A 65,672-nucleotide genomic window follows, 5' to 3' on the forward strand; every position below is an offset into this window, starting at 1 on the left:
CATATACATAAGATAAATAAATAAGTCTTTAAAAAGAGCACTGAATGCTCTTCCAAAGGACCTGGGTTCAAATCCCAGCACCCACATGGCAGTTTACAACTGTCTGTAATTCCAGTTCCAGAGAATTTGACCACCTTCACCCTACATGGAGGCAGAACACCAATGTAAATAAAACAAAAACAAACAAGCAAACGAACAAAAAAACAATGGCTTGGGCCAGTGAGATGGCTCAGCAAGTAAAGGCACTTGCTGCCAAGCTTGACAACCAGAGTTCAATTCCTACTACCTGCATGGGGGAAAGAAAAAACGGACTCCCACAAGCTGTCCTCTGGCCTCCACACTTGTGCCGTGGGATGCTCATGTATGTGTTCATATGTGTGAAACAGCTTTTCTCTACGCCTTCCTTACATCTGGGCTGCTGGTGGAAGGCACCACTCACTCTAGTGGAGGGTCATCCTCCCTCAGTCTAATCCATATAGGAAGTGCTTTTACAGAGGTGTCTGTAATTGATTCCAGAGCCAACCCAGTGGACAGCTGCCATGGTTGAATGAAAGTGATTCCGCTTTTTTTCCCCCTAAGATTTATTTATCTATCATTATGTATACAGTGTTCTGCCTGCATGTACACCTGCGGGCCAGAAGAGGGCACTAGATCACATTACAGGTGGTTGTGAATCACCACGTGGTTGCTGGGAATTGAACTCAGGACCTTTGGAAGAGCAGGCGGCGCTCTTAACCACTGAGCCATCTCTCCAGCCCCAGACTGACTCTTACAGACTCAGATATTTGAAAACTTGGTTAGGAGTTGCTGGAACTGTTTGGGATGAGGAGGTGTGTCACTCAGAGCTTTGAGTTTTTAAATACTCGTGTCTTGTGCTGACGGCTTGGCTGTAAGCTCTCAGCCACCGCTGCACTGCTGTGCCTGCACCTGCAGCACACAGCGCACATATGAGGTAGGACCTCTCCTCTCAGACACGTAGATGTGCATACACCACACATACAAAATAAAAGAAAGCAAAGAAGCAAAGAAAGAGGAGGGCATACTCAAACCAAGTGTAGAGATTTTCCCCCACTCTACAGTAACCAGCATTTCCTCTCTTGCTTACATTCAGTCTATCTCAGGCCTAGCAGTTCCTGCCTGTTTACAGAGGGTCTATCCCAGGACCTAAAGTGGGTGGCTGAAACCTCTGCTAGTACCAAGCCAAGCTAGCACACACTTTGGATTTTCCTTCTTTCTTTTCTTTTTATTGGTGTGTATATGTGTATGTCTGTGGACACATTTATTCTGGCCTCAGAGGCCAGAGGAGAGTGTCAGACCCCCCAGAGCCAGAGTCACAGGCAGTTGTAAGCCACCACACACAGGTGTTGGGAATTGTATTCTGGTCCTCTGAAAGAGCAGGGAGCACACAGGCATCTCTCCAGCCCCTAAAATGGAGCAATCCAAATACCAGACTGTCCTAAACGTGACCTAGTGTCCCATCTGTGCCCTCCATGGGGTAGATCGTGTCTCCCGGCCTGGGAAGGGTCACTGCTGTTCTATGCCCACTGACTGGATGGCTCATCTCTTCTAGAAACATCGTCCACATACACCAGGAAACTATTTATCTGGGCACCCTGGGTCCATTAAAGTGAAATTGACCATGGCGTAGGGAAAGTAGCCCAAGCTCTGCCCTGGAGAGCCAGCTCTTGACTCCTCACCTGAGAAAAGTCATTTCCACTGGGTGTGCAGGGCCAAGACCAGCAGTTAGCATTTCTTGACCTCTCGGAATGTGATCTGGGAAATCATGTCAACTTTTGGTTGCAGAGTCACCACTCCTTGGACTGAGACAAGCCGCCTGCCCAAAATACTCCTATGAGGACAGTGTCAGGAAGGGGCAATGTCACACTGGCCAGAGACTACCAAGCTTAGTTCACAAAAGGCTGGAACTCCCAGTCCATGCAGCAGCAAGGAGGCACCTTAGGGAAGTCTCAAGGGTTTGCAGAGGTTCTAGAATGGCATTCCTCCTTCCTAAATCTCCCTCAGTAATAACCGGCACCAACAGTACCTTGGCGAAAGGAACAAGAATCTTCAGGTTTCCCCTTGAACCTGGAGTTGGCTTGTTAACCTGGGCAGTTCTGGGCATAAAGACAGGGAACGCTAAAGAGGAAACTATACTGCAAAGCTCCCTGGGTCAAAGACACACCACGGAAAGACTGGCGATGCTTTTATTGAGTGGGAGCCAAGCTCAATTAGTTATATTTTCCCAGCTTTCACCCTCTATTTTGAGTACATAATTCACATAGAATTTAGGTTTCAGCTTTAGAATTTTCCAACATGCTCTCCTGCATAACTGTCCCCAGAGATGCTTCTGTCTGACAAATGACTCTCCGGGTCTTCCTACAGATTAGAATTTTAGTTTTAGGACACTATGTAGTTTAAATCAAACCTTTTTTTTTTTTTTTTAACTGTGGCTCATGGCTTCTCTTTGTCAACATGGTACTTTTCATATTTGCCCACAATGTTTGTAATAGCAGCTCATTCCTTTGTGTCTGAGTGTCATTCTAGCCTTTTGGTAGACCACAAATGGTTTATTTATTCTTTTTGTTGAATGGCATTTGGATTCTTTACAATTTCCAGCTAAAATAAATAAAACTAAAAAAAAAAAAAAAAAAAAAGCCAAGAATAGTACTACACGTCTGTAATCTATAGGATGTAACGTAGGAGGCTGGGGCAGGAGAAGTACATGTTTAAAGCCAGCCTAGACTACATAGTAAGATACTACCAGAGCGAGGGGAGGGGAGGGAAGGGAAGGGGGGGGGAGAGATTAGAGAGAGATGAATCAAGGAAAAGGAGATAGAAAGCAAAGAGAAAGTGACCTAAAATGAAAATAAATGAGGACTGAGGGAGAGAGAGACAGAGAGGGAGAGAGAGAAAGAATATTTAGCTTTCTGTTACTATAACAAAACACCTGAGGCAATCCAAGCGAAAAGGTTTCTTCTGGCTCAGTTTTACAGGTCTCATCAGTCCACCTTAGGCTCCCCTGTTGCCTTTGGGTCTGGTGACTCAGAATCAAGGTCAGAAGTACTTGGCTTTTGGTTTTTCAAGACAGGGTTTCTCTGTATAGCTCTGACTGTCCTGGGACTTGCTCTGTAGACCAGGCTGGCCTCAAACTTACAGAGACCCACCTGCCTCTGCCTCCTGAGTACTAGGATTATAGGGGTGCAAGCACCATGCCCAGCTAAGGCCAAGAGCACTTGGTAGGGCAAAACCTCATTCACTGTGTGACAGAAAAGTAAAACAGAGGAAAAGTCTTCTATCTCCTTCAAGGGAATAACATTAATACCTCATCTTTTAATATCTGTACCACCTTACAGCAGCACAAACCTGGGGACCAAACTCTGACAGCATTGTAGACTACAAGTGCAAGATATAAATAAATTGCCTTTGGGTATGCTGACACACATCTTTAGTTCCAGTGCTTGGAAGGCAGAAGCAGCCAGACTTGTGTGAGTTCTAGGCCAGCCTGGTTTACATAATGAGACCCTGTCTCAAAAACATAAAGCAAGATAAATAAATAAATATGTAAACAAACAAACAAATAGCACCAGAAATGAAACACTGTATATTCCCAAGTTCCAAGCTCCTGAAACCTAAGGTGGGAAATACATGACTTTCCAGGGGAGACTGCATCATGAAGAGCCCTGAGGGACCCTCCCCGGGAAGGATCAAGCTGAGGCCCTTTGCTGCCTGCCAAGATGCTGCCTGAAGACATCACTTCTGGGACCTTCTGGCCAGAGATTCCTGACCTTGATCTGATCACAAGGAAAGGTCAGAAACCCCTATTGAAGGGCAAGCTTCAAGATGACTCGGTGAGGTTGCTCAGGTGGAAAAGCAGGTCTGAGCTCTGTCCTTGGGAACTACACAGTGGAGGAGAAAATCGACTCCTCAGGTTGTTCTCTGACCTCCCCGCATGTGTGCCTTGGCGCTCACACATCCTCTGATGCTCATTGAGCGTGTGTACAAGCACACACACACACACACACACACCCCACATACACACACAAATAAAACAAAACGTGAACAAATTAAAAGTCAAAACTCCACTTATTTTGCATTTGGTTGGGCTGGCTCTTTTGGGACAGTTGTCACACTGTAGTGTGGACTAGGACTGATGGCAACCTTCCTGCCTCAGCCTCTTAAGTGTTGGGGTTACAAGTGTGAGCCCCACATTTAGCTCTGTTGGTCTCTGCGTGGTGTCTTCTGTTGCTGTGATAAAACACCGACCAAGACAACTTGGGTGAGAAAGGACCTACCTGTCTTACACTTCCGGGCAGGGATGCTGAAAGCACACAGAGATGCTGCTTCGGGCTTGCACCCAGGCTTGCTCAGCTTTCTAGTTCTTCTGTTCCTTTTGGCCTTTCAAGCCAGGGTTTCTCTGTGTAGCTCTGACTGCCCTGGAACTTGCTTTGTAAACCAGGCTGGCCTAGAACTCAGGATTCACCTGCCGTCCTGAGCGCCGAGATCAAAGGAATACACAGCTGTCCCTGCCACCACTGTCACTCAGCCTTGCTTAGCTTCCTTACACAGCCCATGCCTACCTGCCCAGCGGAGACACTACTCACACAGTGGGCTGGTACTTCCTATAGCAATCATTAATCAAGAAAATGCCCTCACAGACATGTCCACAGACCAATGTGTGTTTTGTTTGTTTGTTTTTGTTTTTGCTTTTCTGAGACAGGGTTTGTCTGTGTAGCCCTGGTTGTCCTGGAACTCACTCTGTAGAGCAGGCTGGTATGGAACTCAGAGATTCACCCATTTCTGCCTCCCATGTACTGTAATTAAAGGTGTGGGACACCACTGTCTGGTGACCGACCCTACAGGCCAATGTGATGGAGACAATCCCTCAGCTGGGTGTCCCCTTCCCAGGCGTGTCTAAGTCTATGTCAACTAAACTATGACAAGTCACTTCCCTGAGTATATGAGTTAGAGCTTAATTCCCAGCATCACACTTTGATTGTATTTGGAGGCGGGGACTTGGGACAGAGTTAGGGTAAGAGGAGGCCATGGCGGTAGGGCTCTATGACAACATGAGTGGTTTTGTGTGTGCATGTGCATGCATATGTTTGCGCATGTAGAGGACATTGGACAACCTCAGGTGTCATTCCTCAGGAATTCTCTCCCTTTTGTTTTGTTGTTGTTGTTGTTTTTAAAGACTGGGTCTCTCGGGCTGGAGAGATGGCTCAGAGGTTAAGAGCACTGTCTGTTCTTCCAGAGGTCATGAGTTCAATTCCCAGCAACCACATGGTGGCTCACAACCATCTAGAATGAGATCTGGTGCCCTCTTCTGGCCTGCAGGTGTACATGCAGGCAAAGCACTGTGTACATAATAAATAAATAAATAAACAAATCTTAAAAAAAAAAAAAAAAAAAAAAAAAAAAAGACTGGGTCTCTCTATGTAGCTCTGGCTGTCGAGGAACTCATCACGTAGACTAGGCTAGCTTTGAACTCACAGAGATCCACCTGCCTCTGCCTCCCATGGGTTGGAATAAAGGCCTGTGCCACCATGCCTATATATTTTTTTAAACATTTATTTTTATGTTTTTGGGTGCTTTATTTGCACATGTGTCTATGCACCACGATGTATAGTGTCCTCACTGTCCTAAAGAGGCATTAGAGCCTCTAGAACTGGAGTTGCCGATGGTTGTACACTGTCACGTGGGTTCTGGGAATCAAACCTGGGACCTCTGGGAGAGCAGCTGGTGCTGCTCTTAACCACTGAGCCATCTCTCCAGCCTCACTCTTGCTTTTTGAGCCAGGGTCTCTCATGGGCCTGACACTTGTTAAGCAGTCTAGGCTGGCCAGTTAGCTCCAGGCACTCCCTGTGTCAGCCTGCCCAACCCTGGGGTTGCAAGCTCATTATCATTCCTGGCCTTTTCACATAGGTCCATAGGTTAAACTTGGGTCAGCATAATTGACATTGTGCCGACGGAGCATTTCCCCAGGCCAGGAGGAGCTTTATAAAAAGTAGAAGACAGTGGCTGGAGAGATGGCTGAGTGGTTAAAGACCACATACACTTTTCAGAGGACCCAAGTTCAGTTCCCATCACTCATGGCAGGTGGCTTACAACTGCCTATTAACTCGAGCTCCAGAGGATCTGATGCCTTCTTCTGGCCTCCAATGGCACATGCTCACATGCACACACCCATAGAAGTACACATAAATAAATCTTTAAAAAAAAAAAAAGAAAAAAAGAAAAAGGACAGGGTGCGTGGGGGTGCGGAGAAATGGCTCAGTGGTTAAGAGCACCACCTGTTTTTCCAGAGGTCCTGAGCTCAATTCCCAGCAACCACACGGTGGCTCACAACCATCTATAATGTGATCTGATGCCCTCTTCTGGCCTGCAGGTGTACATGCAGATAAAGCATTCATATATATTAAATAAATAAATCTTTTTTGAAAATTGCTTAAAAAAAAAAAAGCAAAGACTTGACCTAGCAGTGTGGTTCTGTCTTAGTATGTGAAGAGCCATCCAGTAGGCAGACACCAAATATTAACATCACGGTCTCAGATTTATCAAACTCCAGAACCGTGAGTCTAATATTGAACTCCTATTCTTATTAATGACCTAGCCAATTAGCCACAGGAATTTTGTTACAGCAATAAAATAAGGATATAGAGTCCTGTTGTGCTTATTTCTAGGTGTGTGTGTGTGTAAAAGGAAAAAAAGATCTTATTGAAAATAAATTTGTAGCTGGGCGTGGTGGCGCATGCCTTTAATCCCAGCACTCAGGAGGCAGAGGCAGGCGAATCACTGTGAGTTCAAGGCCAGCCTGGTCTACAAAGTAAGTCCAGGACAGCCAGGGCTACACACAGAGAAACCCTGTGTCAAAAAGCCAAAAAAAAAAAAAAAAAAAAAAAAAAAAAAAAAAAAAAGTAAAATCTGTACATTATTATGACAAATACAAATAATTTCAGAAGGTTTGGATTTAGTTGAGTGGAGTAAAAAATGCCGGGTGTGGGAAGCCTAAGAGTGACATCTTTCAGCCACAGAACACTTAGCCTGATGTTTGATTATTCCAGGTGGATGCTCTGAACAAAAGCCCCATGTTGTACATTGGTTCTAAGCTTATGGGCATGAAAAAGAAACAGCATCAACTGAATACCTTAAATCCCTGGAGAGGGGAGAGGGGTCAGTGAGCACTTATCCTTGGAGCGACTCTGGCCCTCCAGGGGCAGCTCTGAAGGCTGTAGAGGCAGCAAAGAAGAAGAGAGGCCCCCTTTGTGGAGAAGATTAAGGGTTCACAAAGACTATCAACTCATAGAATAGCAAGTCAAAGAGGTAAGGATGGTAGGCCACTGGGGATCTGTGCCACCGCAAGCACGAGGGAGGGAAGAAACCACCATGCTAGAACTGAGCTATAGAAGTGTCTGAGATGGGGCACTCCAGGGGCCATGACCAGGAAGCCAGACACCCGAGGGTTCCCAGAATGCCCAAATCTACCCCCATTTCTCACCAGTTTCAGACACCCGCTTTCAGCAGGGCAGTCTTGTGTGTGTTGCGGGAAGCGGCTGGAGAGGTGCAAGCAAGAGTCCAACCGCCCAAACTGCTTTACAAGTAGAAGCTGACAAGTGACTCACCCAACTTGAAATTCCAGGGTCACCCCATCTGCAAGGACTCAGCTGCAGGGTCCCAGTGAGCAACCCGCTGGCAGACAACAGGGAACCAGTGAAGCTGACATCTGGGGAAGAGGTAGGCATGGGACACAGACCAGGCTGGGTGACTAAAATGCTACTGGGCATACAAATGCCAGCCTGTTGGGGCCACAGGAACTGACTTTATGGGCTCAGTCAGTACCCCAGTAAGGGTGCTGTTTATTAAGGGGACCTGCCAGTGTTGGGCTGTGGCTCCTGTCAGCTTGCGGGTGCTTCTGCCAGGGCAGACTGAGACCCTTCCGCCAACTCAGCCTTTCTTTAGGGTTGTGAAGCCCTCAAAGTCCAGCCGGGCTGGGACGGGGACCCGGGAGGGGGGGGGGCTGGGCTCTGTGGCCGGTTCTCCCACCCATAGGGTGCCCATAGGCTTCACACTGAAAATGCTGAGGCTTCTGTCATGTGGGGCTCAGCAAGTGCCTCGCCTTCTATTTTCTGACCACCACTCCTTGCCAGCTGCCAGGAGCCTCTTAGCTGGCCTCTCACTGCAGGGAAGTCTAATTTCCAGTTTCCCCCCAGGAGGGCAGCTCCCAGCTGTGGCAGGAGCCAGCTCAGCCAGACCTCCACAGATCAAGACCTCTGAAAGCCTCAAGCTTTCAACGTGGCTCAAGAAAGGTCTTGAGCCCAGCCTCGTTTTAGCAATAACCATAGTCTCTCTAGGTCTTTCAGCTGTCATGGGAAGAGCAGCAGATGTTGGGGGCTTGAAGGGACAGCCCCACACTGGAGAGGCTGAAAAGCTGTGCTGTGCCCTCTCACACGTCTTCTATACCCACTCCCTTGGAAGGCAACGCGCCCCCAACACTTGGCATTTGGCAGTGAATATATGGAAATGCTGGCATCTTGGAAGGTTAGGGTCATACAGAGCTGGGAGCTTGTGTGAGCCGGAAGGTTTGGCGTGGTAAAGACAGGAGGACTTGGGGCCAAGAGTTGCTGAAGTTTGGCTGGACTTGGAATCTGAGCCGCACACCTCTGAAAGTCAGGTCTTAGGGCTGTGGGTGTCTATGGGAGGTAGGTGCTGTCCCATGTGTGCTCACCTCCTTGGCATTCAGTGCCAAAGGTGACAGAAGCAACCTCAGGCATGTATTTGGAGCCAAACCCTACTGAAGTCTTGGGGTGGGGGTGCAGGACGTTTAGTAAGAAACCAGAAAAACCAAAACAACTAAGATCAAAGGAATCGTTAGCTGTGTTGGTATAAAGGGAACACAGCATGACAGATCTGATGTCACAGGTGACTGGAGCGAAAGGGCAGGCGAGGTGACCGGACCTGTCAAGCCCTGCTCCTTCTGTGGCTGGTCAGGCTATGCCCACTGCCCCATTCCCAAGGCAGTCTGAAGAGTGAGGATACAGGTCACACAGCTGAGGTCAGTGCAGGGGATCTAGTTTTGGAGAACCACACCCTCCGAGCTATGTGTCCTCAGCAGGTTACTCTGTTTCCCATCTGTACCACAAGAGATCACAGAGGATGCAATGAAGTAAGTTAGTATTAGCTGGACTTTAGGACCACGTCCCCTCTTGAGCCATCCTCTAGAAAATGCCTACTGTGGTAGGGGATGTGTGTGCCCACAGGGTGGAGGTGGTTTTTGCAGAGGAACCAAGGAAGGCTGGGGCTCTCCAAGAATCGCCTCAGCTGCCTGTGCTGTCGCTGGAGCTGCACTCTCCTTCCTTCCTTCCATCGCCAGAACATTTTGGTTCCTTTCCCTAACACTCTCCACCTCACTCAGGTGCTTGCTTCCCTATGTATGACAACCTCAAACGTCTCCTTCACGTCCTAACCACCAGCTTTACTAATTTAAAGCCTGCGTTTTTTGCAGAGTGGTGTATAAGAGGCTCTGGCTCCAGCCCTGACCAGTTGAAAAGTCATCTAACCAGTCCCTGCCTCAATTTCCCTATGTGTAAACTTGGATTCACAATGCTCTTGGCCTCCGGGGATTACCCCGAAGTAAATAAAGTAATGCACCAGATCGCTGGGAATGATGTCTGGTTAGGGACAAGGATGTGACCCTTGTTATTGTTGCGTGGCACCCCTAATCCGACTGTAAGATCCAAGGGGTGGGGCTTCGCCATACCCCAGGCGTGGGTGCAAGCCACTCCGGATCTTCCGCCCCAAGCTCCCCGAGGACCAAACCGCCTTCTTCGCGCCTGTGGATACCGAGGAGGGGCGGGGAGTGGCCGCGTCGCGCAAAGGTTGGCACTCAGTAGGTGCTCAAGGAGAGGCCGGTGACAGCAAGGGAACCCAAGGCACGCTGCATCCCCGCCTCCCGCGTGGTAACGCTCCGGTGGCTCACATGGTTTTGAAGAGTGTTTCTGCTCCCAACGACACCCATCCCCACAACAAAGAAACTCGCCATCCCCGGCCGCCTCCCCTCGGTGCAGCCCGGAGGCACAGCGGTCCCGGAGCGCCGTGCACCGACAGCTGTACACTAAAATCGCACCTCGGGAGCTGTCCCTGGTAGGTACAGGTGCGCGCGGGACGGGGGCGGGTGCCGACCCCGCAGGGCGGCGAGCGGCTAGTGAACTAGGTGGCGCCCGCCGGGCGCGCGGCGACGCCGCCTCCACCGAGATTTAAAGGGCAGCCGGGCGGAGGGATCTTCGAACGACGCTCGCTGCGATCCCTCCGCCTTGAGGCTCAGCGACGGCAACGACGCGGCTCCTTCTCTTGGAAAATTGCTCTTGTGCCTCCGCCGTCGGGTGCCGCGGCGGGGAACTTCATTCTCTCTGGCGTCTCTCCGCCTCCTCCCGCACAATTCCGTCGAAGCCATCGCGGCCACTGGCGCGGGGCAAAGGAGCGCGCACGCTCGGGGCCGGCGTGGTGTCCCTCCGCCGTCAGCCCGCGGACTCCTTTTCGTGTCCTTCCACCGAGCCCGGGCGGTGTCCGGGTGGCTCACCGGGGGTGGCGACGCGTCTGCGGCGCGGCAGCGAGGCTCGGGGGCTATGAGGTGAGGACGCCCGAGGACCGGAGGCGGCACCCGGCGCTGCGCGAGAACGCAAGACGCGAAGCCCCGAAGCCGGCGGATGCCTCTCAGGTTCCGCGGCTGCGCGCGAGGCGGAGGTGAGGCCCGAAGTCTGTGAGGCCGAGGGTGGCCCAGCGCTGCGAGACAGGGCTCGGGGACCGGGGCTGGGCGCGGGCCGCGGTGGCGGCCGCGGCGGCAGGGTTGGGGGGGGGGTACGCTCGGCGGACGCGGACTCCTTTATCTCCCCCCTCCCGTCAGCGGAGGCAGCGGGCGGTGCTACGTCCGTGCCGCCATATTGGATTTTACTCTCCAATTTTTTGCGGGGGGGCGGAAACCGAGGGAGGAGAATATTTTTTGGTGATTAATTTTCTGGAGGGACAGAGAAGTGTAGCCGGGCGCTTCCGGGGGCCCGGTGGTGGGGCTCTTGGCTAGGCCCGGTGCTGGAAGACGGACCGTGCTGGCGGTGAGCCGTGGAGGGCGTGCGTGCGTGTGTGCGTGCGTGCGTGCGTGCGTGCGTGCGGGGACCGGGCCGCGGGGCGGGGCTGCGGGGCCGGGGCGGCCAGGCGAGCGAGCGCGGCGGCCTGCAGTGGTGGCGGCGGCCGGAAGGGAGCGGTAGCGGTCGGTCGGTCGGCGGGGGCCGGGTCGCGGCAGCACGAGGGGAGCTGCTCGGCCGCTCGGGATTGGGGGACTGTGTTTTCCTCCTTCTCCAATGGGCGGCCGTGAAGCGTCTCGCCCAATCTGCTCGCGCCGGCGCGCCGAACTTTCGGTTGTTTTTGTTTTGGCCCGAGCCGAGTTTCCTGTCGCTCCAGCGAGCCTGTCGCTCTCCGGTACGCGCCCTCCCCCTCGGTGCTGTCTGTCCCTCGGCGTCGCCGGGCCCGCTACACATTCGGGCCCGGCGCTGAGGCATTGGCGTCACCCGTTCTGTCACCTGCTCGTCGGACCAGGGAGTGGGGAAACGAGAGGGAGACCTGAGGTTCATCTTGAACTTGCTGATAGAGTTCACTCTGAGAGAATCTTCTCTCCAGAGTGGGCAAGATGAACTACCTGGACTGATGGACTTAAAAAAAAAGATTTTTTTTTTTAAAACTTGCTTTCTAGACTTAAAACTGTTTTGACACAGAGTAGCTTGAAGTAGCTCCCTTCCCCCTGCAACTTTTCCCCGCCCCACCCTCCGCCCCCTTTTAAAATTGACAGCAACGTCCGGAGGTATTGGTAATTAGTAGACAAAACCTAAGCTCGTTCAGAGGCAAGGAAGAACTTTTTTGTTTTTTGTTGTTTTTTCGTGAAATGATCACAGATGATTTGTGGGTAAAGTTCATGCCTGAAGAATGAATTGCCAAAGACACATTTACTATGTGGATGCAAGTTTGACAGAGCCCCTCACTAGGAGCTCCCTATGGCTCAGAGTTAAAAGTCTGCAAATGTCTTAATGCACGTGGGGAAACAATTTTTAAGCCTGTACCCTTTCTGACATTGGAGGTCTACTCCCTCTCCCAAGCTCACTTGTTTTAGATTCCTGTACTTGGTTTCTTTTGGCTACCCAGTCTCTGGCGTTCCCATACCCTGTCTCTTGTCCCAGCATGCATCCATCTTCAGAAAAACCCCAGGAGAATGTAGTCTGCTGCTGGCACACACAGCGTGATGCCTCTGTTCCCTGAGCTGTCTTTGTATGCTGTGTGGATTGGCTGTGCCTTGCACATCCCTTGTTTTCTTGTGAGCCTGTTGAATCTTAGTGCTAACATTCATCTGGTTCACCTCAGGCCAGGTGCTCAGCAGTCACTTCATGAGAGAGATAATTTGTTAATCTCCAACTTATCAAGCCTGTTTGTAGTTTTTCAAAATGTATCTAGTCAGTTATATTGAAAGAGTTAACATTGTGATTTTAGAAACAAAGCTCTTCCCTTCAGAGGGCTTGCACTTCAACAGGAAAATAGGCCTCCATCCTTCTCTGGGATTGAAACCCAGCCTTTTCAAAAATCATTTACAAGGATTCTCTCTTTCCTTTCTCTCCCAAGTGCTCTCTTGATGGTGTTGTCACCTACTGTGGTGACACGGGACACTCCTCTGAGCTTTCCACACTTGTAGAAGATACCAGTGTACCATGCCTGGCAAAGCTAGATTGCAGAAATGTGTGCAGATGAGAGGGGAGTGTCCTGGATGTGTGTGTGGTTGAGCAGGTGTTTTATAGGCGGATGGGGCAGTCTATTTCCCTTTGGGTCATCCTTGGATCTTACCCCAAATAATGCTTTTTCCTACATATGTATCAACTTGTAGGTTTATAGGGCTCAGCTGTATGGCTTGGATATAAGGCAGGGTTGTGTATAGTGTCTGAGAGGCTCCTTGTCTTCACGAGTACTTTTTCAGTGGCTTGCAGAGCACATGCTCTCAGATGAATCACCATGATTCCATTATGTTGTGTTTTTGTCTGTCACTTGTGAACTTTACCTTCTCTGTACTCACCAAAGCCTTTCTCCCTGGTCAGAAGGTCTAGGACATTGTAGGCTCTAGAGCATTCTTGTAAAAACAACGGCCATGTGTTGTCATGCCTCTGTGGGGTCACAGTGTTGGCTGCCTAGCATGTATTGAGTAATTGCAGGGAGACACAGCATAGGGTAGTTGTATCTTAGGTATTTATGTGTATGTGTAATCTTTACTTTTTCTGCCTTCTTTTTAGTTACCTCTTTGTTTTAGGAGTAGACAAAACACTTATCTTACTGGCATGTCAGTTGAGAAAGTGGATTTAGTTGTATTAAGACTCAAAAATCATCCCAGCACTTGAGAGGCAGAGGCAGATGGATCTCCGTGAGTTTGAAACTTAGCCTGAACTACAAAGCACGTTCCAGGACAGCTAGAGCTGTTACACAAAGAAACCCTGTCTCAAAAACAACAACCCCTCCAAAAAAACCCCCAAAACAAACAAATAAACAAAACCTCAAAAATCAAAGTAACTGCAAGGTAAAACTTCTGACTAGCTGATTGACTTCAGTGCAGCAGTTTGCAAATTAACTTCTTTCTTGGATAAGTTATCAGTTTTGAAATCTTAAAACGTCAGGCTGCAGAGACGGCTCAGTGAGTTCTGCTCTTCCAGAGCTCCTGAGTTCAGTTCCTGGCACCCATATCAGGTCACTCGGAACCACCTGTAACATCAGCCCCAGGGGATCTGATACTTCCAGCACGTGTACTCATGTGGTACACATGCACACACATACACATAATTAAAAATAATAAAAAGATCATTTAAAAAAAGAAGGCTCATAAGTTTGAAGTGTGAATTAAAACCCCTGCAGGCTGTAAAATATACTTTTTGTGTTTTGGCTTTTTTTCAAGATAGGGTTTCTCTGTGTAACAGCTCTGGTTGTCCTGGAACTCGCTTTGTAGACCTGGCTGGCCTCGAACTCATGGAGATCCGCCTGGCTCTGCCTCACAAGTGCTAGGATTAAAGGTGTGTGCCACCACTGCCCGCTTTAATGTGTATTTTTAAGTTATGTGTATGAGTTATTTTCCCTGATACCCCCACCCCCACCCCAGAGATCAAAGAGGACATCCAGTCCCTTAGAACTGGAATTACAGGTGGTTAGGAGCCATTGTGTGGGATCTTGGAGTAGAACTTGGGTCTTTTGCAAGAGTAACAAGTGCTCATAACCACTGAGCTGTCGTTCCAGCCCCCAAGTTTAGCAGGTTTAAATGGCTGAATTTCATAGACTTCGTATGCAGGCAAGGGTCCCTAGTGAGCAAGGCAGGAATTTTAACTGGCGTGTGGTCCTGTTTAGCAGCCTCATTTGAAATCCATCTCCACATCTGCATCCCTCCTACTGCTCTAACAAGAATTGCTACAGAAGAGTTTTTATAGTAGGCCTCATTGTAACTTCCATTCCCAGTCACTGCGTGCTTCCTAAGGTTAGAAGTGCCAATGAGAGAAAAGGCGCCTGATCAATATCTAACTACTTTTTGCCTATTAGTATGAGCTGAAATCTACTTTTTCCTAGTCAAATACTTGCCAAAGTGTTTGAACATGGTGGCTGTACCTATAATCCTAGCCCTCTAGAGATAGGCTTTCAAGTTGAAAGTCAGCCTGGATTACATCGTAAGATCCTGTCTTAAAAAGCCAAAGCCAAGCCTTTAATTCCAGCACTTGGGAGGCAGAGGCAGGCAGATTTGAATTTGATGTCAGCCTGGTCTACAGAGTAAATACTAGGACAGCTAGGGCTACACAAAAGAAACTTTAAACTCTCCCTAAAAAACAAACAAACAAACAAACATTTTTCAGTTTTAAATATAACTTAGTCCCTAATTTTTAGCTATGTGCATATTTTAAATGCATTGTAGGGTTTTATTGTTTTAAAAGAACATTATAGAGACTTCATCTATACAATTAAGAATCACAACTGGGCATGGTGGCACTTAATCCCAGCACTTGGGAGGTAGAGGAAGGTGGATTGCTGTGAGTTCAAGACCAGCCTGGTCTACAACGTGAGTCCAGAACAGCCAAGGCTATACAGAAAAACCCTGTCTACAAAAACAAAAAAGAATCACCCTAGGCTATTTTTTATAAATCTGTATTAACTTCTAGTGATAACATATATTTTTTTCTTTCTTTAAAATTTTTTTTATTATTATGTGTACAATGATCTGCCTGCATGTACATATGCACACCAGAAGAGGGCACCAGATCTCACTAGTGGTTTCTGGGACTTGAACTCAGAATCTTTGGAAGAGCAAGCAGTACTCTTAACCTCTGAGCCATCTCCAGACCTGTATTTTTTTTCTTTTTAATTTTAATTTTTTTAATTTTTTGGGGGGAAAACAGACTTTCCATATTGGTACTGTTCAGGCCAGAAAGTTAGAGTTCTCAGGTACCTGAAATCATTTACAGCCGAGTATCAGCCTTCATTGTCTTAAATAGTGTCACAGAGGTGAAAAGATGCTTCCCACAGTCAGTGAGCCTCTTAAGTGACATTTTACTTTGCCGTTCTCTTCCCATGGTGCCCAGGGACAGCATCTGCTGCCTCTGGCTTCAGGCGCTGAGATGGGGCTAGCTGGTGTGGTGATGGGACAAGCTCTAGGGTTGTGTAGTTGTGATGTTACAGAAGCTGCTCAGAGGACTTCGGGTGCAAGAGTCAGGAGCTGTGTTGCAGCCTCTGCTGTCACTGGTGGGCCAGGTCTTTGTTTCTGTAGGCACTACTTCTAGTCCTAAATTCTACTTCATCTTCCCATATCTTCCCATTTCAAAGAACCACTTCAATCACACTTCACATTTCCAATTTGTTTACTTATCTCTTCTTCAGGCTGCATATGGTATTATGCCTTCTGAAGTGTCATAAGAGGCTTTACAGTCCAGGTGGTTTTTTAATTGAGATACTAGCATACATAGGGGGTCGGAAGAATCTTGATACCTGCACAGTGGGATAGCAACAGGAGTTGCAGTGGCTTCGCATGATTTTTTTTTTCTCAAAGTAGAGGCTCTCGTGGTCCCTCTAGTGTTCCATGGCCACAACAGCCATTCCAGCACCATGAACAGTGCCTGAAGGCTCCCAGCAGGCTTTTGCTGTGTTTGTGGAAGTGAGTGGATTCCAGGTCTGCAGAATGAATCATTTCATCTGATCTATAGGACAAGATGAAGTATCTGCTGTGTTTTAATGACTCAGTGATGTCCAAAGAGTGCTTCTGTTTTCAAAACAATGCTTATGTTTGCATCGTGTGTGTGTGTGTGTGTGTGTGTACACACACAAGAACAAAGGGTCCTTGACCTTTCAGCCAGTGAACTTGTGGAGTCTGGGGCTAGAGAGGCCATAGGAAGCCTCTCTTCTTTGAGAAAGAAGCAGAAGCAGCCTTAATCAGGGTCCTAGAAAGTTCAAAGTTAGCTGGCTCGTAAAAGGTTTGGTGAATAGAAGTAAATGTTCAGAATGCCTTCCTTCCCGTGATCATTTTTATGTTTTCCTCTCCTAGTGTAGCTTTTGATTTTTTTCATATTTCTGTAGTTCTTACTAGGTTGTGATTATTTAGATGCCTGCGTATGTAGTTGTCTCTTCCCACACTGGTCTCAACTCCGAGACTGGCATTCTCTTACAGAATCTTCTCACATGGGGCAGATATATCCAATTTTGTTTGCATTGACACTGTATGGCTTTTTTTGTATGGTACTAAGAGTGTACAGTTTCCAATCTGGCCTTGGCTTATTTTTCGCCTAATTCTTCTGGCCTTGTTGTCTGCACAGTGGTGGCATTGTGTACGTGTTACAGGGCTACGCGTGGACCGGTGACGTGCTGCCCAGTTCTTGGCACAGCTCTTGAGTCATGGTGATGGCACGGTGTGGAGCACGCAGAACACTAGTTAGGAGATGGCTTCTGTTGTGCCAGGACAACCCCACTTAGGTCTTCACTTTCACCTGGAGGTAATGGCTGAGTGCTGGGCATTAAGCTCGATACTTAGCCACACAGGCCTGTTCGCTCACTGCAGGAGGGGTCTTGCTTTGTGAGGAACTGCTCTCTTGTCTAGTGCCTGTGTGTCTTGTTCATCCTTGTCTCCTCCCTTCCTTGACATTGAACTTCCTGTGGCAAAACAGAGTATTTTTGTCTTGTTGGTGTCTTGTATCATTGGGTGTGGTACTTTGTTGGAAGTGAATTACTTTAGTCAAATAACTTGCTACTTAAGTTTGTTTGGGTTTTTTACTTATTTTTTGAGAGCATCTCACTAAGTAGTCCAGGCTGGCCTTGAGTCTAGGTGGCCCTGCCTCAGCCTCCGAAGTAGCTGGGATTATAGGCATAGGCCAGTGTGCCCAGCTGAGCCTCTTCTTTGATTTTTGTTTTTACCTGTATTTATGTGAATTTATGCTACATCTCAGGGTATGTGCAGAGGTCAGATGAGGGCCTTGGATCTCATAGAGCTGGAGTTACAGTGAGCCACACAGTATGGGGGTTGGAAACCAAATACAGGTCCTTTGCAAGAGCAGTGTGTTCTCTTACCTACTGAGCCTAGCCTCTGAGCCTGAGCCATTTTAAAGTAGAGATGATGTAATTTTCATAGAATGGAGAGTCTTGTGGGTTTTTTTTTTTTTTTTTTTCCCCCATGTGGAGGTCATGTGGGCCCTGGGGTCAAACTCAGGTTATCAGGCTTGGTGTCCAGCACCTTTACCAGCTGAGCCAACTCACTGGCCCAATTTGTTTTTGTTATAATGAGTGACATAGTGTGATTTTTATTTTACTTTTGTGGGATAGGTAGGAAAATGGGCTCTATCTGGCCACCTTTGCTTTTGCCCTAGTTACTTGGAAAGAGCAATTAGGTGCTTTTATTAGTTATTTCTGCTCAGCCTATTTGTCAAACCTAGGAACTGGGTCTTTTCATTTTCCTTAGGCATTAGTTAAATGACTTATGTTTAGTTACACTGCCAGTAAGCATGGCGTGAGGGCCTGTGTGGGCAGCCTATTGTGGAGCCCCCCACTTGGCAAACTCAAACAAGGCTGAAAGTGCAGCCTAGGAACCACCTTTTTGCTCAGGAGTTGAGTACTGTTTGGAGGTATGGGCTGTACTTACAGGTTTACAGCAGTACGTGGTATCTATTTCTAGAAGAGTGGCTGAAAGGACAGCAGAGGAAACATTGGTTATCTTGGTCCTTGGTTGTCCTGGGTGTTGCTATTGAGTGAGCCCTGATCAAGTGGGAAGATGGAGACAGCCTTTGTTTTGTTTTGTTTTTTTGACCTTGTAGTTGGTGTTTGGTTTTGTGGAGTTTCCTTACAGTGGCATAACTAAAACCTTTATTTTTAAAAATACCTTCTGAGGCTGTTGGAGTTAAGGAGTTTCTCTTACATAAAAGCCATGGTCAAGTACCCGAAGGTGGAGGTAGAAGGAACTGTCAGTTGGCACATTCTCTGCAGAAGCATTTGGAGAGGACTGTATTCCAGGTCCCACTGTAGACCCACCGCCAAATACCATAAGTGCCTGATTAGAACTTACCACAGAGCGGCTTTATTGCTTTAAATGTTTTGCTAAATCAAAATTTCTATCCAAATGGGCTTTGCATAAAATAGAATGTTAGCCATAACACTTCTAAGGAGTTATTATGTGGCTTAGCACATATCACGTTAGTACCTAGATGTGTAGTTGAGAAGCCAGCTGTATTTTCTGAACCCATGTAAGTCTGTACCTGTGTCTCACACCTGTAGTTACAGGGAAATCACTTTGAAGATATTTTCAATATGTTGGTTCTATAAGAACAGTCTTGGGGGCTGGAGAGATGGCTCAGAGGTTAAGAGCACTGACTGTTCTGCTCTTCTTCCAAAGGTCCTGAGTTCAATTCCCAGCAACCACATGGTGGCTCACAATCATCTATAATGTGATTTGATGCCCTCTTCTGGCCTTTGAGCACTGTATATATAATAAATAAAATCTTTATTAAAAAAAAAAAAAAAAGAACAGTCTTGATTGTAGTGGGATTCTGTATGCTTCTAGTCCAATGACTACAAGTTTCTACCTTGGTGTACTTTGTCATGGTCTTTGTAGCAGTTTCCTGTGGCTGCTGGAACAGACCACCAGGTTCTTGGTGGCTTAAAGCAAGAGTGGTGTGTGGTATCACTTGGGTGTGATGAGGGGCTAGCCTTAGCCTCTGCTCCATCTCTTGTTGAAGGACATTTTTATGTCATTAGGGGCTCAGTTAGGTGGTTCAGGGTTAATCTTGTCATAAAGCCCTTACTTTAATTAAATTTAATAATAGCATCCTCAGAGAACCCTGTCTTTGTAACATTCATAAGTTCCAGAGGGTGGAACCTAACAAAGATTGTAGCCGTTTACCTTCTTCAGAGTAAATCAGACTAGCCAACTTACCACATTAGTAGTTTTCAAAATATCCTGAAAAGGTGGTAGTTTAGTTTCTGTATAGAGGTATTCTTGGCCGCAGGCCTAGTTCCCTTGGGTCCAGATGAGGGTATGACATCTGAGAGCACTTAGGAGAGCTATTGATTGGTAGAACAGGTGCATGTGAGCTTAGCTTTACAGAAGCTCGATAAGGGAAATGGAAAGGGGAGCCTGATGGTGTGTGTGTGTGTGTGTGTGTGTGTGTGTGTGTGTGTGTGTGTGTGTGTTATCTTGTCTTAAAACTATATAGAGACCTGCTCTTTAATTCTTTGATTTGATCAGGCACTGATTATCACTTATGACAGACAGCTCCACTGTAGAGACATCGTGTGAGTTTAGAGAAACAAAAATCTATGCTTTGCTTGTTTTGTCTCCTAACACCACTGTCAAGTCACCTGGCTTCTCAAATGAAATGTTGTCCAACAATGTAGTCACCGAAGCAAGAGTTGACCATAAATCCATGGTCCCTTTCTGGAAATTTTCAACTGGAGTATGTGTCTTATCAAGCTGTCTGAAGTCTTGGGATGGGATGTTGGACACAAATGCCTCTGGTAGCTCACAGGGTTTGCTATTGGGCTCCTTAGAGAGTAGGTATGTGCTGATTGCACGTGGGCCTGGAATAGCACTGAAGAAATTGGTTTGAGTCTGTGGGTACAGCACATTCTGGAGGAAGAAAACTTAACAACCAGTTGGCTTGTTGTGGCTTTAGGGTTTGAAAATTGGGGGCGTGACACAGATGGCAATATGTCCAGCCTCGTGTGAAATTCCAGTAGTGTAAGTACTGCCTTGAGCTTCCACTCGGTATCAAGAGCCAGTGCTCCCAAGTCCGCAGACAAGACATGGAGAGTGGGAAAGCTGAACCTGCAGGGGTTAGAGCAGGCTGGCAACATCCCAGGTCAAAGGCCCTGTGGTGGGAAGCATTTTTCTTTTTTTGTGTGTCTGTAAATTTTACTGCAAAAGTAGGTATGCGCTCATGTTGCAGAGCTGACTGTATTCCAAGTAGAGTGTTGTCACGGACCCCAGAACAAGCAACTACTGTTCTTACCAAACTGTAGCTGTATCACTTAAAAAAGTGTTTTATTTGCTTTTCTGAATAAAGATTTCTAGAATTCGCTAACAAGATAGAGACTTTTTAAATTTTTTAATGTTTATTTACTTGTGTTTATGGTTTGCATTTGTGCGTGCATACTATAATGTTCACATGGAAGTCAGAGGACAGCTGGGTGGGTCCCGGGGATTGCTCTCAGGGCATCAGGTGTGGCGGCAAGCACATCTTTACCCATTGAGCATGTCCCTGGCCCTACAATCTGCTTTTTAACCTTTATTTTCTTTTTCAACCATTTGGGATTGTGTCCTTGCTGCTGTGTGTTTTCTCTAAGATAAACCACACAGACAAAACTAGCATCTTAACTTTGTTCAAGAGTTCTTGGTAATGTCACAGGAATTATGTTTAAATTTCTGATAGTCACTCAGAGACATACTTTTAATTTTTAAAAAAGTAGTTTTCTGTCAAGAGTATTTGCCTGCTTGTGTGTCTGTACGGATGGTGTGTGCCTCATGCCTGTGGAGGCATCAGATCCCCTGGAACTGGGGTTATAAGTTACAAGTGGTTGTAAGCTGTCACGTGGGTGCTAGGAAACAGCCTGGGTCCTCTTAAGAGCAACCAGTCTCCTTAACCTCTGAGCCATCCCTCTAGCCCTCTCTGCAGAATTTTTTTAAAAGTCGTTTGTGTACAACATTAAACAAAAAAGTCTCCCATCTTGAAGTTAGAAACATGTGGAAGCAGAGTCCTCTAAATGGACTAAGACTGTCAACTCAGGAGACTGACCAGCGCTACTGGGGGGTAATGGGGGGTGTCCATTGTTGCTTGGCACAGGGCAGGTACTTCTGATCCAAGTACATTTACTGAGACAGCTATGCTTTCTTCTGAAACTGGTTAAACTATCAAAGCTCTGGTGTTTTTCATTATAAGCATTAAGAGAAAATAGTCCCCCCTCCCCTAAATGCAGCTCTAGTGCTCTCATGTGAGGGGAAGGGCCTGTGGTAGTGGGTGGGAGCTCTTTACTTAGTGATAAGAAAGCATGGCATGATTATGAATTTCCATGTTTACTTCAATTCTTTCGAAGGATGAGATCCTTTTGTGCTGTGTTTGAGGTGGGAGGTCTCATTGTGTAGTTGGCCTCAAATTCATTGTCTTTTTACTTAAGCCTCTAAACTAGTCTTCCTCTCAATTCCTTACATTTTTTTGTTAGTTTCAGCAGTTTTCCCATGTGTTTCATACTGGTCCTAAACTGCCCCCGTCCCCTTTACCTGTGCTTGGTACTAGAACCTCCTTTTCCCCCCTTGTTAATCCAGTGACTCTTTCTCCCTTAGTGCTGGTGAACCAGTCTCTCAGGGGTGATGCTGCCATCTTTAGTGCAATCACTACTGTGTTTCCTCAAAACCTAGTTGCATCATTTTCAGAGTGCAGGGTCACTTGATCATCTTCCACTTAGATAAGCATGCCACTCCAGCCCAGAGAACTAACTTTATCATAAGAGTTTCATTGATCTTCGTTGACAATATCATACACAAAAACAATGTATCTTGATCATACTCCCCAACTTCTCCCTCCACTCCTCCCAGCAACCCCCAACACATCCTCTTTTTATTTATTTATTTATTTATTTATTTTATTTTATTTTATTTTATTTTATTTTTGTGTCTCCCTATCTTCATAACCCAGGTAGTATTGCTTACTAGAATATTGACTGCTGCTGCTGTCTTGATCTTGTGTAGATAACCACAATTGTAATGAGTTGATAAGCAGCTATGCTATGTCTGGAAGACAGCATTTCACAGCACTCCTCCCCATCACCCCACTCTGTCTTTCCACCCCTTCCTCCTTGATGTCCTCCTTGGAGCTAAGAGTAGGATGTGATATAGATGTCCCATTTTGGCTGAAACACTCAGTAGTCTTTTATTCTCAGCACTTTGACTGAGTCTCTGGATTAAGTGCTTAATATTGCGGAGAAGTTTCTCTGCCCAAGGCTGAGTGGAACATTAACCTGTGTGTATAAATATAAATATTTAGGAGGCAGTTTGACATGCCCATTTAGCAGTAGTAGGTTCACCACTACCCTCTCCCTCCTTTTCCTTTTAGGCAAGGTCTTAGGTGGCCCAGACTGACCTCAAACTTGTTATGTACTTGAGGTTGGTGTTTTAACTACTGATCCTCCTGCCTCTGCACTTCAAGTGCTGAGCTATGGACATCCATTTCCATGTCCACCAGTTTTTAAAAAGTTTAACACAGGGACTAGACAGGTGGCTCAGCAATGTAGAGTATTTACTGCTTGTTTGTTTGGTTTGTTTGGTTTGGTTTTTCCAGACAGTCTCTTCTCTGTGTAGCTTGGCTGTCCTGGACTCGCTTTGAAGACCAGGCTGGCCTCGAACTCATAACGATCCACCTGCCTCTGCCTCCCGAGTGCTGAGATTAAAGCCGTGCGCCACCATTTCTGCCTGGTTTTTGGTTTTTTTAAGACAGGTTTCTCTGTGTAGCCTTGGCTGTCATGGACTCTGTAGGCCAGGCTGGCCTTGAACTCAAAAAGATCCACCTGCCTCTGCCTTCTCAGTGTTGGGATTAAAGGTGTGTACCATTGCTTTTTAGATGGCCCCAGAGTTAAGTTTCTTTTCAGCATCCATGTAGCAGCCACAATGTTCTATCACTTCAGTTTGAGATGATCCAGTGTCTCCAGGTAGAATACTCCCAGAAACACTTTCTTTAAGAACTATCATGCATTCTGGCTACAGTTCTGAGGCTGATAGACTGGGGGTTGTCAAGGGTCATTCTGATGAAAACTGATGTGTCCAAATAGCTTTAGCGGTAAGGGGTAGGACCCTCTATCCTACCTCAGAGATACTTGCCTTCATATTCGCAATAGCTAGGAAACAGAAATCAGCCTAGGTTTCCCCTCACTCATGAGTAGATAATGAAAATGTGGTACGTGCATAAATGGCATTTTACCTAGCTATAAGGAAATCAAATTAGGAAGTTTGCAGATAGATGAATGGAACTAGAAAAAACTATATTGAATGAGATAACCCCTTCTAGTGGCCTCCAAGGTCACCAGGCACACACATGATGCACATACGGGCATAAAGACAAAATACTCAAATGCTAAAATAAAAATAAGTGGAGTTGGTGAGATGGCTCCTGTTCAGTCACTTACTGCTGCTGTAGAGGACCTGGGTTCAGTTCCAAGCACTCACATGGTGGCTTACAGCTGCCTGTGACTCAGGCTCCAGGGGATCCATCTCTCTCTTCTCACCTCCAAGGGCTTCTACAGACACATGGTGTGTGTACATACACTCAGGTGCACACACATACATATAAAATAAATTAAAATTACTAAAAAATAAAGAGCAGTGTGTGCTTTTAAGCATTGAGCCATTTAAATCTTTAGCCTCACAAATAAAAATTTAAAATTTAATTCAAACCCTAAGCCATCTCAAATTAGTCTGTCTGTTTCTAGTATTCCTCAATCTCTAGATTTAATTTCCGTAAATCTTTCCTGGCATCTTTTGGTAATCTTGCTTTTTGTCCTGCCATTTTTTCTTTTTCTTTTTTAAAGAATTTTATTTATTTTATCTATATGAGTGCTCTGTCTGCATGTATGCCTGCATGCCAGAAGAGGGCATCAGATCCCAGTAGATAGTTGTGAGCCACCATGTGGTTGCTGGGAATTGAACTCAGGACCTCTGGAAAAGCAGACAGTACTCTTCCCCACTGAGCCATCTCTCTAGTCCCCTGCCATCCTTTTCATCATAAACTATATTCCTCAGTGCATGTGTAGACATACTACATCTCTGTAGGATGCTCATTTCTTAGCAGGGCTCAGTCATTAGTGGCCTGTCCTGACTTATCTTCTGAATCTCTGCAGCCTCTATCCAAGGTGACTTGAAATGCTGTTCCTGGGCTGCTCTTTGCTCCTTCTTCCTGCTCCTTTGTGGGCTGCTTTGTCTTCATCTTGACTTGTCTTCTCAGCTCTTTGACCTACTTCATCCACACTTAGGCCTAGATAAATATGGATCTGTGGCTTGAGATACCATCAGCACAGGGCACTAGGTGGTATCCGCAGCCTGTTTCTCAGCCCTGTGTCAGTTGCTGTACTCCACTTGGCTTCCAGTGGGCATCTAGAAATGACCGAAGCCTGAAGTCTTTGTCAGCTGCCTCAGGATTCTTCCATCAGACTTAGGAGTCCTCATCGTCTCATGTCCTCAGTTAGTCTCTCCATAAGTGCTTTCCAGAAGGTTCATGGAAGCCAGCCATTTCTTGCTACCTGTGCAGGCCTTTAGTTTGTGAGCTCTTCACAACAGTGACCTGCTAGCATGGTCCTTTAAAACTGAGGAAATGCTGATACCACTCTGATTCTTGTGTTTCTGAAAGAATAAATGCTGTCTCCTAGTGCCTTCTAAAATCTACTTTCAGTTGACTCTCCTTTCAACCCCTCTGCCCTGCCCTGCCCCTCTACCCTCTTGTCTGCCACAGCCACACTAGGCTGAGGTGTTTCTGCTCTAGGCTGGTGTTTGCCTAGTACACTTTTGAATACAGCTAGCTTCCTCTCTTCCCTCAACTTTCTTAGAAAAAAGTCACCACGCCTGCTTACACTGTTTTTCTTTTTTCCAAGGTGCTGACGTTCTTTTTTTGTTTTTTGAGACAGGGTTTATCTGTGCAGCTCTGGCTGTTCTGGACTCACCCTGTAGATGAGGCTGGCCTCGAACTCACAGCGATCCACCTGCCTCTGCCTCCGTGAGTGCTGGAATTCCAGGTGTGTGCCACTGCGCCCAGCTCTCTGACATTCTATTTAAAATAATGCTGTTATGAATACCAGTGTAAGAGTGTCCTGTCTGCATGTCTGCATCATATGCAAGCCTGTGCCTGAGGAGGTCACAAGAGGGTGTTGTATCCCCCTGGAACTTGAGTTACGGAGTTCTGAGATAGCATGTGGGTGCTGGAAGTTGAACCTGGGTCCTCTCCAAGAGCAACAAGCGCTCTTAAATGTAAAGCCATATCTACAGCCTCCTGATTTGAATTTTCTGGGTTGTTTTTTGTTTTGTTTTTTTTTTAATTTATTTTGTGCCATAATGCATATGTGGAGGCCAACTTCTGCCTTTATGTGGGTTCTGGGGATGGAACTCAAATTGCCAGGCTTAGAGTAAAGCTTTCTTACCCACTGAGCATTCTCATTTTGCTTTGATTACTAATTCATCATTTCCTGGTTTGTTTTTCCCACAGGCGGGCTGGGGAGATGGCTCAGTTGGTAAAGTGTCTGCCACACAAGCATGAGGAGCTGAGTTCAGATCACAAGCACCAACTGAAGCCAAATAAAAGTTGGATTTAGCAGTATATCATGAAATTAGATAGCAAGCCGTCACTCCTTTAATCCCAGCTCTGGGGAGGCAGAGGCAGGAAAAATCTCTATAAGTTCAAGGCCAGCATTGTCTACACAGCAAGCGCCTATGCAAAAACCTTGGAATCCAACAGAGTCCCATTCAGGAGCCTCTGCTGAGCTGTAGATGCAGCTTTGTTGGTGATACTCTGTGACTGACACACATCTCCTAAACTGTGGACCTGTTCAGACAGCAACATCGGTTGGCCACATTGTAGCAGTCCCGTTGTAGTTGTTCTTTGGTTGTTAGCCTACTTTCAGTTGCAGTGAGAGCAGCTTGTAGCAACTGAGGCAGTGTTACCAGGATGATTTGCTGGTGAGCTTTTCCTAAAACTTAGGAAAAGATGTCCTTGGTAGAATTTCTTATAAGTTAAAATTTTTTTTTCTTTTTTTTCTTCAGATTTTATTGGACTGGAAAGATGGCTCAGAGGTTAAGCCACCAACCATATAGTGGCTCACAAATATCTATAATGTGATCTGCTGCCGTCTTCAGGTGTGCAGGTGCACATGTAGGCAGAGCACTGTATACATAGTAAATAAATAAATACATCTTTAAAAAAAAAGATTTTCATTTATTACAGTGTTGTGTCTGCATGTATGCTTGCCTGCCAGCAGAGGGCACCAGATCTCGTTATAATCATCATGAGCACCATATTGTTGCTGGGATTTGAACTCAGGACCTCTGGGAGAATTCGCCTCTGCTTTTATTCTCTGAGCCATATCTCTAGCCTCCTACGTTAAATTTCTGTTACATAAATTTTCTTAGAAAATTAGTCTCAGCTGAGAGTGGTATTGCGCGCCTTTAATCCTAGCACTCAGGGAGGCAAAGGCAGGCAGATCGCTGTGAGTTCAAGGACAGCCTGGTCTACAAAACAAGTCTTAAGACAGCCAGGGCTACACAGAGAAACCCTGTCTTTAAAAAAGAAAAAGAAAATTGGTGTATATATATATATATCTCACTCTCAATCTCTCTCGTTGTCCTGGCAGACAGTACAGTGAAGAAATTATTAGAGCAGTGGTTCTCACACTAACCCGTACACCACAAAAAAAAAGTCTTGTTAAAACTGGGGTTCTTTGCTGGGCGGTGGGTGGTGCACAACTTTAATCCCAGCACTCAAGAGGCAGAGGCAGACGGGCGGATCACTGTGAGTTCAAGGCCAGCCTGGTCTACAAAGTCCAGGACAGCCAAGGCTACACAGAGAAACCCTGTCTCGAAAAACAAAACAAAACTGGGGTTCTTGCTTCGAATCCTGTGGGTGGGACTTCTGAGTTGAAATTTAAAGATTCTGCATAGAGCAATTGCTGCCCTATCCAGACCCAAGTTCTGACCCAGCACCTAGGTCAGTCCACTCACAAATCTAAGTCCGTCTCCTAAGGGATCTCATGCCCCCTTCTGGCCTCTGTGGGCACTTGCACACACATCACAAAAATTCAATCTTTCAAGCCATTTCTACCTATCCTGCTCTACAGAGTTACACACTTAGGGCTCCTAAAAACACATTCATGAGGAATGTCACCTGGGACTTTATTGGGAATTTTCAGAAGGACCAAAAGTGCTTTAAGTTCTCTGTCTTTTTCCCTAAAGGGAAAATAACTAAAATAAACTAGATACTGAGCAGGGGCTAGAGAGATGTCTCAGTGCGTTAAGAGCACTGGCTGCTCTTCAGAGGACTTGGCTTCAATTCCCAGCACCCCCATGTCAGCTCAAAACTAACTCCAATTCCAGGGGGTCCAAAAATCTCACACAGACACACATGCAGGCAAAACACCAATGCATGTGAAATAAAAATAAATTTAAGTTAAGCGCTGAGCCAAAAGCATAGCAGCAAGAGAAGTAGGGGTCACAGGGTAGCACAGATGTGTCTTGTCCTGTGTGTGTGTGTGAGCCTTAGCACTGTGAGTGTCTAATAAAAAAAGATTTGAAGAGGTCCGGCAATAACTAATTCAGTTTCAAGGCAATGTGGACATATTTCTACAGTGTGGTTTAGACTACAGCCTCCTTTAATAGCTGAGAGAGATTAGGAGATATTAATGTATGTTGTCCCACCTCAGGGTGGAGACAAGAAAACTAGATTCTGGACTGGAGAGATGGCTCAGTGATTAAGAACACTGGCTGCTCTTACAAAGAGCATCCACATGGTAGCTCCCAACTGTTTATACCTTAGTTCCAGGGGATTTAACACCTTCTTCTGCCTAATTGGGCACCAGGCACACACATGGTGCACAGACATACATGCTGGCAAAACACCCATACACAGAAAATAAAAATAAGTTTTTTGTTTGGTTGGTTGGTTTTGGTTTTTCAAAGCAGGGTTTTTCTGTGTAGTCTTGACTGTCCTGGACTCACTTTGGAGACCAGGATGTCCTTGAACTCACAGTGATCCGCCTGATTCTTCCTCCCAAGTACTGGTAATTACAGGTGTACACCACTGTACCTGGCAAAATAAATATTTCTTAAAATTAGTTCTTTAATTTAAAAGATTTATTTGGGAGGGAAGTAGTTGTGTGGAATTGTGCTCATGTGGAGATGAAAGATCATCTTTGCAGGAGTTGGTTCTCTCCTTTCACTGTATGGGTTCTGGGGATCAAAGAGAGGTTGCCGGCCTTAGTGACAAGCAGTTTGGCCTACTGAGCCATCTTGTGGCTCTTCTAGAGGACCTGTGTTTGGTTCCCAGCTCCAGAGTATCTAACAACATCTTCCAAGGGTACTACATACTCAAAACACATAGTAATGTAATACTTTCTTCTCAAGCTTAAACATTATACGTGGTATTTGATCATCAGCAAGCGATCTTTAGACAAAGGTCAGGCTGAAGAGATAGTTTAGTGGTGAAGAGCATGTACTGCTCTTGCAGAGGAGCTGAGTTCAGTTCCCAGCACCTACATCAGGCAGCTTATAACCTCTGTCTTCTGAGATCTTACACCTCTGGCCTCTAAGGGCACCAGACCCTGCACATACACCCACACAGAGACACATGCTTTAAAATGATAAATCTTGCTGGGCAGTGGTGAGTTTGAGGCCAGCCAGGTGTAAAAAGAGAGTCCAGGACAGCCAAGGCTGCACAGAGAAACCCTGTCTTGGAAAAACAAAACAAAACAAAAAAAAAACCCATGTGTGTTTATATATAAAGAGAATAAAAATTAAGGTGATTGACATGCCTATAGAGAGCATACATCCTCATTTGTCCAAAGGTTATGGATGTGTGGAATGTAAGAATCTAGATGAAGTGGAAAATGCATTGAAATATGTTGATGGAGGACAAATTAATGGCCAAGAGAATATTGCTACTACAGTGTTGGCACCCTGGCCTTGGCTACCCCCTCGGCGATTCAGCTCACCCATGAGAATGCTCCCACCACCTACCATGTGGTGCAGGTCACCCCCATGGATGAGGAGGAGGTGTTGCTCTTCAAGATGCAGGTCCCCTGAGCTTAGGAGGTCTCCATCTCCTGGACAATGACGCCTCAGGAGCTGCTCAACTTCCAACTCCTCTCGATAAGCAGGAACATCAATATGTACCTCTGTAACTTATGATCCCCGCCTCAGTTTTGTCCTTTCTCTAGCCAAATGAGCCTCTTTGGGGAAGGCTCCCTTACCAGGGTAGGCTTTGAAGACAGTAGTTCAGAGATAATTCCTTTGCAGGACAGTTCTGGCTGCAGAGGTACTTTGGTTCACGACTGTGCCCATAGAGGTATCCTGTAGCGTTTGGCTAGAAAATGTATCCCTTCCAGTTTTTTTCTTTTTTTCTTTTTTTTTTCCAGCTCTTATGAGTCTGTTTGGTAGCAGAGCCAACTGGGACAAGCAAGCCTCCATATGGCAGCATGCCATTTTCCACAGATGACCTAGGACCAGTCAGACAACTGCTCACGTACCCTTGCTGTTGCTGTGCTGCATTGCCAAAGGGACCAAGCTGCTGTTCTGTAGGCCTGACCATGTCCCTGCTGAGTGCTCTTCAACTTCTAGGGTTAAATGCCTTTGAGAGGGTCTTCATAAATAGCTGTCTGTTTTGTCCCCTTGTCTCTGTTACTCTAAAATTGGTGAGCCACTTCTACAGGGTCCTCATGGAACCTCCCACCACCCCATTATCACCTGCCATTCATGGTGATGTTGCAGGCTAACCTTGGCAGTGTGTACATTGCCTTTTTGCCTTTATTGTACAGTCAGTACTATAAAATTTGTTTAGAGTTATAACTTGGTGGCATTTTAGGTAAGGTTGTATTGTGCTTGTGTAGAATGAGAGAACTATTGTTGAGTAAATGTAGAATTAGAATGCAAATTTAAAAAATTTAAAAGGTCTTTAAGCAAAATTTATTATTTGTTTGCTATTTGGATAATATTTAGCTAATGTCTGATGTAGTTTTACTTACCCGTGATGTAATTTAAGTAGGAGCTTTCTCTGAGTTTAATGAAGATCCTGTAAGAACTGAAAGATAGGGACCATAAAAGTTAAACAGTACCTGAATTCAAATAGAAACACACCCAGAGGGAAGTACTTCAGAGATGGTTACCTCTACATCAGCCAGGCATCTTTCAGCTGAGCCTGCCTTTTTGGTTGGTTGGTTTGTTTGTTTTGTTTTTGTTTTTTCAAGACAGGATTTCTCTGTGTAGCCTTGGCTGTCCTAGATTCACTTTGTAGACCAGGTGTAAAGGTGTGTGCCAAAACATCCAGCCTGCTTTTTTGTTAGTTTTTTTTTGTTTGTTTGTTTGTTTGTTTCTTAAACATTTGTTTGTTTGTTTATTATGTTTGCAGTGTTCTGCCTGCAGGTCAGAAGAGGGCACCAGATCTCATTATAGATGGTTGTGAGCCACCATGTGGGTGCTGGGAATTGAACTCAGTACCTTTGGAAGGACAGGCACTCTCGACCTCTGAGCCATCTCTCCACACCTTTGGCTTTTTTGTTTGTTTGTTTTGTCTTTTTAAAGCCTCTGAAGTCATACAAAAAATCTTAGGGCACATAGAAATTGATGTTTTGTGTTTGTATCATTTAATATGTGCATTCCTTGGAGGCCTTCAGAATTTATCATGGGGCTGGGTTGTAGTTCAGTGATAGAATACATGTTTAGTCTGTGAGACCCAAGCTTCAGTCCCTACTGCTCTCAATAATGGTTACCACTTGGAGTTTTTTATACCTTTTTTAAGAGAAAGACCCACTATCTGTTGTCAGGAGAACCATGGCTGGAGGCCCTGAGTTGCATTGTTTCTGTTGCAAGTTCGCTGCAGCTTCTCATCCGTACTGATGGAGTTGTGCTGCTACTACAGACTTGCTTCCGTTCTCAGGTTCTTCAGTTCAGCACGTTCTCATTTGTGTTTAGTCTGACTTGGAGCAGCGTGTAACTCCTAAGTGAGGAGCATTGCCACTCATTCTGTTAGTAGCAGCAAATGTGACCTGTCAGACCCTCAAATGCTCATTAAGGTTCAGATACTGTGTACACATTGTTTCCCTCAGTTTTCTTGGCATTGGGAGGCACAGTAAGGCATTTGTTTCCAAATATTTGAATAGGCCTTCAAACTGCTGAAAGATGTGAAATTCATATCATGAGTCTGGAGATCAGAGGACAACCTGGGAGAGCTGGTTCTTTCCTTTCAACCTGTGGGGTCTGGGAATCAAACTCGGGACATCCAGCTTGGTCCTAGGCTTTCCTGTGGACAAAGAAGGTAATTCCATGTAGTTTACTAACAGTCATAGAGTGATGCCAAAACACATCAGTGGGTTCGTCAGCTGTGCTCAGGCAGAGGCGGTTCTCAGCTCTTGGTAACTGGAAAGGAAGTGTTAACGGAGCTCGAGGCCTGCTGTGGGAAGTTTAGGGGGAGACAAGAGTGATCTGTGTGTCTTTCTTACAGTCTGTTGACATGGTCTTCAATATATTTACCTCCCTGTTTTGTTTTTCATGTTTTGTTTCTGTAGGAGAGAACATTGAAATTACTCTCTAAGCTATCTGAAGAAAGTGACTAAATGCTCCTGGGTCAGGCCGTCTGTGGGCATGAAGTGGTTGGGAGACGCCGAGAACATGGTGGTGAATGGCAGGAGAAATGGAGGCAAGCTGTCTAATGGCCACCACCAGAGTCAGCCAAAACTGCAGCACTCCAAGGACACCCTGAAGACAGGCAGAGGCGCCGTTGAGAGGCGGTCCAACAGATGTATGTACATGCTTCCTGTCACCTGCTTCCCGCTGACCGTCACAGCAGAGCCTTTTCATCCTCAGAAATTCGTTTTGGTTCTTTCTGGTTTTTTTTTTTTTTTTTTTTTTTTTTTGGTCTTTGAGGGGTAGGGTATGTCCCATTATGTTGGCCAGGTTCGAAGAGAGTTCCTCCTGGGCTGCAGTGATCCCCTGCTTCAGCCTCCCCAGTGCCTAGGACCACCAGCACAGCAGCAGTTTTCATTCTTACCGTATAAGATGTAAAACTGACGCTTCATGCTTTATGTAATCTTTACGATGCTTTTTACCCATAACTTGTAAAAAGGTGATTTGTTCTGTAGGAGTTTTTAAACATACTACTGCTGAATTTCTTTTCTTGTCTTTCTTTCTTTCTTTCTTTTTCTTCCCCAAGACAGGGGTTTCTCTGTGTGGCCTTAGCTGTCCTGGACTCACTTTGTAGACCAGGCTGGCCTCGAACTCACAGCGATCTGCCTGCCTCTGCCTCCGGAGTGCTGAGATTACTGGTGTGAGCCACCATGCCTGGCTGAATTTTTTATATTTAAGTATAAACAAATGCCTTTCTGTAACCTCCATAAATGTTTCATGGAGCAAGCTGAACCACACAGTCACCTCTTTTGCATGAGGAGTGGGTGGAAAAGTGATGACCCTTAGGACATCCTCACAATCCTTGCCATCTCTTCAGACTGCATGCACTGCTGAGTGACAGGGAAATCCTATGATGAGAAATGATCTCCAACCTCTGGTTCTTGGTGGGGATGAGGCTTTGTTTGTTTATTTGTTTGTTTGCTTGCTTTTATTTGTTTGTTTGTTTTTCGAGACAGGGCTTCTCTGTGTAGCCCTGGCTGTCCTGGAACTCCCTTTGCAGACCAGGCTGGCCTTGAACTCACAGCCATCATCCTACCACTGCCTCCCAAGTACTGGGATTATAGACAGTGCAGCACCATACCCAGCAAGGTTACTTTTTTTGAGGGTTGGGAAGGTTGTAGGATTGCTTCCTGTTTCTTGTTTCCCTCCACAATAAAATGCTTAGGCGAGCCTATCCTTGAGTGGTCTGCCCATGTTAAGGATGACTGTCTCAGTTTCTGTTTTTCCTAACATTAATCAGCCACTGTGGAAGTTCCTCAATTGTGTTGGGTCTGGCTCATTTTCTCCTTAGCTTTAGGGGTTGATGCTGTTCATTGGGCTCAGGTGCCTTTATTCTTTGCAGATTGGTTCAGATCAATGTTTCTGTGGAAAATTGGGCATAATTCCTTCTTGAAATTAAGAATGTGAGGGCGCCCAAAAGTAACTGGCTCTCTACTTGGACACCAGCTGCTCCAACGCTGCTGTCAGCATTGTGTGAAGACAGCGCCCTCTCAGGGGTATTGTTGTGGTCAGAGAACTAGCCATTGCTGACCTCCTTGTACACAACGTAAAGGGTTTTAGTTAAATTGTGAAGGATACCCAATGTGGTGAAGATGGTGTCATGCTGAGTGTCGTTGGGCAGATTGAATGGTGCAGAGAGAGCCAGTGACAGAGGAGAAGGAACACAAAATACTCCATGTCAAAGCCATGGTCAGCTTGACTTAAAACCAGGGCCCAGACACAGAAACACTGTCTCAAACAAACAAATAAAACAAAACAAAACAAAAAACCCAGGGCCCAGACACAGAAACACTGTCTCAAAAAAACAAACAAAACAAAACCAGGCCCCAGAAAACATAAAGCTAAATGCTGAAAGCACTGTAAAGAAAGTAGGCGGTGCAGCAGGAAGTACGGTGGTACTATAAGAACCTGTTCCTTTTTGTCATGGGTGCAGCCAGCAGGCCGGAGGTGAACAGGAGAAGGGTGGATTGTAAAAGCCCTGTAAATCAACTAGACCAATCAGGTATCAGGAGAACACTCCATTCACCAACAGCAGTATATTTATTATTCTCAAGTTTACATGGAACTTTCTGCAAGACACATTGTATGCCAGACACATTGTATGATCATTTAACAAATCTAAGCAAACTTAAAAAGATTGAAGTCATATAAATGTCTACCATAGAGTGAAAATTTGAATCAATACAGCCGGGCGGTGGTGGCACACGCCTTTAATCCCAGCACTCTGGAGGCAGAGGAAGGAGGCACTCTATGAGCTCAAGGCCAGCCTGGGAGAAATAAACCCAAAGAAACTTTTTTTTTACAGATTTATTTATTTTTTATTATGTATACAGTGCTCTGCTTGCATATCACATTACAGATGGTTATGAGCCACCATGTAGTTGCTGGAAATTGAACTCAGGAACCTTTGGAAGAGCAGGCGGTCCTCTTAACCACTGAGCCATCTCTCCAGCCCCCCCCCCCCTTTTTTTTTTCAAACAGTGTTTCTCTATGTAGCCTTGGCTGTCCTGGACTCTCTTTGTAGACCATGCTGGCCTCAGATTTACAGAGATCCACCTGCCTCTGCCTCCTGAGTGCTGGGATTAAAGGCCTGTGCCACTACACCCCGCTCAAATACACTTTTTTGAATATTTATTTATTATGTATTTTATGTATATGAGTATTCTATTTGCATGTATATCTGCATGACTGAAGAAAGGGCTGTCTCTCCAGCCCCTAAATAAACTTGTAATAAGTAGTCATTTAAAATCAGCAGAGCCAGGAGCTAGAGAGATGGCTCAGAGGTGAAGAGCACTGACTACTCTTCCAAAGGTCATGAGTTCAATTCCCAGCAACCACATGGTGGCTCACAACCATCTGTAATGAGATCTGGTGGCCTCTTCTGCCTTACAGGCAGAACACTGTATACACAATAAATAAATAAATCTTAAAAAAAAAAAAAAAAAAAAAATCAGAGCTTACCCACAAAGAAAATCTCAGGCCCAGAGTGCTTTATTGGTCAATTCTCTGAGATGTCTCAAGAGTTGATACCAGTGCTTGCTTGAGAAAATCTTAGGAATACTTGTAACTCATTTTTTCCCCTGATGTCAAAACTAGACATCACAAGAAAAGTAGAGACTGATACTGCTTCTGAATATAATTAAAACTAGGCTTTACAAAATACTGGCAAATCAGTCTGAGGATGGAGACCAACTGGTATAGTAGCATTTACCTAGAATCCCATCGCCAAGGCCGTGGGGGTGATTCATTCCCTAGCACTGAAGAAAGTAAACATGTGTGTACATGTTTCTGTAGGTGATTGCACAAATGCATTCAGGTGTTTGCACAGATGTTGGGTGTCTTTACTCTCCACCTTTTTTTTTTTTTTTTTTTTTTAAGGTGTATGTATGTGGGTGTGTAAGTCTAGAGGACATTGGTTGACATGCCTTCCTCTGCCACTCTAAACTTTGGAGACAGAGTATCTTCACTGAACCTGGAGATTGCTCCACTTGGTTAGACTGAGTGGCCAGCAAACCTCTGGTCGGGCTTTCTCTCTCTCCATCTCCCTCTGGTGCTGGGCTTCTAGGCACATCACACCATCATGCCCAGCTTTCACATGGGTGTAGAGGATCCAAAATCAAGCCCTCATGTTTTTGGGTTTTTGGATTATTTTGAATCATGATTAATATGTGTGGGCTTAGCTGTCCTGGACTCAATTTTTTCTCTGTATGGCCTTGGCTGTCCTGGACTCAATTTGTAGGCTGGTCTCGAACTAAGAGAAATCCATCTACTTCTGCTTTCCCCTAGTACTGGGATTACAGGCTTCCATCTTTTTAAAAATTTAATATTTATTTAGTGTATGTGTTGGTGTATCTATGTGCACTGTCATATGTGTATAATACTGTGTGTTAACATGTCAGAAAACAACTTAGAGAACTCAGGTTAATCTGTCAGGCTTGCTGGCAAGCACCCATCTTAATTTTTGAGACATGATCTCATACTGAACCTGGAGCTCATCAGTTTGTCTAAACTGACTGCTTAAAGAGCTCCAGGGGGTCTGGGGAGATGGCACAGAGGTTAAGTGCACTTGCTGCTTGTCTAGGGGTCCTGAGTTCAATTCCCAGCAACCACATGGTGGTTCACAACCATCTATAAGGAGATCTGATGCCCTCTTCTGTCTGATGCTTTCTTCTGTTATGCAATCATACATGCAAATAGAGTGCTTATATACACAAATAAAAAAATAAAGAGCTCCAGGGATCCTTCTTTCTCCATCCCTCTTGGGTTTTTTGTAGATGGCTCCCCACCCCCACCCCCAAGACAGGGTTTCCCTGTGCTATCTGTGGCCGTCCTGGACTCACCTTGTAGACCAGGCTGACCATGAATTCACATCGATCCGCCTGCCTCTGCCTCCCAAGTGCTGGGAGGCCCGGCAGCTTTTTTTTTTTTTAAAGACGTATTTATTATTTATACAATATTCCCCCCACATGTGTGTCTGAATGCCTGAAGAGGGCACCAGATCTCACTATAGATGGTTGTGAGCCACCATGTGGTTTCTGGGAATTGAACTCAGGACCTCTGGAAGAGCAGACAGTGCTTTTATCTGCTGAGCCATCTCTCCCATGTGGATGCTGGAGATCTGAATTTAGCTCTTTATGGTTGCCCAGCAGGCACTTTTCTTATGAGCCATTTCTCTGGCCTATCAATCGTTGAATGAGCCATCTAGAAATGAAGTTAATGGTGGCATATGCTTATAATTGCAGCTCTGAGAGATAGAAGGAGGATTATAGCTCAGGGTCATCCTCAGCTCCATGGTGAGTTTGAGGCCATCCTAGACTATATGAAATCCTGTCTCAACAAAACAAGACAGTGGCCTTTTTTACCTTTATATCCTATGTAAACCCAGGGAGTCATTCATAACGAGCACATTAGATGTAGTGTTATCTCACTTTGAACAGCAGCTGCAGAGTGAATTTAGAAACCTTTTCAGTTCATCAAAACTGAAATGCAGGGTTGAGAGATGGCTCAGCAGTTAAAAGCACTTAATGTTCTTTCAGAAAACCCAAGCTTCGGATCTAACACCCTCTCTGGCCTTGGCATGTTGCCACACTCGTGTAGTGCACATAAACTCACACAGGCACACATGTATAACATATATATGCAGTACAGAGCTGGACATAGTCTTAGCAGCTGGGAGGGTGAGGCAGGAGGATTGCCTAAATTTGAGGTCAGCCTGGGCTATATAACAAGATTCTGTCTTAGAAAAGAAAACAAACAAAAACATAAAGACAGTTAAGAAAATTTCATTTACTAATCTCAGCATTGTAAAGGCTGAGGCAAGAAGGTTGTTAAGGGTTCAAGACCAGCCAAGTCTCCATGCCAAGACTACATGGCAAAAACCTTGCTCAAAAAATAAAACTCAGCCAGGTGTGGTGGCACACGTTTGTAATCCTAGCACTCAAGAAGGCAGAGGCAGGCACATTTCTGTGAGTTGGAGGCCAGCCTGGTCTACAAAGTGAGTTTAGACAGCCAAGGCTACACAGAGAAACCCTGTCTTGGAAAAAACCACAAATGGAAGATGTAGCCTGATGATAGTAATTTGGCTAGTGCGTAGGAGGCTGCAGATTCAGTCCTAAGCACTGTGAACAGAAACGTCCCATTTACTAGTGCCGTCCAGAATAGTAGCAGTTAGTATCTACAAAGTATTAGATGTATTTCTGAAAACTGAAAAGCATTGTTGAAAAATATTGAAGACCTACTAGGTGGAATAACATGTTGCTTGTTCATTGATTACACAACAGATGACAATGCTCTTGAGGTGATGATCCCAAGGGGCATATTTGGAAAAAATGACAAATCATAAAATAAAGGGATTCAAGGAACCCAGAATAGCAAACAGTGTTTGGGAATGTGGGGAAGGAAGTTAGGAGACTCTGGTTCCTTTACTTCAAAACATTTTTAGCCGGTGGTGGTGGCACACGCCTTTAATCCCAGCACTCAGGAGGCAGAGGCAGGCGGATCACTGAGAGTTCGAGGCCAGCCTGGCCTACAAAGCAAGTCTAGGACAGCCAAGGCTACACAGAGAAACCTTGTCTCGAAAAACAAAACAACAACGGGAAAAAAAAAAGTAAAAAGACAACCATAGAATCGGGGAACTAGTTCCAGATCATAAGTCTACAAAGAGCTAGCTCCAGAATATACAAAGATCTCTCAAAAGCCATGGTAAAAGACAAAATCCAATTATAAAATGGATTAAGGGTCTAAGTAGACACAGCACAAAATGCAAATCAGATCTGAGGTACTACCACTTCACTGCCACCTAGATAGCTAGAGTCACGGTGACAGGTAGAAACGAGTGTTGGCAAGGAGTGGAGGCTTGGACTCCCCAGCTGCAGTGGGGATGAGGCCCTACTGGGAAGACTTTGTGGACATACGGTATTTTTACAGAGGTTTGTGGCAGCATAATCCATAATAGACCCCAAATGGAAACGGCTCAGGGTTGTCTGCCAGCTGAAATAGAGTATTCTTCAGCCATAAGGACAAAAAGACTGATACATAGTGTAACATGAGCTGTGCCAATTGAAGACGCCAGTCACAGAGGACCACATACACTATCATTCTACCATATGAAGGTGTCAGAATATGCAAACTGAAAGAGACAACGTATGTTAGTGGTTGCCTGAGAAGTGTGGGAGGACAGTAAGGCTCCATTTGGGTTCACATGGGGCTGATGATGGGGGATCAATTCTGTGAATCTGTTAACCATTGAATTGTCTGTTTCACATGGTTGAATTTGTGTTTCAACACAACTTAGAAAGTACAGCAGGCTAAGAATATGTATAACTCCATGTTTATCTTGCATGAGGCTGTAGGTTTGACCCAGGCACCAATTTAGATAACTTTTTGTTGTTTTAATTTTTATGTATATGGCTGTTTTGCCTGCATGTATGTTAGCATGCATGTTCGGTACCTTTAGAAGTCAGATCCTGTGCCAGGTTATGGCATGCATTTAATCCCAGAATTTGGAAGGCGGAACAGGTGGGGTTTGAGGACAGCCTGGACTACACCATGGTTACACAAAAAACTGTCTCAAAAATCCAATTGAAATAAAATAAAGCTTGGTGGTTGGGTGGTGGTGGTGGTGCACACCTTTAATCCCAGCACTCAGGAGGCAGAGGCAGGCAGATCACTGTGAGTTCCAGTCCAGCCTGGTCTACAAAGCAAGTCTATGACAGCCAAGGCTACACAGAGAAACCTTGTCTCAAAAAGCGAAAAACAAAAAGACCCAAAAACAGTCCGTCAACAACAACAGCAAAAGTCAGATGTACTGGAACTGGAGTTATAGACAATTGTGATCTGTTATATGGGTCCTGGGAATTGAACCCGGGTCCTGAAGGAGCAGCCAGTACTCTTAATGTCTGTGCAATCTCTCCAGCTCCTAAGGTAATTTTTCATGTGCCTATATGCAAATGTTTTGATTGCACAAAAATCCTATACCTGCCGGGCATGGTGGCACACACCTTTAATCCCAGCACTCGGGAGGCAGAGTCGGGTGGATCCCTGTGAGTTCGAGGCCAGCCTGGTCTACAAAGTGGGTCCAGAATAGCCTAGGCTACACAGAGAAACCCTGTCTTGTAAAACCAAAGGAAAAAAAAATCTTGTACCTACCCCTTGGCAAGGACCCATATATTTTATTTGTGAATGAATGGATGAAATAGTTAAACCTCTCAGTGTGTCATTCTCCATGTGCTGATTTTGAAAGCCTAAACTTACACTTGTAAATTATGTGCTAATTCCAAGAGCAGGCTGCACACTGTACCCATAAGCCTTCGCCAGTGCTGATGAAGCTTTGTTCCTATGCATGCCTTCTCTGCATTGCTTCTCCTCAGTGACACTCAGCCACTCATGGGATCCATTCAGTTCACTCACTAAGAAGTCTCTCACGCAGACGTTGAATAGAAATAAGCCTCTTATGTTTTATTCCCTGCTTCTGTTTTGTTTTTGTTTTTGTTTTGCTTTTTGTTTTGTTTTTTTAACTTCGGGTCCTCAATTACCCATAAAGAGGATATTGGTCATTCAGCTGCCCAGAAGCAGGAAGCCCAACTTAACTCTTTGGTTCCTGAGATCCAAATTTGTGGCATTTTCTGATAACTCTCTGCACCCCTCTTGTTTTCCTTTCTGCAAGCCCTGTCTGGAATGGCTCTGTGTGCTGTCTCTGTTGTTTCTGGAGAGGAGATTTAAGCAAGCTCTCAACTCCCTGGACCCTGTTAGGAAACCTGATGATATTGTCAACTACCCACAGTCTCTCAATGGTTTGATTTACTGCATCTGGTTTGCTTTCTGTTTTGCATAAGGGATACTGATTTCTTAATCATTAATAGAGATTGATGTAAATCCACCTGATGATGCCAGTTTGGATGCAGTGGGGATTTTTAAGGAGATTGAGTGTTTTCACCAAGTTACGTTTCCTTTGCTTTTCGTAGGTCATGGTAACTCAGGATTTGAAGGGCAGAGTCGCTATGTGCCATCCTCTGGAATGTCCGCCAAGGAGCTCTGTGAGAACGACGACTTAGCAACCAGTTTGGTTCTTGATCCCTATTTAGGTTTTCAGACACACAAAATGAATACTAGGTAATTTTGATTCTCTCTCCTGCATAGAACCAGTAATGATGTCAAACTTAAGAAAACAGGTGATGAATCTTACTTATATTCAGAATTATAAATGGCAGTAAAGTTCGATACAGAGCAGTTTTCTGTGAGCTAAGAGAATCGGGCAGGAGAATCTGGAAAGGTTACCTTTCCATCATGCACTGGTGGTCAGTTCTTCCCCGTGGCTTCATTATGGAATCTTACCCTTAAATAATGGCCACTGGGACTTTGCCTTCGTGTGTAACCTTTGCCACTCAGCAGTTATTACTTGCATCTTCCATATATGAGCAGGAACCTGTCTAGAGTCTAAGATGCCCTGTGGATCGGAAACTGCTCCAGCAGCCTCAGAAGACCTCATCTTTACTATCGGGAGTTGTGGGGTCATGTGTGCACATGGGGGTGGGGATGGGGATGGGAAGTCAGAGGTCAGGGGAAAGCCTTACTTTCTGAGTGCTGGGACTGCAGGCATGGACTACCATGCCCAGCTCTGCTTCTTTGACTCAGATCTGAGGTCTCAGACTCCTTACTTTGGTCCTCTTGAGAACCATATCTCTCTTGGAAAAGATACTAAAATAATTTTACAAGTCTTTCTCCGCTTCTGTGGCAAAAGGTTTTGTATCTGGTGGAAATGGTTCCTCTAGGGATTTAAGAAATGAGATACATTCTGGGCCCATTCGTTTTCATCTCCATCACACACAGGCTTCTTGTAGCCCTGTGTCCATGACTGTTCAGAAAGAATTAGAAAGACACGTTTAATGAGCTCCAAATATCAGGGGAGACAGGAACTGGAAGGCTTGAAGCCTTGAGTACCCTTTCCCCTTTGAGATTTGTCCCTTCCTAGAAGTAAAACAGGACATAGTTTTTCTCACTTACCAGCTCTATTATATACAAAGATCTCAAAGCAGTACAGTACAAAGGTGTCTGTGGAATTCCTTGATTCCTGTTGCCACAAGTCATTCACTGAACTGAAGTGATACACACTGGAATGGAGCTGAGGCTGTTAGCAAGACTGCACCTGTACCAGCCCACAACCTTCCTTATACTCTTTAAGTCCAGTTCCTCCTCTCCCATTCAATGAGATGGATGCTCATTTTCCTGGAAGATGATCCTGATAGGATTTCAGTCACCCTCTAATTGTGTCTTTGCATCTCTTTATATTATTTCATTATTTTTAAAATTTTATTTATCATTTATCTATGAGTGCCAGAAGAGGGCGCTAGATCTCTTCTGTAGATGGTCATGAGCCACCTTGTGGTTGATGGGAATTGAACTGGAAGAGCAGCCAGTGCTTAACTGCTTGAGCCATCTATCCAGCCCCATCTTGTTTTGTTTTAAATAAATAGATTACTTAAGTTATCTTATATTCATTGTGCCTTATATGTTGAGATACAAAAGCAAATAAAACATTTCAGAAAGTTATTCCACTAGAATCAGAACAAAAGTTTTAGTTGCTTAAGAAGAATGTTCAGAACTCCAGGCTCGGTCCCTGAAGATGAAGGGTTACACCTGCCACTGGGTCCACTGCAGGAAGTGTTGTTTCTTCCTAGGCCCCTGGTGTTTCTCTACCTATGGATGGAGACTGGGATTCTGCATTTCTAACAAGCTCCAGATCTGTATTTAGAGTATTTTAGTCTTAGCCTAGGTTTCCTAAGGCTCACTTAAAACCATGTGGTCACAAAGTGAGGTTCAGAGGTTGTGGCTCACTGGAGTGCTCACCTATCATGAGATTTTGAAGAAAGAAAAATGGAGGAGAGGGAGTAAATCTCATTATTAATACTCATGACCTAGTCGGGCGTGGTGGCGCACACCTTTAATCCCCGCACTTTGGAGGCAGAGGCAGGTGGATCGCTGTGAGTTCGAGGCCAGCCTGGTCTACAAAGTGAGTCCAGGACAGCCAAGGCTACACAGAGAAACCCTGTCTCAAAAACAACAACAAACAAACAAACAAACCAAAAATACTTAATGACCTTCTTGTATGGAAGGACCCCTGAGTTAACTGTGTTCTGTTCCCACAGAAGCTGGAGCACCTAAGTCAGTGATTTTCAGTTCAGCATTTAGTCCACTCAACTGAGCCATCCTGGGGGAGTGGCCAGGGCTGCTCTGCCCCAACAGCATGGCCCTAGGCTTTGATGGCTTCTTCAGACAGGAGTTTCAGCAGCTCCTTGTCTCTCTCCCTCTGCTTACCTCCAGTACTGGGGATAGACCAGGGCCTCACATCAACTATGCAAGAGTCTTCCACTGGGCTACAACTGTAGCTCTGCTTCTCTTCCTTCTGCCTCCTTTCTCCATCTTTATACTTTCAGGAATGTGTTTTAAAGAAGTGGCAATTTTATGGTTTGATAACTTACAAAGCCAGCTCCGTTTGGAATGCTTACACTTCAACTTTAAATTTGTTTTGGTTTTGAGGCAAGGTCTTGCTGTATAGCCTGGTTGACCTCATACTCACAGTTCTCCTGTCTTGGTCTCCTGAATGTTATGTTAAAGGTGTGCAGCCCCACACTTGGCTGAAGTACTGATGTGTGATTTTAGTGTCTCAGCATTTACCCACCAGTGAGGCAGAGCTATAGAATGAGAGCTGAGTAAATGTAAAACACAAATATACATTTGCTGGGATTTTTTGAATTGCCTCTTATCAATTATGAAACCTAAATACCTTTAATACCAGCACTGAGGAGGCAGAGGCAGATGGATCTCTTGAGTTCAAGGCCAGTCTGGTCTACTGAGTGAGTTCTAAGACAGACAGAGCTACATAATAGAGAAACACTGTCAAGGGGACAGGGAGAGTTGGAGCAAGTGTGGTAAAGATGAATGGATGATTTAATAATGCCCCCTCTGCTGGAAAGATGGCTCAGAGGTTAAGAGCACTCACTGACTACTCATCCAGAGGTCCTGAGTTCAATTCCCAGCAACCACATGGTGGTTCACAACCATCTATTATAGGATCCAGTGCCCTCTTCTTGGTACGCATGAAGACAGTGTACTCATATACATAAAGTAAATAAATACATTTTAAAAACCAGCAGAAATTCACTCCCTTACAGTTAAATAATAATAATGCCCCCTCATCTAGGCAGCATGACTTGGATAGTTCACAGTATCCTAAATTGGCCTAAGAATCAGGCAGGTGACTGGCGAGGTGGCACACGCCTTTAATCCCAGCATTCAGGAAGCAGACATAAGTGGATCTCTATGAGTTCCAGACCATCGTGGTCTACAAAGTGAGTCTAGGATAGCCAGGACTGTTAAACAGATAAACCCTGTCTCGAAAAACCAAAAATAAAAAAATAAAAAGAATCAGGCAGCCAAATGTGATGGCGTACACCTTTCTTTGATCCCAGCACTCAAGAGACAGAGGCAGGTAAATCTCTTGTTGAGACTGGCCTGGGCTACATATTGGCTTCCAGGTCATCTAGGACTACATAGACCTTGCCTCAAAAAACCAAAGTGATTAGGGGAGGGGGGCAGGCGTAGGTAAAAAGAAGTGGTATTTATAAAGCAAGAATTCTTGTTTGGGGGCTTTTCCTTTGAAGCTTTTCTCTATTTTATTTTATTTTTTGTTTTGTGTTGTGTTGTTTTTCTAGATTTATTTATTTATTATGTATACAGTGCTTTGTCTGAATGTACACCTACATGCCAGAAGAGGGCATCAGATCACATTATAGATGGTTGTAAGCCACCACCATCTATAATGGAACTTGAACTGAGGACCTCTGGAAGATCTCTTAACCACCGAGCCACCGCATCAGACCCTGTAATTTATTTTTATGTGCATTGGTGTTTTGACTGCATGTATGTCTGTGTGAGGGTGTTGGATCCCAAAGAACAGGAGTTACAGACAACTGTGAGCTGCCATGTGGGTGCTGGGATTGAAGTGGGGATCTTTGGAAGAGCAGCCAGTGCTCTTAACCACTGAGCCATCTCTCCAGCCCCCTCCCTGAAGCTTTTCTTGATTTTTCCAGTCTAAAGTTACCTTGACAGTCTTAGCCTTTCATCATTATAGCTGTATATATTTTTTTCTTGCTATGTGTTTATGTATATCTTCTCATGAATATGTATTTATGAATTACTTTATATCATTTCAGATTTTGATGCTTGATTAGAATATATAAAGAAATTTTGTGAATTAGTGGTAAAGTTGTTTTATGGGAAGAAAAGGTTTTAACAACCTGGTGATTCTCTGGATCCCTTTGAGCTCATAAAATTTTAAATATTGATGTTTAAAGATTTGTGCAACCAAAAAAAAAAAAGATTTGTGCTACAGTCAATGTTTAGAGGTGACAATTACCAATTGTACAAATAGTCTTTACTGTTGTTTCTTTTGCATTTGTATAGCGCCTTTCCTTTGAGGAGCTCCAGACATATTTCAAAAGCTGACGGTTTTTCTCACAACAACCCTGTGAGGTAGGTAGTGTGCATTTCAAACAAGTAAGGCACTAGCCTGTGGTTCTATCTTGGGACCACATCCTTGAAACAGAACCTTTTTTCTTTTAATCATTAATTTATTTTATTGTATGTCCATTGGTGAGACTGTGAGAGGGTGTTGCATCACCCTGGAACTGGAGGTACAGACAGTTGTGAGTTGCCATGTAGATGCTGAGAGTTGAACCCAGGTCCTCAGGAAGACCGTCAGTGCTGGGGTGGGGTTTTTTTGGTTTTTTGTTTTGTTTTGTTTTTCGAGACAGGCTTCTCTGTGAAGTCCTAGCTGTACTGGAACTTACTCTGTAGACCAGGCTGGCCTTGAACTCCCAGCGAACCGCCTGCCTCTGCCTCCCAAGTGCTGGGATTACAGGCGTGTGCCACCACGCCCGGCTCCATCTGTGGTCTTAACTGATGGATAAGGAATTTGTCATAGGAGTAGGAGGACTTGAGTTTTGAACCCACATTTATTATTTGTTTGTTTGGTTTGACTTGGTTTTTCAGGACAGGGTCTCTCTGTGTTAGCCTTGGCCATCCTGGACTTGCTCTGTAGACCAGGCTGTCCTCGAACTCATAGCAATCCACCTGCCTCTGTCTCCTGAGTGCTGGGATTAAAGGTGTGCGCCACCACTGCCTGGCATTCAAACCCACATCTAAAAACAAAAGCCAGGTATATGTAGCAGCCTGCTAGTAATCACAATACTCAAGATATGGAAGATGGCTAGCTTCACTAGCCACAAATCGGCAAGCTCTGGGTTCAGGAAAAGGCCCTACTTGAATATATAAAGTGGAAAGGGATGGAGGAAGGTACCTAGTATCAACCTTTGTCCTTCTCATGCACACATGTGTGCATCTGCACATGTACATACATACATACATACATACATACATACATACATACATACATACGAAAAGAAAAGATCTTTTCAGGTGATTATTGTGGTAATTAATGATTTAACTGTCAAGATTATTGTTTTCTTTACATTTTTGCTGTGATAGCTATGCTGACTGATACCAGCGTCCTTCCTTAAGATCCATTCAGTTGAGTCAGTAGCTCAAGCACTGTGGCAGATGGACTAGAGAGATGGCTCAAAGGTTAAAAGCACTGGCTGCTCTGCAGAGGACTGAGGTTCAGTTCCTAGCACTCATGAGTGTCTGTACCTCCAGTTCAGGGGATCTGACATCTTCATGTAGCTCCAAGGACACCAGACACATGTCGTGCACATAAATGCATGTAGGTCAAATGCATAATGCATATAAAGTAAATCAATTTAAAATTTTTTTAAATTGTGATGGATTACTAAATTTGCTACCTTGATTTGTTTCAGATTTCGGCCTATTAAAGGAAGGCAAGAAGAGCTAAAGGAAGTAATTGAACGCTTTAAGAAAGATGAACACTTAGAGAAAGCCTTCAAATGTTTGACTTCAGGTGAATGGGCACGGCATTATTTTCTCAACAAAAACAAAATGCAGGAGAAATTATTCAAGGAACATGTAAGTTAAGTGCATTAATGCTGCTAAACTGTATCCAGATAAGTAGGACCTAGGTGTGGTCACTGAGGCAGGAAGATTGCCACAAGTTTGAAGCCAGCCTGGGCTACATAGTGAATTTTGGCCAACTAGACTGCAATGTGAGATTATCTCAAAAAAACAATGGTTTATAAGTAAATGGAAGCCTGAATGTTCGTGAACACTGAGATTTTAAGTCTAACAACGTGGCAGTGGCTTACAGAGCTGCAGGTTGAACCCAGGGCCTTGCAGACGCCGGGCAAGTGCTCTGCCATTTAGATGGTTCCTATCCCTGTAGTTAGTTTGTCATCAAAGCAGTAAATGTGAAGGTTTATAATGCGGAAGGTGACCCAGCTGCTCCTCTGGAGTGAAGTTCATTGTGGACCTCTAGAACAGTAAAACCAGGGCATTGAGTGTTCACATGTGTGAACGCCGAGAGTAAAATTTTCACTTCACTACCCAAGAGTTTACATTGTTGGTGGTATACTGTTTTTATAATTTTGAGAAAGGCTAGCAGAATAAATAATTGCCACATTTTTTTCCTGTTTTAGGTCTTTATTTACTTGCGAATGTTTGCGACTGACAGTGGATTTGAAATATTGCCCTGTAATAGATACTCTTCAGAACAAAATGGAGCCAAGATAGTTGCAACAAAAGAGTGGTAACTATTATACTAGTCAAAACTCAGGGTTTTTTCTGTTTAAAGATCTCTAAAATTGTCCTTCAAGTACTTAAGAAGCCACAGTCAGTGCAAGCCAGTGCTTCCCCTGAGGAACAGTGCAGTGCCGGCCTCTGACCTATTGATTCAGGGGTGGTGAAGTCAGAAGTCTGAGTGGCCTGGTCCCATCTCTAAGCCACAGCATGTTGAGTCTAAATGGCTGCTCCATGCTGGACTGCTGAAAGGAGGGTGCCAGGGTACTTGTTACCTGCTTCCAGGGTCAATCTAACAGGTCTTAACTACCTGAGGTGGGTTTACAAGTAGAAATATTTCAGTATGTTAACCTGCTTAAAAACATTCATGCAGCCGGGAGTGGTGCCACCCTCCTTTAATCCCAGTACTCAGGGAGGCAGAGGCAGGTGGATCACTATGAACCTGAGGCCATCCTGGTCTTCAAAGTGACTCTAGGACAGCCAAGAGTACAGAGAGAAACCCTGTCTCTAAAAAAAAAACCCTTCCCCCCTCAGCCTCGCCCCCAGAAAAAGCACGGATGCCAGCTTAAATAATAATGACGGTTTTTAATCCCAGTATTTGGGAGACAAAGAGATCCTTGTGAGTTAGAGGCCAATCTGATCTGCATAGTATGTTCCAAGCCAGCCAAGCTACACAATGAGACCATATCTCAAAAGTAAAGTCAAACTTCAGTTTGAGGCTCACAAGTCATAGATGAGAAGGTGTGACTCTTTCCTGTTAATAATACCTGTTCCTTACCTTTTATCCCAGGAGAAGTAGGCAGTCTCCTACGATTCTTCAGTATTTTGATAGCAAAATTTTGAGAGGTTGGTTACCTAAAAATGGAATGTGTAAAAGAGCATTATTCCCAGGTAGGCACTGGGCTAGGTGTACATGATACTCTGCCTCAGATTCTGATTGGGCTGCTAATTGGCTCTCATGCTCCCTTGTTGTGCCCTGCAAGCCTGAGATCCAGGGCCCAAGGGCTACAGTTTGCAATAAAGAGCCACTGGCTTCATGGAGTCCTGGAAATGTAGTGAGTGGTATACCCTCCTGGATAATGACAAAGTTCTGGGCCTCATGACACCACTACTGTGGGACCCATTTGCAAGTGTAATTCTGTACAGCAAGTAGTTGGCCCCCTGCCTCCCATGAAGTGCTGATCCAGGTACTGCAGGGTGTTGAGAGTTACAAGTAGCACAATGCCTGGCCTGGAGGAGCTCCCATTCTCTTCTGGGAATAAGTTAGAAAAGAAATCAGGCCATGGGGCTCAAGCGAGGAAGAGAGGATGCTCAATGGACTCCGGGCCAGTCAGCAAAGTATGTGGAGCCAAGGCTGTTCAGATTCTGCTATTTAGTGGGAAGGCTTATTTTATTAAAAGAAGCCTTATTATAATTACTAGTAATTTTTATCACATATTTTAAATAGGAAACGAAATGACAAAATAGAATTACTGGTGGGTTGTATTGCCGAACTTTCAGAAATTGAGGAGAACATGCTACTTAGACACGGAGAAAACGACTTCAGTGTCATGTATTCCACAAGGAAAAACTGTGCTCAACTCTGGCTCGGTCCTGCTGCATTTATAAATCATGGTAAGCTGCCTTCTGAGGCGTCTGCACTGTGTGGGCTGGCTGCCCACAGCTAGTGTGGCCTGGCCATACTCAAGGGAGTTTGGAATGGCCAATTATCTTCAGATTTTTTAAACATGCCCCGTGTGACTTAAGACTGTTGGAAATTATGAAGTTGTCTGAAAAGCCTTTTCAGATTCTGTAACTTCGTGTTTCAGATCTTATCAGCAGTTAATTGACTTTCTCTTTTGGACATTTTTCAGATTGCAGACCTAACTGTAAGGTAAGCATAAAAGAAAATGAAATACCTTAGGTTCTGTGTCTGCCTCAGGTCTGAGACTCATAACAGGTTACTTCTATTTCAGTTTGTGTCAACTGGTCGAGACACAGCATGTGTGAAGGCTCTGAGAGATATTGAACCTGGAGAAGAAATTTCTTGTTACTATGGAGATGGGTTTTTTGGAGAAAATAATGAGTTCTGCGAATGTTACACTTGTGAAAGGTAAAGGATCAGATTTCCTAGTCAGCTTCATGTAACTGTCATGGTGGTTGTGATATTGACCCTGCCCAGCCCCCCCCATCATGTGAGTGTAGAGCTAGCACGCACTACAGCTCAACCCTAGTGCAGTGTGAAAAACAATCAGATGCGATGCAGCTGTTACTTGTGAGTCACAGTACAGAAGTGCTTAGAAAACAATAATAAGTGTGGTCTCTGAGGGTGTGCAAAGGAAGAGCACAGTGGTGATTATAAGTTTCTACATACATTGTACATAATTCACCAGAAAAATTCTGAAAGATGAAATCTGCCAACAGGCCCTCAAGATAAGGCCTGAGTAAAAAGAACTGTGATGTTATCTGTGAACACTTAAATGTCCCTCTTTTTGTAATAGTGAATTGTTTGGAACTTTATTCTTGGAAGTGACCAAAACTATTTTAAAGCTTATAAAATAGTATGTCTGATGACAACCAAGGGAAAAAATATCCAAAGAACATTAGGGGAAGCTAGGCATGGTAGTTTATACCTATAATTCCAGCCCCTGGGAGGCTGAGGCAGATACACTAGAAAAAAAATTCGAGGTAAGCCTAGGCTACACAGTAAGCTCTCAGAACAAACATGAAAGAAGCCTAGTCCCCAGCACCAAACAACAGTGACAACAGCCAAGGTTAGGGTAGGGCTATGCATGTAGTCCAGTTGATACAGAGCTGCCTAAAGCACAGGAAACCCTGGCTAGACCTGAGCTGTACTAGAGGCTGGTGTGATGGCATACACCTGTAATCCCAGCACTCAGAAAGTGAGGCAGGAGGACCAGAAGTTCTGGTCATTCTTGGTATATAGAACAATTGAGACCAGCCTGGGAAACATAGATGGAATCTTGTCTTTTTTTTTTTTTTTTAATTAAGTTTAACATATTAAAGATTATTATACTATAAATAATTGTAATCATACTTAATATATTGCAGGCTGGGCATGGTGGCGCACATCTCAGCACTTGGGAGGCAGTGGCAGACGGATCTCTTGAGTTCAAGGCCAATCTAGTCTACAAAGCAAGTCTAAGATAGCCAAGGCTACACAGAGAAACCCTGTCTCGCAAAACAAAACAAAACAAAAAAACCCTTGAAACTTGATATGTTGCTTAGGTATAGACAGTAACGAACAGAGAGTTCTAAAACAAGCCACCTCTTGGTGTGAGTGTGCTTGTGTACACACACACATGCATGCACGCACATACAAACATACATTAATCACAGAACATTCATGAATGTTCTTTGGAGATGTCAGCTTTCAAAGCATGTGTTCAGTGCAGCCTTATTATCAGAGACAGACATGGTGCAAGAAAACTAAGTCCTACATAAAATGATTGTAATATAGTGTCTTAGTTTTGCTTGCTTGAAAAGAAATACTAGCCGGGCATGGTGGCGCGTGCCTTTAATCCCAGCACTCAGGAGGCAGAGGCAGGTGGATCGCTGTGAATTCAAGGCCAGCCTGGTCTACAAAGCGAGTCCAGGGCAGCCAAGACTATACAGAGAGACCCTGTCTCGAAAAACCAAAAAAGAAAAGAAAAGAAATACCGTAAATTCAAGAATTGGCTACATAGTGGATTTACAGATGCAGATCCATGGGCAGCTAATGAATGATTGGAGACAGTCGTCGTCATTATTAGTTTTAAAAGAGGTTCTTGTAGCTGATAGCTAGCTGTATGCTGGATCTCCCTGAGAGCTCCGGAGCTGGTGCTTATGTAACCATGATGGAGGCCCCATCAGTTCATCTCAGCCCTTGACCTGATGTGGTCAGGTACCCTCAGCAGCCACGCTTGACTTAAGTAATGTGCTTCATTTGTTTGACCTTTGCTGTTTTCTCTTTCAGACGGGGAACTGGTGCTTTTAAATCCAGAGTAGGACTGCCTGTGCCTGCTCCTGTTATCAATAGCAAATACGGACTCAGAGAAACAGATAAACGTTTAAATAGGCTTAAAAAGTTAGGTGACAGCAGCAAAAATTCAGACAGTCAGTCTGTCAGCTCTAACACTGACGCAGACACCACTCAGGAAAAAGACAATGCAAGTAAGTAAGGGAGCTTGCTCTAAGGTGCTGCTTACACTCCTCAGTTCTTCTGTAGCATGTGTCAGTAGTTCTGATAGAGACTGGGACTCAGGGCATTTCAGCTAGAAATTTTAGTCCATAGTAGTTTGTATACATTCCAAATTCAGGGCCAACCACTATATGTACTTTTGAATACTTGGTAATTAGATGTTGAAGTATTCAGCCTAAGTTCCAGGACCATTATGTTTGAGAGAAACATTTTCAGGTTGTTAGCGATGCTGTAAAAGTGTGTAAGGCCCTGCAGGAGCTTGGCTGGCTCATCAGGTACCCATGTCTCTAGGAACAGCCAGCCTAGGAACAGGGTAGACCCAGGGTTCATAATGGCTTGAAGGCTTCCGACTTTTTGCTCCTTCTTAGCATTTTTTGAAGTGAATCAACCTAGTTCACTAGCTCAGAAGTGTGCCAGAGGAGTATTTGGATGTGACTGTTGTGGGGTGTGTGAATACCATGACAGAGGCAACAAGCTATGAGCTGCCAGTTTTATGTTGGTGGAATATCTCATGGAAATTGGGGGTAGTGATGAATAAACAAAGAGAAAAGGAAGAGAAGAACCACTACATAGGCCAAAGACAGCACGGCATCTATGGATCTTGAAATGCTGAGACCTCTGTGGCTCTGTCCTTCATCTGGTAACACCAGTGTTCTCTAGGTGCCACTACAACGGCGGGTTCTCCTGTCTGACTTGCCTCTTATCAGAGTCGTCTGTGAGAAAGGTTTGCCTTGGTTGCCCACAGAGTATCTTTTTCAGCACTCTAGTGTCCAGTCACTGAGCACTTAGGATTCCCCTCAGGTGCTGGGTGTTCCAGGATCTTCTCCATGCCTTCAGATGTTTTCAGCCTACCCTTGGGTGTGCCTTTCCCTTACAGAAATTTTTGAAGAAAGGGGAAAGTGTCTCCATGATGGTAAATGCCACTGCGTGGACATCTGAATCTGCCTGCTACTTGAAGTCCAAGGCCAGGTGTAACCTCTAGTATAAAAGCAGTAGTATAGCTCAAGTTCATACTTTTTAGCTGAGACCCAAAGTGAACAAAGAGGAGGTTTTAGTTCTCTTATTCCATGTTGACTTTTGGTTCTATTAATAAAGGCAGTGTAATGAACTTTGTTTTCTTGAGTCTGGTTCCTTGAAGATACTGGAGGTTGTGAAGCCCTTTCATAAATAATTACATGGAAACACTGGGGTGTGTGCTGCCATACAGACAGCCACAAAACTTCTCTCAGAGAATGGCTCTTATGAATGAGAGTCCCTGTGTTTTTGTGGGTGAACTTGATCACTAGAATATTCATTATAAACTCAGTACACCACTTAGCTTAAATACTTAATACAAATAGTTTCTGGGGAGGTTGTATGTGCAAATATGTTACAATATGGGAAATGTTTATTGCTAAATCCAGTGGTTTTTAGAGAAATAACAAGATGTGGTTCTGGCCCCTTCTGGGGAGCTTATGCCTCAGTTCTAAGACAAGTGTAAAGTCACTGCAGAGCTGACTAGACATGCCTTTTCCTCAAGGGCAGAGAGCATGCACAGCACCTGTGAGCTATAGTCTGGCCATTTTAGAATAGGAAGTTCAGCCTCGCTAGTGGCTGTTTGTGTTGGGCTCTTAGGATATGCAGAATGCCTTTTTGTTAAGAGTAAGCCGAGGCTTACTGTTGATGACCTGGAGGCATGGTCCAGGGCTCAAAAGGAGCCAAGGCTTAGGTGACATTTTGCCACTCTCCTGTCTGGCTGTAAAAGATGGTGCCATGTTACCTTAAGATTTTGATGACATCTAAAAATACAGTAAGACAGCTACAAGAGTGTCTCTTACCCTTTCTGTAACATTGTGCATTAAATCATGTTCACTAAGTAAGAGTGTCTCTAGTTCTTACCTTTGTTTTAGCTGTTTTGGGTTGTAGGGGTTTTTTTGTTTTTGTTTTTTACTTTTTTTGTCCCTGGAGAGTGTGTCCATGGCACATGTGTAAAGGTTAGAGGACAAGTACTTGTCTTTCTCAGGCATGGAACTCAGTCATCAGGCTTGCCTGCAAGTGCATTTACCTATTACGTGTTATTTTTTAAAAGACAAGGTCTTACTAGATAGTTCAGACCAGAACTCGGCTCCTGCCTCGCCCTCTGGAGTGCTGGGGTTACAGGAGTTGGCCCTCACTTGCATCCTTACATGTTTGCTTTGAGTCTGTACTTTTCTGGTGTTTGTGCTTCATCCTTATCCTGTGAAAAAGGAAGTAGGGTGAAACTGAGGCTGAGAAAAGCTAGCAGGCATCAGAGCTTTCTCCAGGGCTTCGGGCATTCCTGGAGTGTGGCCAGGGTCTGCTGTTGCCCTGCCTGCTTCTCTTTCCCCTACCTTCACTTGAAGTTTGGCATCTGGGAGAGGTCCTGCTTTGACAGATGTACAAGGCAACTTTGCTCCTTAGGCATGGGGGGAACCGTTCTTCCTCTAATAAAGGCCTGAGAGATGATGTCCTGAGAGTGCCAACTTGGCTTTCTGCTTTAGCACCCAGGCGTGCAGACAGCAAGAAATCTCATGTCCAAAAAGAGTCCTTTGGTCTGTGCCCCAGCGCCCTTTGGCAGGTCCTGGGTTTCCAGGCCTTGGTGCCTTACTGGCTTACCTATCTCCTATAGTTAGTGATAAGGTGTGTGAAACATGAAGACTCAAGCATCACCCAAAGCTGTGCACAGTCACTGCCCTTGTCACAAGCCAGCATAGGACCCAGCACACATGGCCAGTAGAATGGGTTGATGTGGCCTCTGACACTGCCTCCTCTTGCTGACGCGTTTTCCTGCCAGGCCTATCCTTCTATGCCCTTCCCATCACTCTTTTCAGGTGGCCTTTCCCAGTCAGTCATAATAGGCAAATGTGCTTGTGCCTGATAAACAAGAAACTTCCAAGTGCTGTTTAGGGCTTTCTGGATTCTAAACTAGACATGGCCCTAGAACAAACTTGAGTTGCATGCATTGCCAGCACAGCCTAAGTGCTGAAGACAGCACTGGTGTTCTTTTGTCGTGCTTTTTTATGGTACACACCGAATGTCATACTACTTTACAGTTTAGATCTAGACACCTTGGAGCAACCACAGTCAGTGGCTATACAGTGTGTCCTTCATGAGTTGGAGCTGAAGCCATAAGACAGGCAGCATAACAGTGATCAAGAATTCAGGGTCTGGTACCACAACCAAGTTCAGGTCCCACTTCTCATTAGATGGTGTTTTGGGGATCCACTAGCCCATGAGAGCTTGGTTCCTTCATAGGTGTGCTTAGACCCACGTTAGGTCATCTTAGGATTTCTGTGCAGTGTCCAGCAGGTATCAGATTTCTGGGAGAGTCGGGAGGAAGATACACCCAGAGCATGCATCTGAGGTGTATTGATCATTAAGAAAGAGAGTGCACTCAGCAAGGGCAGCAGGGCACTCCTGCCTCTGTGGATATCTGGACCCTGAGTCTCAGTACACTTTGAAGTGGTTGACTCACAGTTTGTCATGGCCACCAGCTTCCTCTAGACATACCTTCATAGAATCCCCATCCCCCGTAAGTATGCTTAGGTGTCTGCATAGTGACTGGGCCCTGGCACCCTAGAAAAGTCTCAGTCGCCTTTCTTGGCTTGTTTCTGTCAGTGAGCTTACCTTTTCACTAGACTTACAAGTACCCTGACAGACGCATCAGGGCAGTTCCTACTGAAACAGTGTGCTGTTGAGTGCAGTTCATTTGTGCTTGGTTCAGATCACAAACACAGGAACCACTTTGTCAGTGCTTGGCACTGCTACCAAACAGGGAGGAGGGTCTGAGAGAAATCTGACTCAGAATCATGTTATGATGGAGTTCTGCTGATAGATTAAATTAACAGCTAAGTAAAGAGAGCCTTGGGTACCAGGAAGGTCCAGACAGAAGCCCAAACTGGAGCCCAGCATGGCGGTGCTCACCTGTAATCCCAGCACTGGGATGAGAAGAGGCAGTTGGATCTTTTGAGTTCTAGGCCAGCCTGGTCTACAAAAGACTACACAGAGAGACTGCCTTGAAAAAACAAAAAACAAAAAAGCGCACATCCAGTCAGAAAAGGCTCTCTAAAGGTTAACTGGCCAGGTGAAGCATGTCCCCAGCAGAGGGACTTACATGCACATGTCCACAAGTGGACAGCTTTAATCAGAAAGCTTATTGCTTTGCAGATGGAGAGGAGGATGTGATTTAGCTGAAGGTCTCAGGCTTTATTCTCAGGGCATTGGCTTATTGAAAGGGTTACATTCCAGAGTGACATGACAGGATGAGTCATTCTGGCTCTGGAGAAATGTGACAGGGAGCTCCATACATGGTCCAGGCAGGAGGTAGGGGGCATGTAAAACAGAAGCAGGTGGATTCCAGACACTGCTGTGGGGGTAGACGCTGCAGGACAGACAAGGGACTGTATTGAGGCAGTTAGGGAAGGAAGAGCTGGGGATGGTCAGCTTCCTGCCTGGGTGGTGGGCTACTGACAAGGTGGAGAACTGAGGAAGAAGCTGCCTGAGCCCTGGGGGACAACGCCAGCCTGTCAGCCCTGAAGCAGCTTCAGTCAGTGTTTTAGCAGCCTAAATCTGTGGCTCAGGAGGGAAGAGCTAGAGGCTTGGGGACTGAGCATCTGAATAGTGGCAACAGTGGGCAGGTAGACTGCCAGGGCCAAAGGAAGACAGGAACGTGTGCTCTTAGCCCAGAGGAGATGTACATGGTTACTAAAGCCTAGTCCATAGCAGAGAGAAAAGGGCAAGAAAGTGTACACTGGGTTTTGTGTGGTGGCTACCCCACTGGAGGGGCGGAGCCCAGCCTGCAGAGGGGTGGTGACGAGCTCGCCATTTATCCAGTCATTGCTAGGATCGACTGCATGTTCAGAGCAAGAGTAGGTTGGAAAAGGGAAAATGAAAGGCTAGAGACTGCAAAACCACCTGCTTGTAGATAGTTCTGGAAGAAGGCATGTTTGAAAAAAGTATGGCAAATAAGAGATTCAGTCTCTTGGGCTTTTTAACTGCAGAACTAAGAAAATTAAGTAATTAAAAATAGACTAACAGAAGCCTGGTGACGCACGCCTTTAATCCCAATACTTGGAGGCAGAGGCAGGCAGATCTCTGTGAGTTGGAGGCCAATCTGGTCTACAAAGCAAGTTCAGGACAGCCAAGTCTAAGACCCTGTCTCGAAAAACAAAAAAAACAAAAACAAAAACAAAAACTGATTAATGAGCTGGGTGGTGGCGGCATGTGCCTTTAGTCCCAGCATCCTGGAGGCAGAAGCAGGGCAGCCTAGTATGTACAGCCAAGGCTACAGAAAGAAACCCTGCCCCGAAAAACAACAAATTTGACAAATGTACAGTGTTGTGATAGCCTAGAGTAAATATATAGAGAAAATTTAAGACAGCAGGGCAAGAGCGGACCACCATGGCAACATGACCTTGGGCCACAGAGCATCTTGAGAGGCACTCAGCTGTCACCTGAAGTTGTGCAGCCTTTCTGTCTGTTCTGGAGTTACTTGTTACCGGCAGGGATTCACCATACGTCTCTGCAGCTAATGCCTGCCTGCTGCAGCTTTCTGAGCTCACAGGTGGGGGAGCAAGCAGCACATTATAGTGTGCTGCTTATGCATGAGTATTGGGGAGGACCACATATGGTTCTTAGAGTCTGTTCTGTTTAAAGCCATTGGAGAGAATGTGTCTCCTGGAGTTCAGTGGTTAATGCATCTCATCTCTCTGTTGCTGTACTGGCTAAGAACACACTTTAGGTAAATTTAAAACAGTGAAGAGTTCAGAAGAGAAGCTGGTATGGCTGGGCAGTGGTGGCGCACGCCTTTAATCCCAGCACTTGGGAGGCAGAGGCCGGCAGATCTCTGTGCGTTCAAGGCCAGCCTGGACTACAGAGCAAGTGCCAGGACAGCCAAGGCTACACGGAGAAACCCTGTCTTGAAAAACCAAAAGAGAGAGAGAGAGAAACTGGTATTACAGCACATACCTATGGTCCTAGCATGCAAGAGGATTGCTGAGAGTTCAGGGCCAGCCTGGTCTGTCAAGTTCCAAGCCCACCAGGATGAGCACAGACACAGACATAGAAAAAGAAGGTGGAAACCGGCTCTCATTTACTTTCCCTTTAAATCATAAGAAAAGTACTTACTCTGGATCAGTGAGCCCTGACACTGAGGTACCCAGGGGAAAGCAGCCTTGGCCCCACCATGCTGTGACCCTGGAATATAACAGACAATGTAGGGAAGCTGTTCTGGTGAGACTGCCTCGTATGCGTGGTGTCAGCAGTTTGTGGCTGGTAGTCTTCTTTGGGGATGGTTTAATCATGTCATGTTGCAGTACTAAGCTGGTTTTATTTTCTCTCTCTCTCTCTCTCTCTTTTTTTTTTTTTTTTTTTTTTTTTTTTTTTGTCTTCTAAACTTTACAGCTTCTAACCGAAAATCTTCAGTTGGTGTAAAAAAGAGCAGCAAGAGCAGAACCCTGACCAGGCAGTCCAGGCCAAGAGTCCCAGCTGCTTCCAACTCTACCTCACCTAAGCTAGCGCACATGAACAACTCCAGGGTACCAAAGAAACTGAGACAGCCGGCAAAGCCTTTACTTTCCAAGATCAAACTGAGGAATCACTGCAAGCGGCTAGACCAGAAGAGCACATCACGGAAGCTGGAGATGGGGAGCTTAGTACTGAAGGAGCCTAAAGTCGTGCTATATAAAAATTTGCCACTTAAGAAAGAGAAGGAGCCAGAGGGACCAGTCCATGCTGCAGTGGGGAGCGGGTGCTTGACTAGACACGCGGCAAGAGAACACAGGCAGAACCCTGGGCGAGGTGCTCACTCGCAGGGCGACGGTTTGCCCTGCACCTACACAACCCGGCGCTCTTTGAGGACAAGGACAGGTCTGAAGGAGACCACTGACATCAAGCTTGAACCAAGTCCCTTGGATGGCTATAAAAATGGCATTCTGGAACCCTGCCCAGACAGTGGCCAGCAGCCAACCCCAGAGGTGCTGGAAGAGCTGGCTCCTGAGACTGCACACGGGGAGGAAGCATCCCAAGAGTGTTCCAAGAGTGACCCCTTCCCGTCACGAAAGAAATTTCGGCAAGGGAAACCCATGAAACACTTAGCAAAGGCAGAGGACTGCAGTCCAGAGCACAGCTTCCCTGGGAAAGATGGGCTGCCTGATTTGCCAGGGCCCCATCCTGACCAGGGTGAGCCCAGTGGCACAGTCGGGGTGCCTGTGAGCTACACAGACTCTGCTTCCTCGCCCGTTGGCTGCTCCATTGTCACACCTGACAGCTTCACAACAAAAGATAGTTTCAGAACTGCACAAAGTAAAAAGAAGCGGCGGGTCACCAGGTACGATGCACAGCTGATCCTGGAGAACAGCTCCGGGATCCCCAAGCTGACACTTCGCAGGCGGCATGACAGCAGCAGCAAGACAAATGACCACGAGGGTGATGGTGTGAACTCCTCAAAAATCAGCATCAAGCTCAGCAAAGACCATGAAAGTGACAGCAACCTCTACGTCGCAAAGCTCAGTAATGGGGTTAGCTCGGGCTCAGGTGGCAGCTCTACCAAGCTCAAGATCCAGCTCAAGCGGGATGAGGAGAGCAGGGGGCCATATGCTGAGGGGCTTCGTGAGAATGGGGTATGCTGCAGCGACCCCCTCTCCCTGCTGGAGTCCCAGATGGAGGTGGATGACTACAGTCAGTATGAGGAGGACAGCACGGACGACTCTTCATCTTCTGAGGGGGAGGAAGAGGAGGAGGACTGTGAGGATGACTTCGATGATGACTTCATCCCTCTTCCTCCCGCAAAGCGGCTGAGGCTAATTGTAGGTAAAGACTCCATAGATATCGACATTTCCTCAAGGAGAAGAGAAGATCAGTCTCTGAGGCTGAATGCATAAGCGCTCACTCGTCGTCCTGGGGAACTAAAAAGTGAAAATCCCAGCCACGCTTCTCAGCGCAGCACTTCTTTGTCTCTTCCCCTTAGGCATAATACTGTAGAAAGTGTACAGCATCCGACTCTCAAGTCTGACTTGTGCAAATTTTTATCGTACTTTTTAAATAGCCTTCTTACGTGCAATTCCGAGTTAGAGGGAAAGCTCTGTTGTAAGATAGAGGCTCTAGCAAACTCTGAGTGACAGCAGCTCCCCACAGAGGACCTGACACTAATGTGGTTGCACCATGTTGTCACCTATAAGAGCAAGCGCCAACCCTCTTCCGTAGATGACTAAGCCGTAGTTAGGGCGGAGCAGAGCAGCCTCTTGGGAAGGGTTTCCAGCATCCGCTCCTATCACCAGCAACGACCTCTGGCTTTTGGTTTATTTGCTAGATGTTTCCCCCTTGGAGTTGTGTTGGTTTCACACTGTTTACCGGCCCAGGTGTCCTGTCCGTGGCCTTTGTTATCATAGCAGACCATTGGCTGGAAGTCAGATTGATTTCTTTGAAGAAAAAAAAAAAATTAAATTAAAATGCAGTCTTCTGTGTGACAGCTCACGAGGCTGGTGGTGTGCAGGATGAGTTTTCAGAGCAGCTTATTTATTGCTTGTCATGTAAATTAAAGACAGTGTATTTAACACTTTTCAATCCTTTTAGATAAAATTGTTCTTTGCAAGAATGATTGGTGCTTATTTTTTCAAACCTTTGCTGTGAACAGCGTGGCGACAGCGAGCAACATTTGTCTGATGAACTCCAGCTATCTTAATTTGGGTCTTCAAGTTTCTGTTGCACTTGTAAAATGCTACAAGGAATATTAAAAGAAATCTATTCACTTTAACTTATAATAGTTTATGAAATAAAAACATGAGTCACAGCTTTTGTTCTGTGGTAACCTATACAAACATTTGTCTTTGGGATTCAATGTAAAGAGCTGAAAACAATGTATATGTTGTAAATATTTGTGTGTTGTGAGAAATTTTTGTCATAAGAAATTAAAAGAACTTACCAGGAAGGTTTTTAAGTTTAGAAATATCCATGCCAATAAAATAGGAAATTATAAATATATAGTGTAAGCACTGCATCAGTGGACGTTCTTGGCTTATGTTAGTTTATTATGAAAATATCAGATTTTTTTGATTATATTATCAGTCAAACAAAGAGAGGAGTGAGATTTGTTTTGAAGCACTTTGAGAAGAGAAATTAATTTTAAGTAACTTAATGAGCAAGTTTTGATTACTGCCTTATGTTCAATACCAGGCTTGTTTGCTTCTCTGGATTATTTTACAAATCAAAGAATTTGAGAATATCAGTCTGTAGCAGGTGTCTGACACCGGTGGGTCTGTTTATTTACTGGGAAATGTGTAGATGTCCTTTCAAATAGATACAGTGTTCCTAAATGTCACAAGCTATCGGATTCCGTGTTCCAGCATATCAGAAGGGACAGCAGGGAGTGAAAGGTCCAACAAAGAACGCCTCGGTGCTTCCCTGTTGCTGATGCTACCTAGCAGTGTTCAACATGGGGACACGTACATCCTTAAAACCGTTGTCTGTAGGTTCCATTAGAAGTTAGTAAGATTCTTGAGTGTTTATAGGGTTCCATGTCTTTGCTTCTGTGCATGATAGGATCCTTGCTGTGGTCTTGTGCAGTCCTGTCCTTGCCATGCACTTTGACCCTTGGGTGTCTGTCTCATTTGGAAGCAGGAGGGGAGACTGTGCCTGCACACAAACACACACACACAACCTTTTGCTACAGCCGTGAAGTAAGGCAGCCCTGTGTCTCAGGGCCTCCTGCCTCGAGGGTGCAGGTCCCCAAGCATGAGTGTGAGCCACATGTGCCACCTCAAGGAAGCTGAAGGTGGGCTTAGGAGCCTGCACAAGGCAGCAGGTCACCTTCGTTCCCGTGTTCACTTGGGCTGTTGAGACTAAATCCTCCCATTTCTTTGAATACCAACAATAGCCATTTCAGGAATTTCAATCTTAAGGAAAAAGTAACACATTTCCCATTTTCTCCATTTTTAAGCTTAATTTTAGTAACTTATTTATGATGTTTATTTTAGTTTTGTTGTGGCCTCGCCTTTGGAGGCCGACCTTCCCATGGGTCTAAGAGCAGTGACATCCTAAGGAGTTGCTGCCTCTCAGGAGTCGTATGCACAAGCATTCAGCAGTGCTGCTGATGCCGTCTAGGGAACCTAATTTCCGTTTCTCAAGGCAGGGGCCTCGGACTGTTCTTGATCTGCTGTAGAACTTCACTGTGGGGGTGCCAGAGCCCACACTCTTGACCAGTCTGGAAGAGGTTACACTCAATAAAACTCTCAGCTTGAGCTTATGCAATGATTGGTAAAGTTTTTGGCAATTGTAAGAATTAGGAAATGATCCTAGAAATATATGTAAAGTATTCAATTTTCAATCATTTTTCAAATTACTGTTTTAAATTGTTTTGCTGAGTTGTAATACTTTTGAGATACAATGTATTCCTTGTACTGAAAGAATGAAAAAGGACTTTTTCAGCATTTGAGGTAAGTTCTTTAACGTTTCATTAAAAACATTTTTTACAAATATTTTGTACATGCACTTGCAGTATTGAGGTTAATCATTTTAATAAATTCGGAAATTGAAATGATCTGGTCAGTGTTCACTGTATCTTGAGAAGTGAGTCTTCCACCAGAGGCTCACAGGAAGCAGTTTGTGAGTTGGAGTGAGCCATTGTAACTGGGGGCCCATGAGTGCCCAGTGGTCTGCCTCACTCACTCAGAGTAAAGGGGCCTGTCCTTCCCACAGAAAGGCTTGCTTTCAGAATTCCAGACCCGTGAGGACTTTGCCCTCAGCATGACCCTGGGCTTTCACAGCCTGCCAGCCTGCACCAAGGTACCTGGAAAACGTGTGCCACACAAATTTCACCGGTATGCATTCTGGTATATAGGCTACTATACAGGACACTGCCAGAGTCTGGTACTTTCATGACCCCTGAAAGAAGGCAATTAAGCTCCTAGTATGCATGTGAGGGCTCCAGGCCCCTTCCCCAGTGTCCCACATCATGTGGCTATTGGCCAGCAATAGATCGCAAAAAGTGGAGCAGCCGAGGGCCAGGTACATGAATAACCAGCCTTCAACACACCTCTGTCATATTCAGCCTCCCAGATCACTAAGCTTATACATAACCCAAACTGCCATTCTGAGGTGAGATTAGAAGATGGCTTTCAATATGCCATGAGATAGATAGTCACTCTGTGTGTCCTTATCAGATCTTCCAGTTTCCTGCTCAGACAGGGTAGATGGGGTTGGCCCACCATGATCTGCTCTGCTGAAAGGAAGCCATGCTTTGCTGGGGCACACAAGCAAGTGTCCCAGTCTGAGACAGGAACGAGTATGCTCTTCATGGCCAAAGTAATAATGGCATCTTTTTCAAGTATGTTGAGCACCTCTTAGACATCTGAAGTGGAGAGGTAAGATCTGAGTTAAAGCTGAGAGTCACTGAGGACCCACAGCCATCTGTCCTCTGTGGCCTTAGATAGCAGCTGGGGGGTCACTTTAGGAGGATCCAGGCTAGTGGAGGAGAGCAGAGAAGTCTAGGAGATTACTAATATTGGGACTCTGGAAGCTTCCACAGAGCTAGGGAAGGAGATGAGAAGAGTTACTCAGAGCTGAAGAAATCATGGAGATATTAAGTCTAGTCTTGCTGGCTCGCAGCTATTAGAAGAGTCCATGGGACTGGAGAGATGGCTCAGTTGTTAAGAGCACTTGTTCTTAGCGGAGGGCCTGGGTTGGTTTCCCGCACTGACTTGGTGGTTTACAACCTTCAGTAACTCCAGTTCCAGGGGATCCAATACCCGCTTTTGGCCTCCATGGGCACTGGGCAGGCATGTGGTGCAAATACATACATACATACATACATTAAGCAAAACACCAATATACATAAGTAAATCTATAAAAAACAGCTGGGTATGGTAGCATATGCCTTTAATCCCAGCACTTGAAAATAGAAGCAGGCAGATCCCTGAGTTCAGTTCTAGCTTGGTCTATGTAGGGAGTTCTGGGCCAGCCAGGCCTACATTGAAACCCTGTTTCAAAAATAAATATATCAGCCGGGTGTGATGGCGCACGCCTTTAATCCCAGCACTCGGGATCACTGAGTTCGAGGCCAGCCTGGTCTACAAAGCGAGTCCAGGACAGCCAAGGCTACACAGAGAAGCCCTGTCTCGAAAAACCAAAATAAATAAATAAATATATAAATGAGGCAAGTGCAAGTGAGGGGTCCACACCTTCCCAGGGTAGCACAGGCCTCTCATGACATTGCCAAGAGGGAAAGGTTAAGCCAGGCCACCTCAAGAGCTCTGCCCTGCATATAATATAAGCAGCAGGCAAGGTCATCTGAGGATGAGGTGAGGCCATGTGTTACAGTTATTTTTATAAAACTGTTTCTCAGTTTCTTAACTCGCCTATCACAATTGAGACTCTTTTATATTTGTTTAATAAGCTTCACAGCACAAGAACTGAGCAGTTATTCTCTACTCTTAATCCTGTAAACTAATCTCATTTCCTCCCAGTGTACAGCCCAGAGATACTTGAAGTGCTTCCTCCTTTAACTCCTCCCCAGGAGGGCAGGAAGTCCAGCCCTATTCTCTCCCCTGCTCAGACATTGGCTGATAGCCTCTTTATTGACATAGCAGGACAACTGGGGAGCAGTGTTTATACAACATTGAGACAGGAGATTCTCAGACCAAGATTGCAACCAGATATGGCAGGGGAGGGGGTATAGAAATCAACTTTTGAATTCCACAGTAACCTTATGCCACCAGGCATGGTGGCGCATGCCTTTAATCCCAGCACTCAGGAGGCAGAGGCAGGAGAATCACTGTGAGTTAGAGGCAAGCCTGGTCTACAAAGTTGAGTCCAAGACAGCCAAAGCTACCACAGAGACCCTGTCTCGAAAAGCCAAAAAAAATGAAATAAATAATTTTACCCCTACAGAGATGTGGGATGGACAGTGGGATACTGAGCGGACTATAGATTCCCATTATAACTCCTTAAATAATTATCCATAACTAATAGTACCAGTCAGCATCCAGAGACATCCATAGGGCCCCAGCTGGTAGCAGCACTGATCAGTGAGTCTAAGGCCATCAGGGACCTCAGGAGATAAGTGGGGTCGAAGGCATAGGGTTTAGGGTGTCAAAAAATTGGGCCATCATAATAACACACCTTTATAATCCAGGACTTTGGAGGTGGAGACAGAAGGATCAGGGACATGCAGGGAGGATAAGACAGATAGAAATGAGTCCAGAGCTGAGTGGGCCACATCAAGAAAACAGGCACCTGGCCTGGAGGCACCAAGCTCTCTCTAGACAAGCAACTGATAAGGAAAAGCAAGAGGTGGGACAGACAGAGGCTGGTCAGGAGCCTTAGAGGGTCAGGGGTTGCATTTTTGGATGGTGATTAAGTTCCAATGAAGCCTGAAGGGAAAGAAGGTTGGTGGCCATTAGGTGGTCACAGTTCTGAGGAGATGGACATTGGTCTGTTGGGCAGGTGGCCTTCATTGAGAACTTCCTAGGTACTTCCGGTGAAGACCCCAGGTATGGAGCAGACCAATTAAACTGGGATGTTCTAGTGCCTGCCTTAAGTGCCCACCAAGGGGAAAGTGTCAAGCCAATGCTCCAAAGTCATATTCGAAGAGCCCCATACCTCCACCAGGCCCTTCGAGAAACATCCCTCTGCCTTGGGCAGCATAGGACCATTGCTAATCATGAAGTGACAGACATATGACTAGCAATCATAGAAATGCACATTAAAACACCTTTGAGAAGTTGCAGGGAGGGCGTAGTGGTTAGAGCAGCTAATGCCCTTGCAGAGGAATGGGGCTCAGTTCACAGGACCTACCTGACAGCTCCCAGCCATCTATAAACTCCAGGGCAGGAGAGCCAACTCTCTTCTGACCTGGGGGCATGCACATGTTGTGCATACATACGTGCAGGCAGGCAAAGCACTCATACACATAAAAATCTTAAAAACAAATTTTTTTCAACACTTAGAAATTTCATCTCCCAGCACTCGAGAGGCAGAGGCAGGCAGATCACTGTGAGTTCGAGGCCAGCCTGGTCTACAAAGCGACTCCAGGACAGCCAAGGCTACACAGAGAAACCCTGTCTCGAAAAACCAAAAATAAAAAAATAATGAATAAACAAATAAATGAATAAATAAAATAAAAAATACAGTTCCTCATGTTCTGGTGACACCCAACCATAAAATTGTTCTCATTGCTACTTCATAACTGTCATTTGGCAACTGTTATGAACCATAGCATGTGACCCCAAAGGGGTCATGGGGTCATCAACCAAAGGTTGAGAACCACTGCCTTAACGACAATCAAACATAGACAGTTTCTCTTTCTTTTCTTCTTCTTCTTCTTCTTCTTCTTCTTCTTCTTCTTCTTCTTCTTCTTCT

At 45.2% G+C, this 65,672-nt stretch overlaps 1 protein-coding gene across 2 annotated transcripts; it reads left to right on the plus strand.

The window, feature by feature from the left end:
* The first annotated feature begins 11,318 nt into the window (after nt 1-11,318).
* On the plus strand, nt 11,319-59,913 carry Kmt5b (lysine methyltransferase 5B). Of its 2 annotated transcripts, XM_051145772.1 has the most exons (11): nt 11,319-11,466; nt 31,822-32,054; nt 40,402-40,549; nt 44,900-44,968; nt 46,312-46,477; nt 47,044-47,153; nt 48,591-48,757; nt 48,997-49,016; nt 49,099-49,235; nt 51,099-51,295; nt 57,723-59,913. In XM_051145772.1, exons 2-11 carry the CDS (start codon nt 31,898-31,900, stop codon nt 59,198-59,200), a joined length of 2,649 nt encoding a protein of 882 aa, XP_051001729.1. In that variant the 5' UTR covers nt 11,319-11,466; nt 31,822-31,897; the 3' UTR covers nt 59,201-59,913. The 2 variants fall into 2 exon arrangements, with proteins under 2 accessions (XP_051001729.1, XP_051001730.1); XM_051145773.1 differs by lacking the exons at nt 11,319-11,466; nt 40,402-40,549 and having other exon boundaries at nt 31,906-32,054.
* The last annotated feature ends 5,759 nt before the right edge of the window (nt 59,914-65,672 follow it).

The sequence above is a fragment of the Acomys russatus genome, chromosome 5 (genome assembly GCF_903995435.1).
Source record: "Acomys russatus chromosome 5, mAcoRus1.1, whole genome shotgun sequence".
Lineage (NCBI taxonomy): Eukaryota > Metazoa > Chordata > Mammalia > Rodentia > Muridae > Acomys > Acomys russatus.

What these genes read in the sequence shown, in the direction of transcription:
- Kmt5b (XM_051145772.1), top strand. Translation starts at nt 31,898, where the DNA reads ATGAAGTGGTTGGGAGACGCCGAGAACATGGTGGTGAATGGCAGGAGA. An exon ending in TCTCACAACAACCCTGTGAG is followed by an intron (nt 44,969 to 46,311) that starts GTAGGTAGTGTG and finishes GATTTGTTTCAG; the next exon opens with ATTTCGGCCTATTAAAGGAA. An exon ending in GAATGTTACACTTGTGAAAG is followed by an intron (nt 49,236 to 51,098) that starts GTAAAGGATCAG and finishes TTTCTCTTTCAG; the next exon opens with ACGGGGAACTGGTGCTTTTA.